This window comes from Giraffa tippelskirchi, chromosome 9 (assembly GCF_054371585.1).
Source record: "Giraffa tippelskirchi isolate mGirTip1 chromosome 9, T2T-mGirTip1v1.2.pri, whole genome shotgun sequence".
In the NCBI taxonomy this organism is placed as follows: Eukaryota; Metazoa; Chordata; class Mammalia; order Artiodactyla; family Giraffidae; genus Giraffa; species Giraffa tippelskirchi.
The window spans coordinates 124164601-124236689 of record NC_137283.1 but is presented as its reverse complement, the minus strand read 5'-3'; the positions used below and the strand labels follow the sequence as shown (position 1 = coordinate 124236689).

Below are 72089 nucleotides of genomic sequence, written 5' to 3'. Positions count from 1 at the left end.
CCAGTTTCTCTTATTTCTGTCAGTAGAGCTGTGATCTTTTTCTTTAACATCATCATTATCACCACCTAAACCATCATAATCATCATTTACTTCAAAGTTACTTAGCAAGTATTTACTCATGTAATACTCAGAGCAAACCTATGAGGAAAACATCTTATACCAGTATTACCCCTACTGCAAACATAAGTAAACTGAAGTATGGAGCATTTTAGTAATGTGCCCACAGTTTAGATCTAGAAATGTTGGAAACTGGATTGGAAACCAGATGATCTAGCCTTAAAGGTCACACTCATAATTTCTAAGTGAATTGTCCTCCAATCAGCCTCACAGAAATCTCCTAATACACACAAGTAAAAGATTCTCCCAGATATATAAAAGGGAAAGGACTGGGGATCAAAATATGCACCTGCTTAATCTCACAGTGTTTGTATCAATTGATACTTCCACAGGCAATTAATATATTCTTGTACTCCGAGAGTTAATGATGGACAGGGAGGCCTGGCGTGCTGCGATTCATGGGGTCGCAAAGAGTCAGACACAACTGAGTGACTGAACTGAACTGTACTGCTCTATATCCCCACCAAAGAATGTTCAAACTACCGCATCATCTCACACTCTAGTAAAGTAATGCTCAAAATTCTCAAAGACAGGCTTCAACAATACGTGAACCATGAACTTCCAGATGTTCAAGCTGGATTAAGAAAAGGCAGAGGAACCAGAGATCAAATTGCCAACATGTGTTGGATCATCGAAAAAGCAAAAGAGTTTCAGAAAAACATCTATTTCTGCTTTATGGACTACGCCAAAGCCTTTGTGTGAATCACAACAAACTGTGAAAAATTCTGAAAGAGATGGTAATACTAGACCACCTTACCTGCCTCCTGAGAAATCTGTATGCAGGTCAAGAAGCAGCAGTTAGAACTAGACATGGAACAACAGACTGGTTCCAAATGGGGAAAGGAGCATGTCAAGGCTGTATATTGTCACCCTGCTTACTTAACTTATATGCAGAATACATCATGAGAAATGCTGGACTGGATGAAGTACAAGCTGGAATCAAGATTGCCAGGAAAAAATATCAATAACCTCAGATACACAGATGCCACTACACTTATGGCAGACAGCAAAGAAGAACAAAAGAGCCTCTTTATGAAAGTGAAAGAGGAGAGTGAAAAAGTTGGCTTAAAGCTCAACATTCAGAAAACTAAGATCATGGTATCCTGCTCCACCACTTCACGGCAAATAGATGGAGAAACAGTGGAAAGAGTGGAAGAATTTTTGGGGGGCTCCAAAATCACTGCAGATGGAGACTGAAGCCATGAAATTAAAAGACACTTGCTCCTTGGAAGAAAAGCTATGACCAACCTAGACAGCATGTTAAAAAGCAGAGACATCACTTTGCCGACAAAAGTCTGTCTAGTCAAGGCTATGGTTTTTCCAGTAGTCACGTATGGATGTGAAAGTTGGACTATAAAGAAAGCTGAGTGCCAAAGAATTGATGCTTTTGAACTGTAGTGCTGGAGAACACTCTTGAGAGTCCCGTGAACTGCAAGGAGGTCAAACCAGTCAATCCTAAAGGAAGCCTTCCTGGATATTCATTGGAAGGACTAATGCTGAAGCTGAATCTCCAATATTTTGGCCATCTGATGCAAAGAACTGACTCATCAGGAAAGACCCTGATGCTGGGAAAGATTGAAGGCAGGAGGAGAAGGGGATGACAGAGGATGAGATTGTTGGATGGCATCACCAACTCAATGGACATGAATTTGAGCAAGCTCTGGGAGTTGGTGATGGACATGCTGCAGTCCATGGGGTCACAAAAAGCTGGACATAACTGAGCAACTGAACTGAACTGAACTGAATATCCTCACCAAGACTTGATATTACCAAACTTCTCTGTTTTGCCTATCTCACAGGATGTTACTTCATTGTAATTTGAATTTGTGTTTTCCTGAAAACTGATAAGGTTTGCATATTCTCATACCTATCTATTATGTAAAACATGTTCTTGGTTTTGGTCATTTTTCTATTTTGTTTTATTGTTGTTATGTACATACTCTTCTTATATTTTTTTGGCTATATGTACTGTTAACTGGATGTCATAATTCATGACTTATCTTTTCCCTTGTTTATAGATCATCTTTTGAAATAAAAAAAAAAATTAGTTGTAATCTGATATACATAGAAGCTTCGTTGGAAAGGCTTCCCAAAACCCAAGTTACAATGGTTCTCCACAGTTCTGTAGCACTTTCATGACTGTTTGTTGGATTTCTTGTTTGTTTTTGGTTTTTAGCTTTTGCACTTAAATTTTTACTCCTGTTGGAAATTATTTGATGTATGGCGTGCATTAGTTCCCAGCTGGCTATTCAGTTGCCACTCAAACATGATTTTTCCCTGAATCTTTCCTTTCTTGAGTGATTTCAAATTGAACCTTTGTCACACAATGCTTTTTCATATGTACTTACATTTTTTTCTGGCATTTCCCTTAAGTTTCATTGGTCATAAATCTACCTGTGTATTGGGGTCACACTATTTTAATTACAAAGGCTTTGTTAGTATGGTTTAATACTTGACAGGGCTATTTTTCCCCCTACTGCTCTTCTGTGTAAGATTTTTTTCCCTATCTATCTTTTCTCTTCTTATCTTTCCTTTTTTTTTTAGTTAAACTTTTTGGGGAGAAACTGTAGACTCATATACAACTTTGTGAAATAATGACAAGAACTACCATATATTATTCACTCATTTCCTTCAGTGGTAATGCCTTTCAAAATCATAGTGCAATATCACAAGCAGGATATTGACATTGATATAGGAAGATATAGGAGTCCCTTCACTGCAAGGAATCCTTGTGTGCCTTTTTGTAGCTATGATTTCCTCCCTCTCTTACTCATTTCTTAACCCTTTGCAACCACTGTAACATTTCCATCTGTACAATTTTATAATTTTAAAAAATTTATATAGGCAGAATGACACAACATGTAGTTTTGGGGGGCTATCTTTCTTAACTCAGTCTAATTACCTAAATTGTTGCATGCATCAGTACTTTGCTTCTTTTAGTTGCTGAATAATATTTCAGAGTATACATAGTTTGGTTTGTTTAACCATTCAACTGTTGAAGGACATATAATTTATTGCCAATTTTTGGCTATGATAAATAAAATCAGTAAGAGCAAGCTTTCGGGTAAGCATGTTTTCATTTAACCAGGATAAACGCTGAAGATTTCAGTTGCTAGAGTGCATGGTATCTGCATATTTAGATTTCTAATAAACTGCTGAACTGTTTGTTAGACTGCACCATTCTACAGTCCCATTAACTGTATATGAGTGACCAATTTCTCTGCATCCTTGCCAGCTTGGTGTTGTCACTTTGCTTTTTTTCTCAATTTTATATATTCTCATAGGTATATAGTGGTATATTATGGTTTTAATTTGCATTTCTAGTGTCTACGAATGTTGAATATCTTTTCACAGATTGTTTGCCATCTGTATATCCCTTTCATGAAATGCCCATTCATGTCTTTCGTTCATTATGATGGGTCATTTTATGTGTCAACTTGACTGGGCTAAGGAATACCCTCTGGAAAAACAGAACAAAAACGTGGAGAAAGGAGAGATTTGCTTTCTCTGCTAGAGCTGGAACATTGATATTCTGCCACTCTTTGATATCAGAGCTCCTGATTTTCAGGCCTTCAAACTCAAACTGAATTACACCACTGGCTTTCCTGGCTCTCAAACTTGCCGAAGGCAGATAATTCTTAGCTTCCACGATTGAGTGAGCCAATTCCTATGATCAATCAATCAATCAATCCTATAAGTTATATTTCTTTGGCGAATCTCAATGAATATATTCAAATTCCATTTGGACTGTTTGTTCTATTACTATTGAATTTTGAGAGTTCTTTATATATTCTAGAGACTCAGATCAGTTCACTTCAGTTGCTCACTTGTGTCCAACTCTTTGCAACCCCATGGACTGCAGCACACCAGGCCTCTCTGTCTGTCACCAAGAGCTAACTCCCAGAGCTAACTCAAACTCATGGCCATTGGTCAGTGATGCCATCCAACCATTTCATCCTCTGTCATCCCCTTCTCCTCCTGCCTTCAATCTTTCCCAGCATCAGGGTCTTTTCAAGTGAGTCAGCTCTTCGCATCAGGTGGTCAAAGTATTGGAGTTTCAGCTTCAGCATCAGTCCTTCCAATGAATATTTAGCACTGATTTCCTTTAGGATGGACTGGTTGGATCTCCTTGCAGTCCCAGGGACTCTCAAGAGTCTTCTCCAACACCACAGTTCAAAAGCATCAATTCTTCAGCACTCAGCTTTCTTTATAGTCCAACTCTCACATCCATACATGGCTACTGAAAAAACCATAGCCTTAACTAGATGGACCTTTGTTGGCAAAGTAATTAATTAATTACTTTGTTGGCAAAGTAATTCCAATTAATTTAAACAGATTTATGTTGTTGTGTGTTCTTTCAACATTTGAATTACCATATATTCTGAATAGGAGGACTGGTCTGAAAATCACAGTTCACACTTATCAGAAAATCTTGTGTTTTATTTCATTTTTTTTTGTTGTTGTTAGAGGTTATTGATTAGTATCTCAGCTCTATTTTGATGTGTTTAAAAGCACAAATTAGATATCATTGACTCAGCTGGTAAAGAATCTACCTGCAATGTAAGAGACCTAGGTTTGATCCCTGGGTTGGGAAGATTCCCGGGAGAAGGGAAAGGCTACCCACTTCAGTATTCTGGCCTGGAGAACTCCATGGACTCCATGGGGTGACAAAAGAGTCGGGCACAAGTGAGTGACTTTCACTTTCATTACTGACTTATATAACCAATGCTTGTAGAGATTACCTAACATATATTCCATTTTTTAAACTTGACTTTCCCACTGTTCTTCATAACTATAATATTTCTAGGACCATTTTTCAACTCCTCTGTAATTTCCCCTGCTGAATTTCTCTGTTGTTACACACTTCAAGTTTCTTTTTGCTTGTACATACCTTTATTTCACCTTTATTCTTGAATAATACTTCTCTTTGGTGCTCTGCATTTTTACTACTAAGTGTCTGTGTGTGAGTTTTTCTTTGTTTCCTTTTTTTCAGTCCTCTTTGGAATTGCTTGTGACTCCTGAATAGATGGCTTCATCTCTTTTATTCATTTGAAGAACTTCTGAAAATTATCTATTTGAATATTATCTTCCCTGCATTTTCTCTAGTCTCTCCTTTAGAAATTCAACTAGATACACGTTATGCCATCTTACTCTATCTTCTGTGTCTCATCTCTCTTTCATATTTTCCTTCTCTTCATTTCTATAATTTGGTTAATTTATTCTAGATTGTGTCCCAGTTCTGGAATTCTGTCTTCAGCTGTGGCTAATCAAGTTGGCGGAATATTAAAGAGGAGAGTGGCCTTTGCAGACAGACTGCTGAGGTTTTAACCTTAGTTCTGCTACCCAGTCGTTATACAATTTAAACAGATGTCTTAATTTGTTGTTTTATGTTTGTTTTTTTTTTTAATCTGTGTTAAGTTGCTCAGTTGTGTCTGACTCTTTGCGACTTCATGGACTATAGCTCCTCATACCTCTCTGTCCATGGGATTCTCCAAGTAAGAATACTGAAGCAGGTTACCATTTCCTCCTCTAGGGCGTCTTTCTGACCCAGGGATCGAACCAGTGTTTCTTCCGTCTCCTGTATTGAGAGGCAGGTTCTTTACCACTAGTGCCACCTGGGAAGCCCTTTTTATCTGTAAAATGAAGTAAATAATAATACTTCATAGATTGTTATAATATTAAACTTTTCAATTAATGTAAATGCTCAAAAGAGTACCTGGCATATAGTAAACCTCATTAAGTGTTAGCTATTGTTATTCTCTATTAATCTGCTATCTAATCTATCCATTTACTTTTAAATTTCAAGTATTTTTATATTTTTATTTCAAAATTTCCATGAACTTTAAAAAGTTATCTATTACTCTTGATAGTTATTTTTTTTTTTCTCCTCATGACTTTGATTCCCATTTTTATTTCTCTAGCCATACTAGACACATTTATTTTGTTCTGGGTCTAGAAATTCTAGTTGGATGAAGCCCATAAAACTATGAGTTGTGCTCAAAAACCTATCATGAAAAATTGGCTTTGTGTTATTACAAATTACTAAAATGATTAGGTTGAGCCATTGTAACTAGCCTGCAGTGTTTGGGACCCTAGGATTTAGTAATCAGTATTTTAAAGTGTGAACTGTGGAAACATTTTTGATGGATACTACTATGTTGAAGTTTCTGTGGATCTGATTTTGATGTTTGCTTTTTCTAAATATTTTTGTTTATTATGTTGCTTCCTTATACATTTTTTTCTTTCCTGAGACTTTATTTTCATTTAGGTATTTTTCTCTGCTGTATAAGGGTGTATTCCCTTAAAGAGGATTTGAATTTATTTATATCAAGGTCTAAATGTGCTACCTTGTGAAAATTTTTTTAAACCTGAATTCTATTGTCTATTAAAGTACAGTTTTTAAGAATCAGAGAGGCTTATTAACATAGGATGGGAAAAGATAGCATGAGGAAGTAAGAAGTAAAAGCAGACCATTCTAAAATAAGTATTGGCTTGGGTATTTTTCAGATCCATAAATAAGATGAAGAGCAACTCGAAACTGTGAAATTTAGGAGATAAATTATATTTTTCTATGATAGGCTGAAAATGGCCCCACAAAGATGCACTTCAGTCTCTGGAACCCGTGAATGTTACGTTATTGGAGAAAAGGGTCTTTGCAGATGTGATCAAGTTAAGGATCTTGAGCTAAGGAGACAGGTCCTGAATGCGGTTTCATGCATCCTCATAATTCAGAGGCAGAGGAGGATTTTAAATGAAGGAGAAGCCCATGTGACTACAGAGGAGTAGATGGGATTGATGCAGCCACGAGCTGAGGAATGCCAGCACCACTAGAAGCTGAAAGGGGGAAAAGCATGTATTCTTCCCTAGAGTACCGTCCTGCTGACACCTTGATTTTGACCCAGTGTTATTGATTTCATACTTCTGGCTTCCAAACCTGCAAGAGAATAAATGTACATGGCTTTAAACTACTTAGTTTGTGGTCATTTTAACAGCCACTACAAGAAGCCAAAATATGCTGCATAAAAAGCCAAAGCTAAGGCAAATTCCTCTGCCATTTTTATTTGTGGAATGATAGCAAAAACTAAATATTGGTTGATTAAATTCATGTCGATTACTACATTTGTAAAACACAGTCCATGGAGTTAGAAGAGGATCACAAAGCTTCTAAACCTTCATTTAAAAATTGCCCACATGCTCTATTCCAGCAACTTATATCACAGTTAGTCCTTCACTGTCCAGAAGAAATAGAAATTCCCAAAAGTGTATCTTCACAATTCTATATTTGATGGTAGCATTCTTAGGTTTATCTTTAAACAGACCTCCACACTATATTGCAGTAAATCACTACGTTTTGAAAGCTAATTGAAATCGGTGTTATTTATATTCTTAAACTTTGCTTTTATCCCATAAATGTTTAGTCCCAAGCACCATCCAATTATTTGACTAGAGAAAAGTTCCAACAACTAGGCCAGTAGTGGGCTCTGCTGCCTTTGAATTGAAAAAGACCTTCCCATAACCACTGACAAAGAAAAGTTTATTTCTACTTCATACATTAGTTTTCTAAAGGCCTTTGATCTCTTTAAAGGTATTCATGGTCTAAATAACCACCACATTCTTATAGAAATAAATGAAATCTGGATTTAAAATAATTGACACCTATGGGAAAACTTATTAAATGTAGTAATCTTTATCTACCAGGTAAAAGTTTTTCTTTTAGATCAAACATTGAAGGTGAATAAATTCTTTTCTCCTTTCTTTAAAATTAATCATTTAAATAAAAGTAAGGCTATCTGTTTATTTCACTATTAAATAGAAAAATCACAATAAAAAACAAAGATAGCTTAATTGGAGGCATGCTGTTCAAATTGAGCCACATTGAAAATATATTCCCCTCAATTCAAAACAGAAAAAAAAACCCAAAACAGATGGTGCATACAAAACAGTGACATATGACGACAAATTTAACTAACAAGCTTTTGCATCTTTTAACACAGCACCTTTTTTCACTTGGGTCTAGATGGATGGGTGAATTCTTTGAAAACCAATAATTCTTATTTTGAGTTTAGGGATTCGTATGGGATTTTATTTGACAGGGAATTTCTCACTATTTGAAAAAATTCATTTTCTCACAATTTCATTTACTTCCATCAGTTGAAGCTCAAATCTTATTATACCTAAAGTTTGAGAAGGAAACTGATCTTGATTACAAGGAATTTCACTCCTGGGATCTCATTTCAGATACTAAAAGCCATATGGCTAAAGAATTACTATGTTCTATGGTTTAGAAGTGCAATAGATTGTGCTTTGGAGTGACACCTAAGGGAAGCATAGGTTTTTTTGAGGAGTTTGAATTAAAAGAGCAAATATATAATAATGAAATTGAGAAATTAGTCCAATGAAAGAAACAGGGAAAATCATTTCTGACTCTAGAATATCAGTACAATTTTACATTTAACATGGGGCTTTTAAGTATGGGGCATATTAGCTTCACTCTAAACTGAAATAACTTTGTATCTCTCTGATTATCTTAAATAAAATTGTTTCACTTTTTTATTAATACTGCATGTGTTTGTTCTATGATTGTGAATGGGTTATACAAAGATGGATAAGATACTATTTCACAGACTGGGTATTCTTACCAGTTGTGACCTTGAATTTCATATTGTATATGTAAAAATACTTTGCATGACAGACCACATTGATTGCACGTGTATTCTTTTCCTAAGGTAAGTGTGGCATCACTGTATGTCAATTCAAACCACTGGCACACACATTTTTTTTCCAGAAATCTGATCCCTGAGAGCTGATGTTTTAATGATTATACCTTTTCTGAGTGACACCAAAAGAAGGTGAAATTGAATCGACATATGACGAAGAGAACTGTTTAGCTAACAGTACTTAAAATGGAAGAAGAATACTATGCAGGCTTATTAGGGTAACACTGCTTTGACTATGTCATAGTCATGTCTATCATCATGTTGTTTATAGACAACTATTCAAGAAAAAGAAAATATTTTCTCAGAATATTTTTAAGAGTGAGAATGTGGGTTTTAATATTCACAGTGATCACAGGAAAGAGAAAAGGATTCTTAAATAATTGTTTAAAAGTTAGTCACGTAAATGCTAAGTTGCTTCAGTCGTGTCCAACTCTTTTGTGATCCCATGGACTGTAGCCCACCAACCAGGTTCCTCTGTCCATGGGATTTCCCAGGCAAGAATACTGGAGTGGGTTGCCATTTCCTTCTACAGGGGATCTTCCAAGAATCATACCCACATCTCCTGTATCTCCTGCATTGGCAGGTGGGTTCTTTACCACTGGCACCGCCTGGCAATATAATTGTGTGTATGTGTGTGTGCGTATGTGAAGGGAAGATTTTAATACCCAAAGGTGCCCTTCAAGTCTATGTAGCATCATTATGAGTAATTGATTGATTAATTCTTATCTCAAAAGGAGTACTTGGAATAAAGAAGAAGGAAGCTAAATTAGACATTTAAATAAACTTCTGAAGGTCAGATGGGAGAAGTCATAGACTATGTTTCCAAAAGTTAATTCAGAAAGGAAAAATCAGTGGACAGTATTAGGGGGAACCTGACTTTTGACATCCGTATGTGTCTTAGGACTTTACTATTGTCTGCAAAATGAAATGGTGTGGTTTTATTGAAAATGGCTGCTGCCTGTCTTTGTCTGAAATATTGGATATTAAACATTTAAAATAAAGATTATTCACTGTAACATAAACCATATTTTGATCAGCTGAATTTCTAGCAATTGTTGCATGGTATCATGGGATTTTTCCTTTGTTTTCTATATTTTCTCCTTGAATTATACACATTTTCTGACCCTTTGCCAACGTTAGTGAACATTATTTAGGAAATCAAACACAGATCATATGAAAGAAACATCTGTTGTAGCTATTGTTTTTCAGAAGTTCAGGTTGCCCGAGAGGTCCACCAGGCAATATTTTCCAATCCTCATTTCTGTACAACTGGGGGATCTTGGTGGCAGCAAAGGAGAAAAGGTTGTTAATTTAATGTTTGAGATGTGTGGGTCCTGAAGTTATTTGTACTGAAAAATGTTTTGGAAGAAAAAAAATCCATAGTGACTGTTTTAGTTTGTTCTGCTCTGTAGCCAACTAGGGCTACAAAACTCATCATCGAGAGCGGATAAGAAAAAGCCAAAGAGTGGAAGGGATGGGAAGCAGCTGTTATTTTAATTGTTTCTTGATTTCCTCATTCCAGCCCCATCTATTGCTTTAATCCCCAAAATTTTCCTAAGCCAAGCCTCAAAGCAGAGCTCATTTTCAGGGAAGGTGAAGCTTCTTTCCAGGCCAACATTCTACTCTGATTTCTTCTACCCCCTGCCTCCCAGTCAGCTGTCGGGTCTGAAATTCTCTTTTAAAATAGATCAAAAAAGGGAAAGGTAATTTATATTTTAATGACAAGGCTTGGTTGTGTGTTGGACACAGAGGGTTTATAGCCCTGGGAGGTAATTACTCAGGTTGAAAGATGCTTCACCTATGCAGATCGCAGTTTCCGACAGGGTGATGTTGTCAATGAAACCGATGATGACAAAACCATCTGAGATATCATACAAAGAAATTTCACTGAAGGACCATTTCCCTTATTATTCACTTACTAGATTTAAAATTAATTACAAATATTATTGCTTTCATTAAAACAATCTAACTGAAACCCTTAACATGCTGTATAAAATATACAAAATGGGATGCAATGAAGGATGCATGAAATAGGCTTGGACCAAGGGTGCTCAGTAAACCACAGCACTGCAACTCACTAGTTCTGCAACCCTAGACCTGAACTCTAACTTTCATACTAACTTGTGCCACATGTGATCTTATAGAATACAGGATAAACCAGATTTTCCTCCCACAGTTGGCATGGTCTTTTACATAGACTCCATTTTATGAGAAAGATGGGGGAGTCAGAGATAAACAAATTATTTTCTTATCTTTACTGTAAAGGAACTCACACAATGCCACTTTAAGCTTGAAGAAATGGACAGATTAATTCTTTCATATAGAAATATCATCATCACTCTACCTGTGACAACCACTTTCATAGGAGTTTTCTTATAGTATCCCAAGGGAAAGAAAAATACTGTCCTGTCCTAGGGATCAACAAAGGCGTCTGAGAACTAGTTTTATGTGAAATAACAGTAGGATGCTGACATTATAAGAATAATTTAATATATAACTTAAAAATTTTTATTTTGAAATAATTTTAGGCTTAGAGCAGAATTGCGAAATTAATTCAGAAAGTTGTGATATATATTTCACCCAGCTTCCCAACATCTTGTGTACTATTAGTATAATTTTCAAAAGTAAGAAATTAACTTTGATACAATACTCAACTAAGTTATGGATTTTATTTGCATTTTATCAGTTTACCACTAATGTACTTCTATTTCAGGATCCAATTTGAGATACTACATTGCATTTAATTTCAGGTCTTCTTTGTCTTTTCCAATCTGTGAAAGCTCTGTGGTCTTTCCTGTCTTTCATGATTGTGATGCTTTTGAATAGTACTGGTTAATTATTTTGCAGAATGCCTTATAGTCTTTATTTGTGCAATCTTTTCTCATAATTAGATTAAGGGTATGCAGTTTTGGCAAGGATGCCACAGAAATGGTGTGTTCTCGTAAGTGTATCACACATACACTTACAGAGTGTACATAAAGTTTACGCAAAGTTAATATTTCTCATTTCACCATTATCACCTGGTTAAGGTGGTGTATGCTGTGCTTCTTCACCATAATACTACTTTCTCCTTTTGAATTAATAACTATCCTGGGGATTTAAGACTGAAAAATACCCTGTTGTCCAATTTTTGCCCACTACTTTTAGTATTCATCTTTCAATCTTGCAACAATTTTTACTGTGATTTTATAATGGTGATTTTGCATTTCCTTTATTCTTTCCATATTTATTAACCCAAAATATTCTGTAAGGAAGAGCTGCTACTTCCCCTGTTATTTATTCATGTGTTCCAATATTCATTTATATAGGTTTGGAATACTTAGTATTTATTTTACTCTGCATTCCAAGTGGCACTAGTGGTAAAAATCCCAACTGTCAATGCAGGAGATAAAAGAGATTCAGGTTCCGTCCCTGGGCCAGGAAGCTCCCCTGGAGGTCATGGCAACCCACTCCAGTATTCTTGCCAGGAGAATCCTATAGACAGAGGGCCCCGGGAGGCTACAGTCCATAGGGTCACAAGGTGTTGGACATAACTAAAGTGACTTAGCAGACGGGTTATACTCTAATCCTATCTTTGTTAATTATATTTCTCAGCAATGTCCAGCTTTGGTCAACAACCTCTTTCAGGTTGAAAGAAATTGACTACTTATTTACTTTATGCCAACACAAGATGCTCCAGTCTCATTGTGCATTTTCTTGCTCCAGCCCTGGAATCAAACATTTTGCCAAAGATCTCGAATTCCTTTAATTAGATGATGGCATTTAAAAATCAAGATATAGATAGAAGGAGGACTCACCGCTACTAAAATGTCATTGCATCTGGACCCCGTCAGTGGATAAAACTTGGAACTGTGTGTATATATAGTAACCCAGCTATACACACAGGTGCATTTGTGCCCGTGCTCAGTCGCTCAATTGTGCCCAACTCCTCATGACCCCATGGACTGTAGCCGGCCAATCTCCCCTGTCCAGAAGATTTCCCAGGCAAGAATACTGGAGTGGGTTGCCACTTCCTCCCCTCTAGGGTGATCTTCCCAACCCAGAGACCAGAGTTGTGTCTCTGCCATCTCTTGCTTTGAGAGGCAGATTTTTTTTTACTACTGAGCCACCTGAAACACACACACACACACCTTTAATTATTTCTGTATCTGTTAGCATCTATGGTATAAAACTGGAGTTCATAATAGACCTCTGATTCTAATCCAAACCACAAGTTTACTCTGTCTTTCCTATATTCCTTAATTGTAACTTTTTTGTCTGATAGGCAGGAATCCCTTAGAAGAAATGGAGTAGCCATCATGGTCAACAAAAGAGTCCAAAATGCAGTACCTGGATGCAATCTAAAAAACAACAGAATGATCTCTGTTCGTTTCCAAGGCAAACCATTCAATATCATGGTAATCCAAGTCTATGCCCCGACCAGTAATGCTGAAGAAGCTGAAGTTGAACGGTTCTATGAAGACCTGCAAGACCTTTTAGAAGTAACACCCCAAAAAGATGGCCTTTTCATTATAGGGGACTGGAATGCAAAAGTAGGAAGTCAGGAAACACCTGGCGTAACAGGCAAATTTGGCCTTGGAATACAGAATGAAGCAGGGCAGAGGCTAATAGAGTTTTGCCAAGAGAATGCACTGGTCATAGCAAGCACCCTCTTCCAACAACACAAGAGAAGACTCTACACATGGACATCACCAGATGGTCAACATCAAAATCAGATTGATTATATTCTTTTCAGCCAAAGATGGAGAAGCTCTATACAGTCAGCAAAAACAAGACCGGGAGCAGACTGTGGCTCAGATCATGAACTCCTTATTGCCAAATTCAGACTTAAATTGAAGAAAGTAGGGAAAACCACTAGACCATTCAGGTATGACCTAAATCAAATGCCTTATGGTTATACAATGGAAGTGACACATAGATTTAAGGGACTAGATCTGATAGACAGAGTGCCTGATGAACTATGGACAGAGGTTCATGACATTGTACAGGAGACAGGGATCAAGATCATCCCCATGGAAAAGAAATGCCAAAAAGCAAAATGGCTGTCTGAGGAGGCCTTACAAATAGCTGGGAAAAGAAAAGAAGCAAAAAGCAAAGGAGAAAAGGAAAGATATTCCCATCTGAATGCAGAGTTCCAAAGAATAGCAAGGAGAGATAAGAAAGCCTTCCTCAGCAATCAATGCAAAGAAATAGAAGAAAACATCAGAATTGGAAAGACTAGAGATCTCTTCAAGAACGTTAGAGGTACCAAGGGAACATTCATGCAAAGATGGGCTCGATAAAGGACAGAAATGGTATGGACCTAACAGAAGCAGAAGATATTAAGCAGAGGTGGCAAGAATACACAGAAGAATTGTACAAAAAAGGTCTTCACGACCCAGATCATCACTATGGTGTGATCACTCACCTAGAGCCAGACATCCTGGAATGTGAAGTCAAGTGGGCCTTAGAAAGCATCACTACGAACAAAGCTAGTGGAGGTGATGGAATTCTAGTTGAGCTGTTTCATATCCTGAAAGATGATGCTATGAAAGTGCTGCACTTGATATGCCCAAATCTGGAAAACTCAGCAGTGGCCATAGGACCGGAAAATGTCAGTTTTCATTCCAATCCCAAAGAAAGGCAATGCCAAAGAATGCTCAAACTACTGCACAATTGCACTCATCTCACAAGCTTGTAAAGTAATGCTCAAAATTCTCCAAGCCAGGCTTCAGCAATACGTGAACTGTGAATTTCCAGATGTTCAAGCTGGTTTTAGAAAATGCAGAGGAACCAGAGATCAAATTGCCAACATCTGATGGATCATCGAAAAACAAGAGAGTTCCAGAAAAACATCTATTTCTGCTTTATTGACTATGCCAAAGCCTTTGACTGTATGGATCACAACAAACTGTGGAAAATTCTGAAAGAGATGGGAATACCAGACCACCTGACCTGTCTCTTGAGAAACCTGTATGCAGGTCAGGAAGCAACAGTTAGAACTGGTCATGGAACAACAGCCTGGTTCCAAACAGGAAAAGGAGCATGTCAAGGCTGTATATTGTCACCCTGCTTATTTAACTTATATGCAGAGTACATCATGAGAAATGCTGGGCTGGAGGAAGCACAAGCTGGAATCAAGATTGCTGGGAGAAATATCAATAACCTCAGATATGCAGATGATACCACCCTTATGGCAGAAAGTGTAGAAGAACTAAAGAGCCTCTTGATGAAAGTGAAAGAGGAGAGTGAAAAAGTTGGCTTAAAGCTCAACATTCAGAAAACTAAGATCATGGCATCTGGTCCTATCACTCACTTCATGGGAAATAGATGGAGAAACAATGGAAACAGTGTCAGACTTTATTTTTTTGGGCCCCAAAATCACTGCTGATGGTGAATGCTGCTACGAAATTAAAAGACGCTTACTCCTTGGAAGGAAGGTTATGCCCAACCTAGATAGCATATTTAAAAGCAGAGACATTATTTTGCCAACAAAGATCCGTCTAGTCAAGGCTATGGTTTTTCCAGTAGTCATGTATGGATGTGAGAGTTGGACGGTGAAGAAAGCTGAGCGCCACAGAATTGATGCTTTTGAACTGTGGTGTTGGAGAAGACTCTTGAGAGTCCCTTGGACTGCAAGGAGATCCAACCAGTCCATCCTAAAGGAGATCAGTCCTGGGTGTTCACTGGAAGGACTGATGCTGAAGCTGAAACTCCAATACTTTGGCCACCTCATGGGAAGAGTTGACTCATTGGGAAAAAGCCTAATGCTGGGATGGATTGGGGGCAGGAGGAGAAGGGAATGACAGAAGATGAGATGGTTGGATGGCATCACTGACTCGATGGACATGGGTTCGGGTAAACTCCGGGGGTTGGTGATGGACAGGGAGGCCTGGCGTGCTGCGATTCATGGGGTCGCAAAGAGTCAGACACGACTGAGTGACTGAACTGAGCTGATATATATATATATATATATATATAAATATAAAACTTTACTCTCATTATCTACAATATGCTCACTTATTTTTTCAAACCTAGTATGTACAAAAATTAGTTTCAGAATTGCTGACCCAAAATACCCCTAGCAGAAACAAATTTGATAATTATAGTAAAAATATATTCTTATAGTTCCTTTTTTATTGACTTACAGTCTCCAGTCAAAGTATTGATTCCCAAAGTAACTTAGGTTAGGTTAGTTCTTGTCTTCCCTTCTCACCTCAGTGTGGATATTTTATTCATTTGTAGTACAGTTGAGCTCATCTGTTGTCATTTGTATTCCATTTGTCTTCCCTTCTCATTCTGCTAGAATATCTTTTATCTAAACACTCAACAAAGTATATAAAAACTTTGCCTAGCCTGCAATTGCAAAGATTTTTCTCCGGTATTTTCTGCTAGAAGTTTTATGATTTTGTAGTTTTACATTTTGATCTATGACACATTTTGAGTTAATAACATGTGGGTTCATTATTTACATCGGACACACAGATGTACAGTTTTTCTAGCTCCATTGTTGAAAAACTATGTTTCCTTCACTGAATTGATTTATACTTTTCTCGAAAATCAGTTAACTATGATGTCATGGATATATGTCTGGACACTGTTCCATTGACTTATGTACCTTATCACCACTATCTTGATTACTGGAACTTTCTATTAAATCTTGAATTAGGTAGTGTTAGTCTTCCTTTTTCTGTTCTTCATTTTCAAAATTAATTGGATTTTTAGGGTTTTTTCATTGTTCTGTACACATTTTAGATTCAGTGTATCAATCTGCAAAACAAGCCTCTTGGGTGTTTAATTTGGATTGAATCGAATGTGTAGTTTAATTTGGAGATAATTTTATACTTGAATAGTACTCAGGAACACTGCATATTCTCTGTAAATTCGTGAACACTGTTTATCTCTCCATTTCTTGAATATTCTCTCATTTCTTTCATCAATGTTTATAATTTTCAGCATACTTATCCTAAACATATTTTGTTAGATTTATACTTAAGTATATCACTTTCCTGTGCTGTTGTAAGTTTTACTGTATGTTAATATTTTAATTTCCTATTATTCATCAATAATATATAAAAATATAATTGTTTTCTTTTTATGCTGGCTTGGTATCTTGTAAACCTTTTAAACTGACTCATGAGATTTCGAAGATTTTTAAAGACATTTTAGGATTTTATGCATTAGACATGTCACTTGTGTGTACAGATATATTTCTTTCTCTCTTTCTAGTCTGTGTGTCTTTTCTTCTTTCTATCTTTTATTCCACTATCTGGGACTTTCAATAAAATGTTGAATAGAAATTCTGAGAAAGGATATCCTTGTATTATTTCCAGTCTAATGAGGAATGTATTGTCTTTCAGCTTTAAATACTATAATGACAACTTTCAATTTTACGTAAAATCCATCTATCACATCAAGGAAGCATTCAGAGTTTTTTTAGCTTCCTGAGATTCTGTTTTTAATCATGAATCAATGTTGGATTTTGTCAAAAGCTTTTTTCTACAGTTATTGGGATGATTATGTGACTTTTCATTAGTCTGTTAATCTAATGAATTATTTTGATTGATTTTCTAATGCTGCACCAGACTTGAATTCTTCAAATGAACTCTACTTGTTTGTAATCTCTTAATCTTTTTATATATTGCTGGATTTGATTTGGTAATATTTTATTGAGGATTTTTGCATCCATGTTCATAAAGGATATTGGTGTGTAGTTTTCTTGTAATATCTTTCTCTGGTTTTGTTATTAGAGTAATGCTGAACTTTTAGAAAGTAGTCCCTTCTCTTCATTTTCTATAAGTGTTCATGTAGATGTGGTTGTATTTATTTCCCAAGTGCTTGATAGAAGCCACGTCTGATGGCATTTGGGCTGGAGGTTTTCTTAGGTGAAATATTTTTAATTATTAACTTAAATTCTTTTATAGATGTCAGGATATTCTGTTTCTTCTTTGTTGAGTGAATTGTGGTAGTTTGTATCTTTCAAGGTGTAGGTTGATTCACTTAAGTTGCTGAATCTATGGACATAGATATCAATTCTATTTACATTATTATAAAACCTGTTTGGTTTTCATTGCTTTTCTCTATTTTTATTTTAAAAATTGTATTCTTGCTTGCTCTTAAGATTATCATTTGATTTCTTCTTTTAGCTTTGGGTTTCATTTTTTCTTCTCTTTTTAGTTTCTGAAGCTAAGGTTAATTACAGTCAACTTTACTTATTTTCCAAAATAAGCATTTAATGGTACACATTTTCCTCTAAGCATGGTCTTAACTGTATCCAAGAAATTCTGATAGCTTGTATTTTCATTTTAATTCAGTTGAAAATACTTTTTAATTTCCCTTGAATATTTCTTTTTGACCTAGAATTATTTTAGTATATATTATTTAGTTTCTAAATATTCAAAGATTTTCTAGGATATTTTTGTTTTGATTCCTAATCTAATCCAATGCCTTTATGAACTTTTACTTTACATTATTTATAGTTTTTATAATTTGTTAAGATTTTGCTTACGGCTAGACTACAGTGTATGTTGATGTTTCACACGTACTTGAGAAAAATGTGGTTTCTGCTGTATTCTGCCAATAAGGTCAAGTTTATTGAAAGCGTTAGGTCTTAAAAAAAAGTGTTAGGTCTTTCATATCTTTTTTGATTTACTCTTAATTCTATCAATTCCTGAGACAGAGAGAGATGTTGAAATCTCCAACTATAATTGTAGATTTGTCTATTTCTCATTCCAGTTCTGCTGATTTTTGATGAATTTATTTTGAATATTGAATATTTGAAGGGTATATATCTATTCTTAGATATGTAATGTTTGATATGATACTAATTAGATACTGACTGACACAGGTGAATTTCTCTCAAGATGATTAGGTACAATAAATTTTGGTAAAATATCAATTATGGTAGACTCTGATTTTATGTATGTGGCAGATAGATGGGGAAACAGTGGCTGATTTTACTTTTCTGGGCTCCAAAATCACTGCAGATGGTGATTGCAGCCATGAAATTAAAAGACACTTACTCCTTGGAAGGAAAGTTATGACCAACCTAGAAAGCATATTAAAAAGCAGAGACATTACTTTGGGAACAAAAGTCTGTCTAGTCAAGGCTATGGTTTTTCCAGTAGTCATGTATGGATGTGAGAGTTGGACTATGAAGAGGGCTGAGCACCGAAGAATTGATGCTTTTGAACTGTGGTGTTGGAGAAGACTCTTGAGAGTCCCTTGGACTGCAAGGAGAACCAACCAGTCCATCCTAAAAGAGATCAGTCCTGGGTGTTCATTGGAAGGACTGATGTTGAAGCTGAAACTCCAATACTCTGGCCACCTGATGTGAAGAGCTGACTCATTGGAAAAGACCCTGATTCTGGGAAAGATTGAAGGCAGGAGGAGAAGGGGACGACAGAGGATGAGATGGCTGTATGGCATCATCGACTCGATGGACATGGGTTTGGGTGGACTCCAGGAGTTGGTGATGGAGACAGGGAGGTCTGGCGTGCTGCATTTCATGGGGTCGCAAAGAGTTGGGCACGACTGAGTGACTGAACTGAAACCAACTACTATGATAATCAGAAATACTCAAGGATAGTATTATTAAGTCTAAATGGAACACTAAAGAAATGTTAAAATAACTAATGAGAAAGTAAGAAAATAGAACAGAAGAATGAGAAGCAGAGATAGTATTCATAAAACAGATAACAAATTGCCAGACTTAAGCTATAACATGTCAACAATTACCTTAAATGTAAATGATCTGAATATATAATTAAAAGCTGTGGTTGGCAGAATGGGGGAAAATTCAGCTATATGTTATCAACAAAGCACTCTCTTCAAATAGTAATATAGGTAAATTGAAAGTAAAAGGATGAAAAAAATCTGTAGAGTCTAGAGGAAGATAAGGAATTCTTAGACTTGGTACAATAAGCATGATTCATTATAGGAAAAATTGATAAACTGGATGTCATCAAATTTAAAAACATTTTATCCATGAAATACTCTGTTAAAAGGATGGAGAGAGAAGCTAAAGACCAGAAGAAAATATTTGCAAAGTGTTTGTTAGACAAAAAATTAGTCTCAACCCAGGGATCGAACCCAGGTCTCCCACATTGCAGGCGGATTCTTTACTGTCTGAATCACCAGGGAAGCCCATCTATAGATACCAGAATGCATAAAGAATTTTCATAACTCAGAAGAAAAGAACAATGCCATTAGAAAATGGGCAAAAAGCATGAATAGACATTTCACCAAAGAGGACATACAGATGGCAATAACACATGAGACGAGATTGAAGATCTTTAATCATTAGAGAAAGAAAATTAAATCCGTAAACATGTTACTATACACCTATAAGAATGGCTAAAATAAAAAATACTGATGAGGATACAGAAAAGCTCTATCACTAATACATTGTTGCTGGCAGTATAAAATGGAATGGCCAGTCTGTAAAACAGCTTGGCAGCTTCTTACAAAACTTAATATGAAATTGTTATATTGCTCAGAAATTTCATTCCTGGATATTTACTCTAAAAGAAACAAAAATGTATGTTTACACAAAGACCTATAAACAGGTGTTCATAGAAGCATTATTAGTGATAGCCAGAAAAGGAAATGATTCAGATGTCTTTCAAAAGTCCAATGGTTAGATGATTAAACTGAACCATGGGACACTACTCATAAATAAAATGCAACAAATATTGATCCATGAAACAACACAGACGAATTTTCAGAGAATTATGTTGAATAAATGAAAATAAATAGCCAGTCCTCAAAGATTACATGCTGTATAATTCTATTTTTATAATATTCTTAAAAGGTTGACATTGCAGAAATGTAGAACTGAATAATGGTTGCCTGGGCCAAGGATAGGAGAGGGAGGAATGTTAAGGATGAAGTTATAAAGGGATAAGTTGGTCCAATGGTTAAGACTCTGTTTCCAGTGCAGAGGGCATGGGTTCAATCCCTGGTCAGGAAGCTAAGATCCCACATGCTGAACAATATGACCAAAAAACAAAGAAAAGAAAAAGATCCTTTTGATAATGAAAATATTCTGTATCTTGATTGTACCAATATCAGTTATCTTGTGTTTGATACTTTACTACCCTTTTGCAAGATGTTACCATTGAGGAAAACTAAACAATGGTGCAGGGATGTCTGCATCATTTCTTACAGCTGCACATGACTCAACAATTATCTCAAAATCAAAATTTAATTTTAAAAGTTCAGAAACATTTAAAATAATAAGAACACAAAAAGTGCTATTCATTATCATGCACTCTATACCAGTATCTTCTAAAAAATAAAAAGAAACTCATATTTAGCGGGGAAAAAAAAATCCCAGGAGAACAACATCTTGTGTTCTGAGAAGATCCAGTGTTTTGCTTCCAGACCCAGGATGGTTCATCTTTGGCTCTTGAAGCTGCTGAAGTGCATATGCTAATGCATTTTACACTCCTTATATCACAACATTGGAGTTATTTACCCTCTTCCCACCAAAGCAGTTGCTTAAGTGTTCTCAATCTTTCTCCAGTGGACATACTCATACATGGCCAGCTAGCTATGGAGGTCATTCTGTGTCCTGTTGATACTATGCAAGAAGACTACTCTGGGGGGATCATTGCTGAGAGGATCAGTTTGACCAATACAAACTTGCTGTTTTGCACAACAGTGGAATTCCAGGGTGATGTTTGTTAAGGGATTATACCCCCTCTGCAGCAAGTTTACAAGTACACAATGCATTATCTTTTTGCCCTCTTGCACTCATTGCATCCTTGCCAAATCCCCTGTAATTATCTCTACCTGCCCCATTATCTTAGTCTCAGGCCAAGTAGACTATGCTACTTAAACATATTTTCCTCTGGATTGGAACCTCTGGGTCTTCCCACCACTTGATGATTTTTTTAGGGATGAGAGAACAGAAGGAATACTCTATTCTCCTCTATTTAAGAAAAGCATCTTCTTGTGTCCATAAAAACACAATGAACACCCACTGATAACTTAGATAGATCACCCTACTTTTCTTACTTGATGCCACATCTTGCCTCATGAGGTTGGATAATGAAAGAATTTACCTAAACCATCTTGGAGGAGATATGACAATAGAATTAGCTTTTTACAGAAATTCATTTTTGTAATTTCATATGAGGACTCTGATAGATCTTTCAGATTTATATTTTCTTATATCCAGAGAATCTAAAAATTTTAGCGCTTCCTCTTTATAAGTGAAGTGCCTCATCTAAGATTAGCTTCTTTTTTTTTTCTATCTTTTCTGAATATTTTCATTCTGTGCAGTGAATCACCAGATGTTGACAGTTGTTAGTGACACTTTGATTTTGTTGAAAATGACAGGCAAAAATTCTACCACTGAAACACCAATGCCTGAGAATTTTGTTGCAAATGGTTCTCTTCCATATATGGGCCTTCATCACCTCCTGGTGATTCCAGTAAATAGGTCATTGCTGCAATGATGGACCTGCTTATCAGGCATTAAGTTTGCTTCCACTAAATCTTAGGTGAATGACTTTACAAAAATAAGCATATATATCCTTTTCTGGCACTATCCAAAGGGGTTATGAAGGTGTGCTTTACAACCCTCCCAGTGAATGTGAACTGGCTGGTATCCATGACTGGGGAAGGAGAAAATAGTATTTATGAAGTCGCTTATCACAAAAATTCACCTGGAATCTGAACAACATGCTAATTCTGTGGTTATATAACCACTGCTGTCATGGGCACCATTATTTTAACTTGCAGTGAACCACTCCAATGCCCTGTCCCATTATATAAAAAATAACAGATATTAAAAGGGAAATTGGAATTTACCAAATCCCTTCTCTTTCATGATATTGGTGGACCTGTGGTTTCTTTCACTCTGCTAGTAAGATATTTTGATTAGATTGAACCACCAGGAACAGTGGGGGCAATTCTTACATTTCCAGGGACTCACACTATCAAAATAGTATGGGTCTGTGTATTTACATTGTGAACTGTCACTACAACCTCATTTCCTAGATGGAACTGCCCATAATTCACAATGGCTAGGTTACTGTTAATGTTCACAACTGGCCCTGCCTTGTATCTTGATTTTCATATGGACTCAATATGAGTTACACTTACCATGTTTTTGAGTAAGAAACTAACTTCAGAGGGATCAGAATCAACTAGAATGACAATCATCTGGCTTTCCTCCCTCAGAATGCCACAGAACCTCTTTCTTAAACCCTGACCCACTTTCATAAAATTCTGACTTGCTATTCTCTGGTGGCCCTGAGACCCTGACCCAGTCTTAGCGGCATTTATACCAGTAATTCTATCACATATCCTCTTTAATTCTTGTGTTTTGATGGGACAGTATAAGTTGATTTATGGAGATATTTGTAGCTTGCTTTCTGCTCCCCCTCTCTTTCTTTCTTTTTTTTTTTAAGTTCCTTCAGTATTTTTCCACTCTCATTAGATTTTAAGTGCTTTTGTAATCCCCCACAGTTCTATGTATAGTCAACTCTTGATTATCTGAGCTAATGGAGGGGAGCATTAGCGTGGAAGATATCAGAGGACAAATAAATTTCCCAGGGGCTTGCATCAATTTTATGAAAGCATCTGAGTCCCAGAGGCAGGCAAACTAAAATCTAAGAGAAGCTGAGAGCAGAGAAGCATTCTGAATGAAAGAGTGAGTTGTCACATTCTCACAGGGCCGTGAACTACTGCTGCAGCTGCTGGTGAAATTGTGTTTTACCCTGGCCAGACTGTCAAGAGAGGGGCTGCAAAGATCTTTGGGCATGAATCCTTCACTATAATCACTCTCCCTTTTGGCATCAGTGCTTGGTTTAACACAGTATCAGGACAGGACAATGGAAATGCAATAAGTGGATGAAAGAAGAGTAATAGGGTGTTATTGGCAGAGAATAACACAATACAGCCTTTATAAGGCAGGGAAGGGAAGGGTCTTACCTTAAGGGAAGTGTACATTAATTGGATAAAGGTTTTCCCTTCCCTTGAACTCCAGCTTTCAGGTCACACCTTAAACAGAGCAGATGCTTTATCAAAGTTGGAAGGAGGTGAACAAACAAGCAGGCAGAAAGAGAGAGAGAAAAAAAAAGATTCATAAGTGACAGAAATTTCCTGAGGAGTCTGGAAGCTCTAATTCGCAAAATGACTCTCTGTGTAATTAAATATTCTGATGGCGTACCATGGCTATTTTAGGAGTAATTATCGGAAGGCTCTCTGGGTATCTGGTTAGAAATGCTTTTCATTTTTTATCGTTGAAGAACAAACCTATGCAAAAGTAGGTCTATTTGGTCACATGGCAGGGGACCAAGGGAATTCACATTCTTTGAGCAGTTACTATATCCCAGGTCGGCATTTTCCTTATCTCATCTTGTTTTATTACCTACAGCAATCCTATGAAATTATTATTATGCCCATTTGACACGTGAGGCAACAGAGTGTCATAGTTGTTAAGAATTTATCCCAAAGTTACCCAGCTAATACATATCAAACTGGACTTCAAATCAGTTTCTTTCTTTTGAAATCCCCTACTCTTTGTTCTACACTGTGCTGTTTCTTAGTAATAATAGTAACTACAATTTATTGAATGCCTGCTGTGTGAAAGTCACTATATTTACATAATTTTTAATCTTACCATTAACCTAGATAGGTGGGTATTAATATCTTCCTTTCAGAGATGAAGACAGAGAATTCAATTTAGCCAAGCTTACTGGTAGGGTTAAGATTTGGACTGCATCTGCTTTTGAGCGTTTTTTCTTTTTTTTCTAATATCTTATTTTGTTCGTTTAGGCTATATACACTTCACTGCAATAAGTCCTAAAGTTTTGCCAGAGATGGTTCACTGCAATATCATCATTTCATTATTCTTAAATAACAGTATATTTCAACTCCAGAATGACAATCTGTGTGTCCATGAACACCTCCTGCTGCTGCTGCTGCTGCTAAGTCGCTTCAGTCATGTCCAACTCCGTGCAACCCCATAGATGGCAGCTCACCAGGCTCTGCCATCCCTGGGATTCTCCAGGCAAGAACACTGGAGTGGGTTGCCACTTCCTTCTCCAATGCATGAAAGTGAAAAGTGAAAGTGAAGTCGCTCAGTCGTGTCCGACTCTTCATGACTCCAGCCTACCAGGCTACCAGGCTCCTCCGTCCATGGGATTGTCCAGGCAAGAGTACTGGAGTGGGTTGCCATTGTCTTCACTGGTGAGCACCTCCATGTACACCCATACACGGGTATGTACTCCAATCCTATCACAAGACAAAATTCAATTTCAGAGGATGCCCATAGACCACATTTATAAGGAAAGCATAAAGTATCACCAGCATTAACAAATCATTACTTTCTACCAGATAGTACTATTTAGAAAGCTGTTCTAAAAATTTGCTTGTAGTTCTTCCCTCAATGTGACAACCAGGCTCAGCCTCAAGGTGAAACATAGTAATCTTTGCTATTAATGTCTGCAAACATAACGAGGCACTTTGATCCATCGATCTTTGAATTTGCAGGAGAGAAGCTGATGATGTGAGGGGACTGAAAGTCTATTTTGTATTTGTTTTGGGACACTGTTGTGTTTCCTTCTCATGGGTGTCTTCAACTGCTGAGAAAGGGTATATGGATTGCCTCTTGGGAAAGCTAGCCACATGGCAAGACAGCCTCTCCACAGGAAGGAACGAGGCCACTTCTTCCAGGAAGAAAGTGACCCCAAGACTTGGGGTCACATGGATAGGAGACACATGAGACAGGGCATGTCTCCTTGCTCATGATAAACTGCTGGTTTGGACATCTCAGCCAGCATCCTGCAACTTCTCTTCCTCACTGTTTATGAGACAAGAATGCCCCAACCATGACTTATCAGTATCTCCAGTGATTGGAGAGTAAGTTGGATGGACATTTTCTAACAGCAGGGGGAGAGAGGACTTCCAACGGAACCCCTACCCTTCCTGGACTCTCTTGTTGTAATCAATCATCCATTGATTGTTCCTCCAGGGTCTAAGTTGTGACCCACAGAGCTGGCCAAGGTGGGATCTTTCTATTACTCCTTAGGAAATGAGATACAGCCCATAGGATGCATATCCTGTAGAGCCCAGGGTTTCGTAGAAGAGACACCTGAGAAAATCTCCAGCAGAAGCCCAGATCCTGCATGATGGTCCCTCCATAGTGGTCTGTTCATAGGTCCTTCCTTCCAGAAAAGAAGAGATAAAAAAGGAAGACTAGACTACAGAGTGACTACTGATTAAATCAGTGTAATTATTCCATGATTTGACAACTGCTTCGCCCTCGCCTGTAGTGCAGTATTAGCGCTGCAGTGTGTTGAGAACGTATGGATTTCATATTTTAGTCCTGATAGTACCTGCCAGTGGCCTTCTAGGTTTCCAGGTTTGAATCCTCTTGACTGTCTCTGAATATAGAGGCTGGTTCTCTGACCTTCTTTCAAGGTCATTGGGTTTTCTTTGTACTTTTATATCCTTTCAAAATTTTCTGCTTTCTTTTGGATTTTACTCCTTTTCAATTTATTTATGTGTGACAGCCTCAATCATCCAGTTATCAATTCAGTAAAATCTGTCTTGCAGAATGTCCATTTTATCATTCAAGCCTGAAATCTGTTCTGCAATCCTTTTATTTCCCTCCTGAATTGCTTTCAAAGCCCTCTGGGGAGCTGGCCTGCAAAAATAGAGAATTCTCACATTGTTTCCATGAAAGGTGCTATATAACCACACAGCAGGATTATTGTTCCCTTTTCTCTTTCATTTTGGTCGCCCTGACTGATCTGCTCTGCATTGCAAGCTCAGTGGCCTTTTTTCATCTTAATTTTATTCACTGCTGTGGTTACTTTCTTTTGGGGACATCAGATAGGTGTTAAGTAAAAGACAGGCTTCGGTGTCACAGGGAAAGTCCAGGCACCTCCCTTCCCTGGTCAGTGATTTCTAACACTTTGTCTGACCATTCAGCTGAGCAAAGCTGCCGCTGCCATGATCGCTTCTCTGATGGGGCTCAATTTCCCTGGGAATTTTTGCTTTGTGCAGAGAACTAGCCTAACCCAATCAAGGCAAGCTGCAAAATTAAATTAATTTAACTCATTCATCTAGGTGTTTAATGTAATATTTTGACAGATCTGCATAAACTGAACTTCCTCAATTTGGCAGAAGGGAATAAAATTGATGGATTCAAATTCATTTCTGTTGGTGAAAAGCAGAGATTTGTAATCCATCAGCTGTTCTCCCTAATGCACAATCTCCACTGTTCATGCTGCCTTCAAGTTGGCTGTAAGTGCAAACACCTCTGTTTAAATAATAGTCACTGCCTAACAAAAATTAGCAAAAAGCCAGTTTTAAGTGAAGATTTGACATGAAATCAATGTGTTTTAAAACAAACTGATGCTAGGAATAAAGAGGAGATTAAAAATTGTGCAATTTTTAACCAAAGAGGGGGAATTCGATATGGTTTATAGAAAAGCATTAACTACTAAGACAAAGCAATAAAAAAGCCCAATGAAGAAAGTCCTTGTGGAGATGGGGTGGCATGTACAGATGCATTCAGATGTTGACTCTGGGTATAAAATTCTGTGTCTGGGAAAATGTGCACATTTATCTCTCTCTCTCTCTTTTCTTTTTTCCCCTAGATTGTTTCCTAGGGTAATTAACTGAAATTGACTGTGACCAGAATGTTGAAACACAAAATAATGAAAAAATAAATAAAGAAACGAGCAGTGAAAGGCCTCCCAAATGCTCCTGAGGTGGGGGGAGGGACCAGTAAATGCGGTGTTTATTTATCAAGATATACGATGATGGTTAGAATATATATATGCTGCTAGATCCATAAAAAATAAAAATCCACCATGGTGTAAAAGGATATAAAAAGTGGCAAACCATTTAATTCTAAGGTTTCACAGTGTGTATGTTGATCACACCGAGTAGGGAAATAAAGCTTCTTATTTGGAAGATTCTGGTTGAGGACTATTTCTTCAACTGGAAAAGTATGTCTTCAGATGAATCTATATATATATATATTTGAGTAGCATTTTGGTTAGCCACATATGAAAACACACTGTAAAGATTTCTATGTCTGTTAGAAGCCTAAACATACTATGCATTTTGACCTACAAAATAATTAACAGAGATTTAGTCAGTGATCCATGCAAAAAATGCTATTCCATACAAGTTTTTTTTTTTTAATTTAAAATTTTAGGAAATAGGTAATGAAAGAAATAGCTCAGAATTATAGAATTGTATGCTTCTAAGTCCCTATATTTCAATGAAGCTAAAATTCTTTGGTATTCATGCTTTCTTGATCTTCCCAGATGGTATCAAGGGAAGATTTTTATTTTGATCATGTCACTCACAACCACACTTGGCAGGGATGTAAAATGCCATTGATTGTAAGATGTATCTTGATTTCATAGAGGTTAAAATGTGTTTGTGTGTGGGTAAGTACATTTTAGAATTGATAAAATAGAGCTCCTGGAGATTAAAGTCAGTTAAGTCATTTTATAAAGAATGAACTTAAGGTCCAGAGTGCCTGAAGGTTACACAATTGCTTCATAATGAAGCATAGCCATATCCCCTGCCATCTGCTCAGCTTTTCTTATGGTGCCCTGCACCTTGCCCTGTGGCATTTTCCCCACTTAAACTATACTTACTCAAAAGTTAGTAAACTTTTCAAGTACAAATAAGCAGCCCAATAAGTTATTAATAAATGCATTCACCTGTGAGTATGTATGTATAGACATATAGACACATATGCTACTCAGTCATTCATCCATTCATTCATTCCTTTGTTTAAAGAATTTTCCAATGTCACCATTAGAATTGTTGTCTTGAAGGAGCTTATCATTCATTGATGTTAACAATTTTCTAGTTCTAAATTTTCCCATTCCACCACCACATTCATTCACCTATTACATTTGTTACTCAGGATTTCCCAGCATCTGCCCTGTGTCAATAACTCTATTGTATACCAGGGACACAGCATGATTTGTGTTTCAAGTATAATTAGTTGAATGATTATGTATTTACCATCATGGTGAGTGCTATGAAGGAAAGTGAGTTCTATGAGCATGTATAATAGGGAGGGTGGTCTAATTTAGACCTCTCTGGGGAGGAGTTATTTAATCTGACATCTGAAGGGCGAAGCTGGATGGAGAGAGGGGAGGCACGCTTTCCAGGCAAAATGAATTGCAAGTGTAATTGCCTGGAGATGGGAAAACTTGTGTTTGTTAGTTGCTGGTGTGAATATGGCTCAGAGGGATCTCTGCCCACGACAGGGTTTTTGACCACAAGGCTCCTACAATGAAAAGAGATGAGAAAGAAGACAAGGTATTGATTTTAAAAACATCTGGCCAAAACAACTAATTGGAATGCTAAGAAAAAAATATTACTTCTGTGAACAGAGAAACAGGGATATGAATTGACTTGAGGTATTTTGTGTTGTGCTCTTTTTTTCTTGTGAATCTCCTACCTTTACCTCAGTGGTTTTGAACATGTAACCCTTCACTTAAAAGAGTTAGAGCAATGAGATCAAGAAAAATAGAGAAATAGTAAAACATTCAAGAACATTGAGATCAAGTTGGGGAAACTAGCTTTAAAATCTTCAAGGACAATTGAAAAAGAAGTAGAGAAAGTAGTAAAATCTGCCTTAAACTAATAAAGCTATGGAAACTAGCTGTTTCAGTTTTGCCATGGGGCATTTCTTCAATTGCATTTGGCCAACCTGAACTTAGATTGCTTGAGGTAAAACAATCCTGGCTAATAAAATGTGGATAGAAGGGGCCCTCCTATACTGTTGGTGGGAATATAAATTGGTATAGTCACTATGGAGAACAGTATGGTGTTTCCTTAGAAAACTAAAGACAGAGCTACCATATGCCCTGCAATCTCTCTCCTGAGCATGTACCTGGAGAAAACCGTGATCTGAAAGGAAGCATGCACTCCAAGGTTCATTGCAACACAGTTTACAACAGTCAAGACATGGAAGCAACCTAAATATCCACCGACAGAAGACTGGATAAAGATGTGGTATTACTCAGTCATTTTAAAAAATGAAATAATACCACTTGCAGCAACATGGGTGGACCTAGAAATTGTCATACTGAGTGAAGTAAGACAGAGGAGGCAAAATATCATATGACATCCCTTATATGTGGAATTTAAAAAGAAATGATACAAATGAACTTATGTACAGAATAGAAAGAGACTCACAGATTAGGGAGTTTGGGAGGGGCATGTACAGACTGCTATGTTTAAAATGGATAACCAACAAGAACCTACCATATAGCACAGGGAACTCTGATCAATGATACATTGTGGACTGGATGGAAGGGGAGTTGGGAGGAGAACAGATGCATGTGTATGTATGGCTGGGTCCCTTCACTGTTCACCTGAAACTGTCACAACATTGTCTGTTATTCAGCTCTTCTTCAATACAAAATAAAAAGTTTAAAAAAATAAAATAAAGCAATCATGTTTAAACACTTATGGAGTACTAACAATAAGTTGGATTTGGACTATCCAAAATTGGAGCCACTAACCACATGGAACTATTGAGCACTTATCTGAGTTTAGATGTGTATAAAAAGGTAAAATTTACACCAGATTTCAAAGGCAGTTTAAAAAAAAGGAATATAAAATAAAATATCTTAATCCTTGTTAAAATTGATTTAGTATTGAAATAATATTTTGGATATATGGGGCTAAATAATAAATATTATTAAAATCAATTTCCCCTACTTCTTTTTACCTTTTTTCATGTGCTTACAAGAAAATTTTAAATGACTTATGTGTCTCGCATACCATTTTTACTGGGCAGTGCTGATCTACTTACTGGTTGATGAGGTGTCCATAATACAAAGCCCCTGCTCTTCAGATGCAGACTTTCTTCTAGTGAAGACAAACAGTAGCCTAAAACCAAAGAAATAATAGGTGCTATCAAAAAAATGATAAAGCACCATCAGAGTGTGGAGGAGTTTGGGTGACATTTTGAATAGTTGATTCAGGGTACATCTCTCTGATTCGAACAGAGACATAAATGCCGAGAGGGAGAGAGTCCACCAGATTTGAGAAAAGAACACTTCAAGTTGAGAGGAAGACCAAAAAATGAAGAAACATTAAAATGGGAGGATGTTCAGTGTAGCTTGAATGCAGTGAGGAAGAAAGGAGGTTAAGAGTTAAGTTTGGAAAAGTAGCAGTAGCCAGATTACAAAAACCTTTGCAGGACTTCCCTGTTAGTCCAGTGGTTAAGACTCTGTGCTCCCAATGCAGGGGACACAGGTTTGATCCCTGGTCAGGGAACTAAGATCCTGCATGCTGTATGACTTGGCCAAAAAGTAAAAATTAAAAAAAAAACAAAAAGGAGAAGAAGAAGAACAACAACAAAATTCTTTGTAGTCCAGAGATAGAATTTGTGGACCTTATTCTGAATGAAATGATGTAGTATGTGTTCAGTTGCTCAGTCATGTCTGACTCTTTGTGATCCTGTGGAATGTAGCCCATCAGGCTCCTCTGTCCATGAAATTTTCCAGGCAAGAGCTCCTGCTGCAGGTGTTCTGCCTGACCTAAGCATTGAACTTGCATCTCTTACGTCTCTTGCATTGGCAGGCAGATTCTTTACCACTGAATCACCTGGGAAGCCTGAAAAGGTATAGTAGATTGAATGCAAAGCTGTAGTAATCATTCCCTTCCATATATCCACACGTCTATGTAGTGTCACTTTGTAACTCTTCATCATAATGAATCTAAATGGAATTTTTACTTTAATGAATAGAATAAAGCAAAGTTACATTGTATGATTTCTGATTTCATTACTTAGGTGTTTGAAATGATGGACTGTATGAAGCACAGACTGGAATCAAGATCGCCAGGAGAAATATCAATAACCTCAGATATGCAGATGACAGCACCCTTATGACAGAAAGTGAAGAAGAACTAAAGAGCCTCTTGATGAAATTAAAAGAGGAGAGTGAAAAGTTGGCTTAAAACTCAACATTCAGAAAACTAAGATCATGGCATCTAGGCCCAACACCATGACAAATAGACAGGGAAACAATGGAAATAGGGGCAGACTTTATTTTTGGGGGCTCCAAAATCACTGCAGATGGTGACTACAGCCATGAAATTAAAAGACACTTGCTCCTTGGAAGAAAAGTTATGACCAACCTAGACAACATACTAAAAAGCAGAGACATGACTTTGCCAACAAAGATCTGTCTAGTCAAAGCTATGATTTTCCCAGTAGTCATGTATGGATGTTACAGCTGGACTACAAAGAAAGCTGAGCACCAAAGAATTGATGTTTTTGAACTGTGGTGTTGGAGAAGACTCTTGAGAGTCCCTTAGACAGAAAGCAGATACAACAAGTCCATCCTAAAGGAAACCAGTCCTGGAAATTCGTTGGGAGGACTAATGCTAAAGCTGAAACTCCAATACTTTGGCCACCTGATGGGAAGAACTGACTCATTTGAAAAGACCCTGATGCTTGGCAAGATTGAAGGTGGGAGGAGAAGGAGACCTCAGAGGATGAGACGGTTGGATGGTATCACTGATTTAATGGACATGAGTTTGAGTAAACTCCAGGAGTTGGTGATGGACAGGGAAGCCTAGTGCACTGCAGTCAATGGGGTCGCAAAGAGTCGGACACATTGTGTGACTGAACTGAACTGAACTGAATAGGCCTAACACGGTTTTGCTGTCTTGGAACCTTGCCAGCTACCATCAAAAGCCCAGACTAACTTGCCTAAAGGATGAGAAATCATGTGGAGCAGAAGTCCGTCTACTTATTCTTCCCAGCCAAAGCTCCAGAGATGTTGGTGAGCCTGGTTGAGACAAGCTGAACTGTGCACAGGTCAGGAGAACTCACTTCAGTTGACTGCAGATTTTTAAAGTTGCAATAATGGCTGTTATTTTAAGCCACTAAGTTTTAAAGTGCTCTATAATGCAAGTAAAGAATACTAATGGAGATGCAGAGTTTTTAGTTCTATGAAATGAACTATATGTTTAGAGGTGATAAAAAGTGATTCAGTTTGAACATACATTTGAAATTAGAGCCAAAAGCATTTTCTAATGGAATGAATGTGAGGTGCAAAAGAAATAGAGAAGACAAGAATGACTCTAATGTCTCAGCCATAGCAACTGAAAGAATGGTGTTGTCATTGCTCAGACGGGAAAACTAGGAGGAATAGCTCTTTAGGGAGGGAGAGTTATGAGCCCAGTTTAACACATATTAAATTAGAGATGTTTGTTAGTCACCCAAGCTGAGATGTTAAATAGGCAATTGATTAGAGTTTAGGAGGGAAAGCTGGGCAGGATTCTTAAATGTTGGAATAGCTGTACCATTATAAGTGGCATTTAACGTCATAGGAGTCTATGAGATTACTTACAGGGACTGAAGGGGAGCAAACCAAAGATTGAGCCTTGGTTACCTACTGCTTGGAGTTTGGGAAGATGAAGGACATCTTGCATAGGAAATTGACAATGTGGGTTCAGTTAGAGATGCAGAGACAGCAAGGAGAAGCAAAGTGAACCCAGTATCAGGAGAGACTAATAAACTGTATCAATAGCTGCTTAGGGGTCAAGAAAGCTGACAAATGAGAAGTGAGCATTGCATTGAGCAATCTGAGAGATATTTGTTGAGTTTGATAAGCCCACCTCCAGTGGCATGATGATAAAAAAAAAACCTGGTTGAAGTGGACTCAGGAGGAAAAAGAAGCAAGCATGGAGCATGACAGGACAGAGTGTGTAAAAGTAGACCCAGAATGGCTATCGTGGAATTAACTAACTTCAAAGGTTATTGATTTAAGTTATGCCTTATGGCTAATAAGTCACACCAAAGGCCATATATTTTGCACTATATTTAACTGGGTTAATGAAGTTGTTTTAAATATATTCCTTTAAAAATATTTATTTATTTTCTCTTATTTTTGGCCATGCTGGGTCTTCATTGCTGTACGGGCCTTTATCTAGCTTTAGCAAATGGGGGCTACTCTCTAGCTGCAGTGCATGGGCTTCTCATTGAGGTGGCTTCTCTGGTTGCAGAGCACAGACTCTAGGGTGTGCAGCCTTCAGTAGTTGTGGTTCCCAGGTTCTAGAGCACAGGCTCAATAGTTGCGGTGCATGGGCTTAGTTGTCCTGTGGCGCGTGGGATCTTCCCGGTCAGGGATCAAACCCACGTCTCCTGCATTGGCTGGTGGATTCTTTACCACCTGAGTCACCAGGGAAGCCCTTAAATATATTCTAGAAAGAGAAAGTACAGTTATGTGACATATTTAAAAAACAAAATAAGTAAATACATTAAAAAAGAAGCTTGGTAAGAAAGAATGAGAAAGAAAGAAAGAAAGAAAATTTGCTGTAAATTGGAACAGAGACTCAAACTAGAAGGGAAGTGGGGTTAAGAGAATTTTATTTTGTTTATTTAAATAATGATATGAATTTTTACAGTTTGTTAAAATGCTGATAAAAATGATCTAGAGGTAAAAATTGATGGTAAACAAATGGGAAGAGAATATAGGAAACACTGTTCTTGACTAGTGAGATTAAATGGAACCCAGAGCGCGGCCAGTTCTCTGGGATGCAGGAGGCAGAGCAGGGAGCTCACTTCTAAGAAGGTGGGAGACACTGCTGGAGGAATATGGAATTTCTCTTCTGATTTCTTCTCTTGCTCCAGTGAAACCAGAAGTTTGAAGACTAGGGGCAGGATTAGATATTGGAAGAAAAGAAGGTAAATGGTCTAGAAGAATAAAAGTGAGCAGATTAAGAAAATTTAGTAGAACTACCAAAGAGCTTGAGATTCTTCCTAAAGATTCATAAGCAAACATTGAAGCTGAAACCATTCTGCCAGGTTGTATGGAGAGCTGGCTTTACCCAGGATTGTGACTTGACAAAGGAATGCCGCAACAGAATTGAGAGCATTTGGCGGGTCATAGAATGTAACGTGACTAGACCCAGAAGCGGAAAGGACATGAGAAAGATGATCAAAGGAGTAAAGACGAGAGAGTTACAGGATTTGAGATCCTGATTTGATGATTCTTTTTTTCCAAAACTAGAATACCAGAGGAGTAACCTGGACACACACAAGGTAGTATTTGGAGAGCCTTGTGTTTGAAACCAAGATGTCTCTAGAAAGTGATATTATTGATAAACAAGGTCTATGGCATTGGTTTTCAATAAGTATAATATTATACCCTAAAGATTTTTTGGAAAAGTTGTGGGCAATTTTTATTGTCACAATGATTGTAGGTGTGGCAGGAATTTAAAGGTAGCACCAAAAAGCTACCTAGAGAATTCCGTGAACAGAGGAGCCTGGTGGGCTATAGCCCATGGGGTCACAAAGAGTCAGACAAAACTGAGAGACTAATACTTTCACCAGAAAGCTAGATGCTTCAGTGCTAAGAAAAATACATTACATCTACATTCATTGGCTAGTGACTGTTCACAGTAATTCTAACTCTTTTAATATATTCATTTAACTCATTTAAAGGTATTAAATATCAGTTTGAAATTAGATATTATAGATTGGTCTGCAAATGAACCAACGTACACTTTGTTCACACATCATTATTTTCCAGTGAAGCAATCAGCCTGTTAAAATAAGAACAAAATTTTTTTTGAATGTTGACAGAGTAAGCAGGCATATATCATATTTCCAAGATTTAAAGAAAAAGATTGAAAAAATTAACATTGTCTCTGAAATGATTTTAAGATCCTTTTAATAAAAGTATAATTTTCTGCTTCATTCATACATGTGAATACATGATTACAAATGGTACACTCACAGTAGTGAGGAAAAATTAATTTTACTAGCTATGCAAAATGTTTTTGGTATGCTGACCAAAGAAATCCAAGTGAAATAATTTTTCTCTTCCATGGAGTAAAGTGGAATAATTTGACGAATAATTGATGAGATGGCAAAATATGTCAAAAATTAGCTGTGAGTAGAACTGTAGTCAAAATGACTTTTATTACAAGTGGGTGAAGCAAGTCCTTTGGATAATGAGGCTTTACTGCCTGCATTTAGAAGGTTCATGGGGAATGAAAAACTCATAGAGGAAACATTATTTTAAAAATTACTGATAGTAAATAAGAAGGGCTTGTCCATATTTGAAATTTCTAAAAATAATTTTATAAAAAAGGATAATTCCGGTTTTGGGGTCACTGCCTGTGCTACAGATGGCGCTGCCAGCTATGAATTGTTGGCAATATTGGTTCATGGGTAACTTAAAAAATTGCACCAGGTGTTTTAGCAATTCACTGCATTATTCATGAACAACATGTAGTCCCTGAGAATTTTTATGAAAGACTCTACAAATCAATAAATGTTTTTAACAGAATTAATAACACAATTAATAATAAATCTTTGAGTCATTGATTACTTTACACAGAACGTACTCTAAGACGTTTGAACATCTTATCAAAGACACAAAAGTAAGATAGTTCTCAAAGAGTAGACTTGAAAACAGATCCTGTTTACTGTTAAAGTCTGTTTCAGTTTTAAAATTCAACCACCACAAAAATAAAGTTTGTGATTGATATGTTGAATGGATATGTGAATGGATGGGACATATTTTTAATGTATACTTGGCCACCATAAGTTGTACCAGAACTAGATCAATTTCTTTAAAGTGAAGTAAATAATCAGGGGATTCATCAAGTAGCATTGAAACATACATATTACCATGTGTAAAACAGATAGCTAGTGGGAATTTGGGGGAACCCAAATCCTGTGCTCTGTGACTACCTTTGAGGGGTGGGATGGGGTGGGAGGTGGGAGGGAGGTTCAAGAGTGAAGAAACCTGTGTGTACCTAGGGCCTATTCATGTTGATATATGGCAGAAACCAACACAATATTTTAAAAAAATTATCCTCCAATTAAAAATAAAACAGAATTTAAAAAAAACAAAAAACAAAAAACTGACTCTGCTCCTGAGAATTTTCAAAGTGTCTGTGTTTGCAAAAATTTAGAGATATTAATTGAGAATAGATTGCTCTCATTTTTGCTAATAAATAAGATATGATGGTTAGATTTTAAAATCTGAATGAATTACATAATGCCAAATTGGGTGTTTAATCCATTTGAAATGATTGTGGAACATGTTAGCCAAGATACAGAAAAACAGTTAATTGGGCTAAAACAATTTTTAGACCAAAGCACAATTTAATTAGTCTAATTATGAAAGGATTTGGATCCATTTAAGACTTTCACATCCACATCTTTAAAAATAAGTTAAATTACTGTTAGTTTTTTCTTCTACTTAACTACATACAAATTTGAAGAGATTCCAGCTTAGTAGCACAGTTTCAGCAAAAGCAGAACTATTTGGAAAAATGTAAGAGGTGTAGTAAAATTCTTTTTAAAACATACAACCAACTACTATGAAATTAATTGGACCACACTACTGAAAGTTATTTTAAGACCACTTATATTTTAAAATGTTTTTAGCAACACTTTAAAGAAATCTATGACACTAAAAGTATATATTGAATTTATTTAGATCACTTGTAAGATTTTTTTCAGTCTTATTCTGAAATTGTCCCTAGAGATATTCTGCATAACTTCTATACAGCTTCTTTCATTACTTGTTTAGATTTCTTGTCCATCTTCAATTATCCTTTTGCCTTGGGAAGGATACTGTCTCAGAGAATTCTTGAGTGGCACAGACTAAATGCATTTTTGATCATGTGGTTTGCTGTAGGATGAGAAGTATGTTTCCAGTGGCACTTCCTTGCCTCCCTATCTTATTCCATAACATGGTGAATTGTATTGAAAGTATATTTGCAAATAGTTTATTCACAAGAGTATCACATTCTCACTTTTGGTCAACATCAATAGACTGTAATTTACGTTGGCACATTATCTATACTTAAATTAAGTTTTTTTTTTTCCATTTCCCATTTCTCACATTTCCCTGTGATCTTATATAGATGAGACTGATCTTTTACTAGCTTGGAGCCCATCTATACCTTTGCTTTTCCATTTTTGTTCAACTTCTTGTATGGGATGACTTCTCATATTGCTCTCCTTGATCCTAAATTCAGTTCACTTCAGTTGCTCAGTCATGTCCAACTCTCTATGACCCAGTGGACTGCAGCACGCCAGGCCTCCCTGTCCATCACCAGCTCCTGGAGTTTACTCAAACTCATGTCCATCAAGTCGGTGATGCCATCCAACCATCTCATCCTCTGTCGTCCCTTCTCCTCCCGCCTTCAATCTTTCCCAGCATCAGGGCCTTTTCAAATGAGTCAGTTCTTCCCATCAGGTGGCCAAAGTATTGGAGTTTCAGCTTCAACATCAGTCCTTCCAATGGATTTTCAGGACTGATTTCCTTTAGGATGGACTGATTGTATCTCATCGCAGTCCAAGGGACTCTAAACAGTTTTCTCCAACACCACAGTTCAAAAGCATCAGTTCTTCGGGCTCACCTTTCTTTGTAGTCCAACTCTCACATCCATACATGACTACTGGAAAAACCATAGCTTTGACTAGACAGACCTTTTTTGGCAAAGTAATGTCTCTGCTTTTTAATAAGCTGTCTAGGTTGGTCATAACTTTACTCATTAAGTTGATCCTAACTTATTCATTATAATTAAGCAGAGTGTATACATAGGAATATCAGGTAGTTATGAAACCATACTCACATATATTTCATTCTTCTAAATATATTTACATTTATTTTAAAATTAGAGTTGAAGATAGAGTGTATTACTTGGAAGGTAAGGTGATCTATAAAAATATTTGTTTTTAAAGAGAGGGCGGTGGGTTTGAAATTGTGGGTATGGCCATAATAGTGCAACAGTTGCTAGGAGTTGGATTAATGTTAACTTTGCTAATTCTGATACACAGATCTATATTCCATAATAGATCTATAATCCATTGCAGACTTTGTGTGTCAGGTTCAGTATTAATCACATTTTATGTACCACATTATATATATCTATATATATATTTAACAATTTGCTCTCCTAAATGGAAAGATAAAAGAACTGCTGCTGCTGCTGCTAAATCGCTTCAGTCGTGTCCGACTCTGTGCGACCCCATAGACGGCAGCCCACCAGGCTCCACCGTCCCTGGAATTCTCCAGGCAAGAATACTGGAGTGGACTGCCATTTCCTTCTCCAGTGCATGAAAGGGAAAAGTGAAAGTGAAGTCGCTCAGTCGTGTCCGACTCTTAGCGACCCCATGGACTGTAGCCTACCAGGCTCCTCCATCCATGGGATTTTCCAGGCAAGAGTACTGGAGTGGGGTGCCATTGCCTTCTCCAAGAACTAAAGGTAAGTAAATTCTTGGATTTTACCCATGCTCTTCCATTCCCACTAATTTGGTTAGAGATAGCCAATACAGAAAATCCTATAAACATGTCTGAGGATTGAAACTCAATCCTTAACCATTACACATTTTCAGGATTCACCTTAAATTAAGTTTTAAGCTATCATTAGCAATGTAAAGCTATTCTCAGATTTCTTGTATAGTCTCTTGTTTTGATGACCTTTTCCTACTTTGATCCTTTGCTTAATTTCATTCAGAGTTAGAAAATATGGTAATTTTGAACAACTCCTTGGTAATTCTGCAAATGAAAAGGAAGTTAAAGAAAGGCAGAATTTTAAAAAAATGAATCAATTTGATTCCAAAGCTGGTATTAACATATTTTAATGCAGAGAAAAGAGCAAGATAAATCTTAAGGTTATAAGAGGTCCGTCAAATTGACCTACATGAGCTCCCAGAAGTTACACGTTTCCTAAGGCCAAGGAACTGTTTCATGACCTTGAAGGGTATATTAGTATTTCTATTTAAGTCATTACATTTTCAAACATTGGAACTGCTCAGATTTGGTTCACTGCACAAACCAATCACTTAGAATGTTAAAGAGCATGACTTTGGTCTCCTGGAGACAGCTCTTCTGTAATTGAGCTCTCGTTTGCATGGCCTGTCTACCTTCCCTGTTAATTTTTTTTTCTTAGTTTTTTTTTTTTTTTCTTGTCAGCCTACATTATGAATGCAACTGATAGAACAAACACCAACACCTAACTCTGGAAATTGTCTCCTTGGAACTCATTTGAAACACATGCTGAGGTTCTCAACCGGTAAGGTTTATAAAATGTCAGAGCATTTTAGAGTTGAAAGTGATTGTTGGATGCATATTACAATCACACAGGGAGCTTAAGAAAATACTAATGCTTCAGCCCCAACTTCAGAAATTCTGATTCAACTTGTCTGGGGAAGGTTGGGGGCATCTATATTTTTAAAAAAAGCTTTCCAAATAATTTTAATGTGTAGCCAATTTGAGAACCACTGGGCTAGTCCCTTTTAATCAGATAAAAAAAGAAATCCACAAAGGATTTGGGATGTCAAAGGTCACGCAACTAGACATCAGTATAGCTGAGACTAAAATCAGATTTCCTGACACTTAGTACAGTGTCTTTATACTGTTTGAAAATTTTTCTTTGAGAGGTGTTCTTACACAAAAACTTCAGCTCTAAATCTGACACATACTTCATGTGTGGATATATATACAGCTTATATGCCCTACTCTAAGGAACCAATTTCAGCTGATATAATACAATGAATTAATACTCTATTTTCCATGAAAAGGGGAGGGGATTATGTTTGAGACTGATTTATAATGCGTAAGTTCGGTGGTACTCAAATAATCTCCACCCTTGAAGAGAGTTTACAGAAAAGCAATATAATCTGCACTACAGCTCAATCTGTTTGAAGCTTGGGACGTGGCAAAAATATCTTGCTAAGAACTCACACCAAATTTTCAACTGTATTATTCACAACACATCGTTATTGTTGATTGTTCAGTGGAAAATGGCCTCACAATTGCAATGAATCATCTTCTTTCAAAGTGACAGAATTTACAACAAAAAGACATAAAAAGGAAATGGTTTAAGGGTTGACATTTAGCCTTTGTTTGCAGTATTATTTTAATATTGATGTTGATCTTTCAGGCTCCAGAGCTCAAATGGACAGTCTTAACAATGGCAGTTGAAAATTATGCTTATTTTTAAATTTTGTTTTCTTTTTTGTGTCCATATCATTGCAAGTACAGGGTACAGTGCTCTGTATGTTTTGTATTTTCTTTAATGATGTTCTGGCTAAAGAAAGGGTACATTTACTCTCTGAAATGCACATGTCTAATGTAGAATTATACATGGAATTATTGCACCTTGGCATGTCTTCCTGTTTTCTTTCAAAAAAATATTTCATTTGAACCTACCCTTCCCTAATCATATGGAAAAAAATGGGTTAGTTGTACTATCTTGAAATTGGCAAATGTTTAGTTTTGCTGAACCACAAAAGTATGCTTGGCTTGAATGTTTGGTGCATTATTATGGATTTTTAGAATCTGGCAAACTTGTGAATATAGAAAAGAGCAAATTGGAAAAAAACAAACTTAAATGATGTTATCTCCAGGTGATAAAACTTCATTAATAGTTGAAAGGAGAAGGACATAAGGATGAAAAGGGTGGAAAATCCCAGAAAATTGAAAACAATGATTAAATGTTATATAAATGACTATGCAGACATTTCTAAATCTTGCGATTATTTTTTAAATATGACTAATGAAAAAAAAAAGCTCAGTTTATTAAAAGCTCAGTTGAATGCTGTAGATTTGAAAATCATGCCTATACTTATAGTAAGATATTGAAAATTAATGAGAAATTAAATATCATGAACCTTTAATTTGATTTATTTTTAAAAGATGCTAGAGGACAGAAAGGAAATAGATGCTTTTCTTGAAAGGTAGCATTTGAAATATCTAATACAGTATGTTAGAAGGAGCACTTATGAATAAAATAATTATAGCTTGGGATTGAAATATATACATGTATATATGCATATATATATAAATATATAAATCAGCAAGAGTCATTTGTTATGGATTATTTGATTTAAAATAATGACATTAGAAAAAATGTATCATTTCATTCAACATGAAGGAAAAGATTTAGCTTTTTGGAAATGGATTGAGTATCTTGTCATAGGGGATTCTATGAAGAGTTTATTTGATTGGAACTAAGAAGAGGTTTGAAGTTCACCTCATCCAACCAACCAACGAACGCTTGACACTGGTGCTATTTAAACAGAAATACTTTCATGCACATTGAATAAATTATCTTGATGTATTTTATGTTTTTTGATTAGAATAAATATAGACAAAATTATTTGAAAGCATAACTTACTCTTCTGGGCTTTCTATTATTAAAGTTCTCAGATTCTCTTATCTTTCAGATTTGAAGTATTTAGAAGAAAATCTAATATGAACACCTCTCTTCTAGACTGTAAATTCCTTAAGGGCCAAGATCAGGTTTTATTTTTTTTTATATTCTCCATTGTTCTGAGCACTTAGCATAAGATAGGTTCTCAGTACACGTTTGTTTAATGAATGAGAGGATGAATAATAAATGCATTATTAATACTGCTTTTCCTTCAAAATAGTATGTACAGATTGTATTTGTACATTTTCATTTGTATTTTTCTCCTTCATTTTTCTCCTTCCTCCACTCCCATTCAGATTCAAAGGCTGCCCAACACAAAGTAACTGGTATGTATAAACTCATGACTGTTTCCTGCCGCTTCAGACTGGGGAAGAAGGAGGAGAGAGAAAGGAAAAAGCATGCTCCCCTATACAACTTAGAAGGGAGTTGAGACCTCCCCTCATTACCTCTGCCAGCAGCCATTCAGATATTCTAAACCCATTCTTTCTTCCATGGGTGGTTTTTAAATCGGTGTTTCTGCAGGGGCATGTGGGCTAGTCCTTCCTAATCTGCCATCTTGCTAATGTCAGGCTCTCAGATTAACTTCTTACAAACTCACATTTCTTACATTGTACATACCAGAATAACAGAAGAGTACTAGCTGCTCTTGGAAAATCTGACAAAGTTGCAAGATCTGTTCTTGTTCCATTTTTAGATGCTTTGTTTTCTTCCTTTACCTCTACTCATGCCAGGAATCTATTATATATCTTTAAAAACCTGACTTTGTATATAACACTTAATAATACTAACAATAATATAATTACCATAATCATGGGAATAACATATTCCTGTGCAACATATAATTTACAAAACACTTTCCCATAAATCATTGTTGGTTGTAGGCAAGGTAGGTATCATTTCCAATATGTACTTGAATACAAGCTTCATGAGGGCTAGAGACCTTTATTTCTGTTGTTCAGTGAATCTCTAGTGCTTCTGTTCAGTTCAGTCGCTCAGTCGTGTCCGACTCTTTGCAACCCCATGAATTGCAGCACGCCAGGCCTCTCTGTCCATCACCAACTCCCGGAGTCTACCCAAACCCATGTCCATCGAGTCGGTGATGGCATCCAACCATCTCATCCTCTGTCGTCCCCTTCTCCTCCCTCCCCCAATCCTACCCAGCATTAGGGTCTTTTCCAATGAGTCGTGCTTAGAAGAATGCATAGCATATAGCAGGTCTCAATAAATCTTTGTTGAATGAATGAAGAAAATGGTGAATTTAAAAGTTTAGTGAATCATATATTGATATATATATGTGGATCTGAAAACCTTGGTATAAATGAACTTATTTACAAAGCAGAAATAGAGACCCCCTCATAGCGCAGTTTGTAAAGAATCTGCCTGCAATGCAGGAGACCCTGGTTCGATTCCTGGGTCAGGAAGATCCCCTGGAGAAGGGAAAGGCTACCCATTCCAGTATTCTGGCCTGGAGAATTCCATGGACCATATAGTCCATGGGGTGGCAAACAGTCATGCACAACTGAGCAACTTTCAATTCACTTCAGTAGAGACACAGACATAGACAACAAGTATATGGATACCAAGGGGGCAAAGGAGGAGTGAGCTGAATTGGGAGAATGGGATTGACATATAACACAACTATGTGTAAAAGAGATAACTAATGAGAACTTGCTTTATGGCACAGGGAACTCTATTCAATGCTCCATGGTGACCTAAATTGGAAGGAAATATAAAAATAGAGGAGCTGTATGTATATGTATAGCTGACTCACTTTGCTGTACAGCAAAAGCTAATGCAGCATTGTAAATTATACTTCAATAATTTTTTAAAAACAGTTTAGTGATTATTCAGGGATATACCATGCATATACCATATATATCATATACCATACATACTCTGTGCATTCTCAGTCGTGTCTGACTGTTTGCAACCCCATGGACTGTAGCCTGCCAGCCTCCTCTGTTCATGGGATTCTCCAAGCAAGAATACTGGAGTGGGTTGCTATTTCTTCCTGCAGGGGATTTTCTCAACCCAGACTCAGGGATGGAACCTTGTCTCCTGCATCTCCTGAGTCTCCTGAATTGGCAGGCAGATTTTTTTTTTTTAACCACTATGCCACCAGGGACATATAGTTAATAAATAAAAAGATAGAGTTGTAGTATGTTTCTTTGTATCCTCAACTAGTGATGGCTGAGGAGTATAAATTCTAGTAAAAATATATTACTTACTACATGCAAATAATACATATTAAAATTTCTTTGTATGAGTTAATGTGTCTTCTCTCTCCTGCTTAAGGACTTATTATTCTTCAGGTGGCTTATACTTTTTAAAAAAGTATTAAATATCAAGTTAACAAGTGATTCTGGGACCAAGACCAAAGCTTTCTGTGAGAAGTGACAAGTTCTATCTTCTGTTCTCATTTCTCTTCCAAGGAACTAAAAGGCAAAACTGGAAAATGATTAAGATATTTCTGATTGTTATATAAATTATGTCAGGCAACATATAGTTGTGATCAAATTTCAGAGTAAAATCATAATTTGGGGGAAGATTCTTTGAAATAAATAATGTTAGTTTTAAGTAAATAAAATTAGAATTTCAAAAGAAAAATGGCATAATGAACCTATTCAACTAGGATGGGTAAAAAATATGTCAAAACTATTTCCTCTACTTCTGATTGTTTACCATAAAACAGTGCTATTACACAAAACACACACAGACAAACTCATTGAAAGTGGAACACATTCATGGGACTGTGAAATGATATGCCTTCTAGCTCTGATTTCAGCCTGCTTGATGGAACTGATTTTTTAAGAGTACCATGTGATGACTGGATTATTCTATACATTTGATAACAGTCTGTACAGACACTTACCAATCAGTCTGTAAAATCAATTTGAACAAATAAACACTTTCACTATGACTAGGAGCTCTGCAAATTTTCCTACTTGATCTCAGTTGTTTCTACCAGAATTTAGTTTAGCTGAAAAATTAGCTTTGTATTAAACCAAGGGGCTCTGTAACTGTTTTATTATCAAGATTTTATGTAGCATTTTATGGCCTGTAAGGCATTTTCCAGCCCTGGACCAAGTTTTCCTACCCAATCTCTTTGGGCGGGAACCATAATGTTGTCATTCTCATTTTTACAAACTGCAGAGAGGAGGCTATTGCAAGGGTGAGTGACTAGCAAAAGGTCGGATGATAAGTTAATAGTCAAAAAGGTATCAGAGGTCATGATCTTTATATTTCCAGTTTATTTCCTGCTATACTGATTCTTTCCTGGCCTTTTGCTATTTTGTCTGTGAAGGATTTCTGAAGCTCAAAAAGGATGAATTTTTTTAAGTGATAAAATATAACATATGTAAGAAAGTAGCATAATAGCATATTTTATTATGAACTTTCAAAGTAAATATTAATACATGTTTAGTACATAAAACATTTTTATATCCAAATATATTGAAACTGCTTATGCATTCTTAAATTTGAATGGTGAAAATGAACTTGTTTAAAAAAATCAAGGAGGATTGTGATATGAAAGCTGCTAGATTGGCTACCTGGTTAGATACATAATATACATTTTGGGGGAAAAGATGCAAATCAGAGTAAAATTTCATGATCTCACCTTACATAAACAAAAAAGAAAAAAAATGTCAAAAACAGACAAAGCTAATAAAAGAACTGATGGAAGCTTAAGCAATGGATTTAGTGTTTGTCATACAGTGGTGTTGAGCTAGAAACTATAAAGTTCTCTGGAATTAAGAACAGAATATAAGGGGATATTTGAAATCCTCCTTTTCAAAAGCTGATGTCTTAAAACACAGTCTGGTTAAAATCATAGTCTCTTAAATACTTTCATGGTTCAGATGCTTCTTAAAGGCATTTTCTCACAAAAGAAAGTGGTTTATTATCAGTTTGCTATTAAGTTGGAAGGCTTGTATTTGCATGAAATTCTTTCTCAAGAAAATGTTAATAGGAAATAGAATGTAAATAAGAGGCGGAAGCCGCTCCAGGTATTTTTCTGTGGTTCTCCTTGATAGGAAAATCTCATGTACATATTCAGTGGATGAGCCTCACTTGCTCTGGGGCTCACTATTCAACTAATTAATGTCATTCAAGCATTATATGCCTTTGCATTGGCATTTGATCGAATTTCAAATCCTCTATTTGAATGAATAGCACCTTGAGAAGAATTCATTTTTATATTTTATTTAGCCTAGGCTGTGTTTACATTTAATCTCCATTTACTTTAAATCAGTTTTTTACTATTTTGGAACAAGGCAAAGCCTCTCTGGCTGTGGCAAAATCTATACCTTAGTTTGCTACTTATTTTATGTATGTTTTGTGTGTGCACATGTGTGTGTAATAATTAATTAATGCAAATGAAAAAGTTGATGGCAAAAAAGTGCTCTATTACCCAAAGACACTGAAACCTGTAAAGTAAATAAAATATAGTAACTTTGTTCACATTCAGTTCATGCCGCTATAATAATAGAGTCATAGGGCATGGAGAAGGCAGTGGCACCACACTCCAGTACTCTTGCCTGGAAAATCCCATGGACGGAGCAGCCTGGTAGGCTGCAGTCCATGGGGTCGCAAAAAGTTGGACACGACTGAGCGACTTCACTTTCACTTTTCACTTTCATGCATTGGAGAAGAAAATGGCAACCCACTCCAGTGTTCTTGCCTGGAGAATCCCAGAGACGGGGGAGCCTGGTGGGCTGCTGTCTATGGGGTTGCACAGAGTCGGACACGACTGAAGCGACTTAGCAGCAGCAGCAATAGCAGCAGCAGGGCATGGATGGGCTTCCCAGGTGGAGCTAGAAGATCCCTTGGAGGAGAGCACGGCAACCCACTCCAGTATTCTTGCCTGGAGAATCCCATGGACAGGGGAGTCTGGTGGGCTACAGCCCATAGAGTCGCAAAGATTTGGACATGACTGAAGTGACTTAGAACCCACACAGGCAAGACATGGATAGTATCCTCCTTGCTCTTTTTCGCTTTCTTTATATTGCTGTGGACAAAACAAAGTCTCTTGAAGCATCAGTTAACAAAGAATGTTGTGGCCACCAGCCACTACAGGTGCCCTGACTATACACCCTGCGGGGAACAGAATGGGAAAAAACAGGATGCTGGCCTTAGATAGTTATGACGCATATCAAAGGAATGATTTCATTAAGCCCAGACTCTTGCATCTTCCCGTACATAGAAAAGTGCTAAATTCATTAGTTTAATTCATCGCTGGTTTTTCTTTAATTAACAGTAATCTTTTGATGTTTCAACAACCTGTTTTTTTTTTTTTTTCGCAAAAACTCTCATATATCCTGGCTCCTCCCTTACCTCTTCAGAGCAGTCCCTTAGAGTGATCTGAGAGGGTATTGCCTAGGCTTAAGCCCTCAGGGTGTCTTCAGGATAAAACATAATTCTCAACTTTTAGGTTATGTGTTTTTTTTCAGTGGGCACTATCATATTTTCCAAAGTTCCAAAAATAAGGGGTGGGGGTGTAGTAAGAGCTAAAATTCATCAAGCATTTCTATATAACTTCACATGCACATTTAACATTTTGCAGACTCTATTCATTACTATTGTCAATTTGCAGATAAGGAAACAGAGGTTCAGAGAAAACAGAATACCTTGTCCAAGGTTAGGTAGCTAGGAAGTGATCTAGGAATGATTTAAATCTTTGGCAGTATTGAGAGCTTGAGGTCTTAATCCCCATGCTGTATTGAATAAATGTTATTTTCTAAGGGAGAAAAAAGTTAAACATGATATTTTTAAAATGCATATCGATAAAGTGTTTGGTGAAAAAAAATTACTCATAGAAAATGCTTTTTAATAGATTCTTCTGTTTCTTTGTGACTCTTCCTTATACAACATTAAAGTTGCCTTGGCTTTGTGGTCATCTTTCTCCAGGGCTTTTGCAAGCATTTCCTCACAGTTCTTCCTAATTTCACTGTTGCTTTCTCACTGTCTGTCTTATCTTCACTGAGTCTGTTGATGGGATTTCCTTGGTGGCTCAGAAGGTAAAGAATCTGCCTGCAATGCAGGAGACCTGGGTTCAATCCCTGGGTTGAGAAGATCCCCTGGAGGAGGGGAAGGCTACCCACTTCAGTATTCTTGCCTGGAGAACCCCCATGGACAGAGAAGCCTTGTGGGCTACAGTCCACAGTGTCCCAGAGTTGGACACAGCTGAGCAACTAAGAACAAAGTGTTTTGATGACACTCTTCTCAAAACCTTCCAGTGGCATTACATCTTTCATAAATTGAAAGGAGATGTCACTAAGTTCAGTTCAGTTTAGTCGCTCAGTCCTGTGCGACTCGTTGCGACCCCATGGACTGCAGCACACCAGGCCTCCCTGTCCATCTCCAACTCCTGGAGTTTACTCAACTTCATGTCCATTGAGTCGGTGATGCCATCCAAACATCTCATCTCATCATTCAATATACAAGCAAATTTGGAAAACTCAGCAGTGGCCGCAGGACTGGAAAAGGTCTGTTTTCATTCCATCCTAAAGAAAAACAATGCCAAAGAATGCTCAAACTACTGCACAACTGCACTCATCTCATATGCTAATAAAGTAATGCTCAAAATTCTCCAAGCCAGGCTTCAACAGTATGTGAACTGTGAAATTTCAGATGTTCAAGCTGGATTTAGAAAAGGCAGAGGAAACAGAGATCAAATTGCCAAAATCCACTGAATCATCAAAAAAGCAAAGGAGTTCCAAAAAAAAAATCTATTTCTGCTTTATTGACTATGCCAAAGCCTTTGACAGTGTGGATCACAATAAACTGTGGAAAATTCTTAAAGAGATGGGAATACCAGACCACCTTACCTGCCTCTTGAGAAATCTGTATGCAGGTCAGAAAGCAACAGTTGGAACTGGACATGGAACAACAGCCTGGTTCCAAATAGGAAAAGGAGTACGTCAAGGCTGTATATTGTCACCCTGCTTATTTAACTTATATGAAGAGTACACCATGAGAAATGCTGGACTGGATGAAGCACAAGCTGGAATCAAGATTGCCAGGCAGATGACACCGTCCTTATGGCAGAAAGTGAAGAAGAATGAAAGAGCTTCTTGATGAAAGTGAAAGAGGAGAATGAAAAAGTTGGCTTAAAGCTCAACATTCAGAATACTAAGATCATGGCATCTGGTCCCATCACTTCATGGCAAATAGATAGGGAAACAGAGGCAGACTTTAATTTTAGGGGCTCCAAAATCACTGCAGATGTTGACTGCAGCCATGAAATTAAAAGATGCTTACTCCTTGGCATGAAAGTTATGACCAACCTAGACAGCATATTAAAAAGCAAAGACATTACTTTGCCAACAAAGATCCGTCTAGTCAAAGCTACAGTTTTTCCAGTAGTCATGTGTGGATGTGAGAGTTGGACTCTAAAGAAAGCCGAGGGCCAAAGAATTGACGCTTTTGAACTGTGGTGTTGGAGAAGACTCTTGAGAGTCCCTTGGACTGCAAGGAGATACAACCAGTCCATCCTAAAGGAGATCAGTCCTGGGTGTTCATTGGAAGGACTGATGTTGAAGCTGAAACTCCAATACTTTGGCCACCTGATGTGAAGAACTGACTCATTTGAAAAGGTGCTGATGCTGGGAAAGATTGAAGGCAGGAGAAGGGGATAACAGAGGGTGAGATGTCTCTAAAGATCTTACATAATTGGCTTTCCATTCTTGTTCCCTTCATTGGACATAACCCTTCCCCTGGTATCTGTGTTTTCCCTCAATTTTGGTTTATTCTCCAGTAAGTTAGGTGCCTTTGTGGTTCTCTGTACCTAAAACCGACTTTCCCTAGAAATATGCATTCTTCATCTCTGGCTTCCTTCATGACTTTGCTTATATGTAATTATAGAAAGACTTTCACCAACACCATCTATAAAACAGACATCCCATCACTTCTATCTTACCTGTTTATTTTCCTTCATAGCACTTATCACCACATGAAATATTATATATTTTTGTATTAATCTGTTTATTATTCATCTCCTTCCTCCCATGGGTTGGAATCCTTTCAAAATTTATGTAGACCTCTCTCTATCAGAAATTTGTTATATTCAGAGCAGTAATTCCAGTGCCTATAATATGCCTGGGACAAAATGGAAATTCAGTAAATATTTGTTGACTGAATGAATTGGACTACAATGGTGCTTTTAAAGAGTTATTTTCTATCTTCCTTAGAATAAGTGTTCATCCTTAAACATTATAGCATTAGATACAATTTTAATTTGACTCAGCATCTAATTCTACCTTCAAACTAACTGGGAGTCAATGGAGGTATAATATATTTAACAGTGTTTTATGTTTACATTTTACATCATATTTATAGAAAGTTCTCAAAGAAAGTTCATCAGATCATTAGGAGGAATGTTGGTCAAGTTCTTTAGGGAAATGTGTTGTGCAAAGACTACTGGGTGTTTCTGCAAAGGAGAGAGAACTACATGCTCAGCTAAGGTATCAGCATCTTATTAATGAAGGCAAATGAGGCGTGCATTCAGTTGAGAAAAGTAGAAATTCGACCTGTGTAAGTTATTTGGTTCTTTTGAGTCTCAGTTTTCTGGTATTAATAATATATGTTACAAGTGTAAAAGTGGATAGAGTTTTGTCAGAAATTAATTTTACTTTTTAGATCATATTTTATTTCAGTTTCTCAACATTCTCTGGGAGAGACTGGTAGTTGATCCCTGAACAAATGAATATGCTTGAGACCCAGGCTTTGTGGAGACAGAAGATGTTGCTGTATTTCTTTACTAATCCATTCCTCTCCCTCATTCTCTTTTCAAAATTTATTTATTAAAGTATAGTTGCTTCCCAAGTTGTGCTAGTTTCTGCTGCACAGCAGGTGAATCAGCCCTTTGTATACACATGACCCCTCCCTTCTGGATTTCCCTCACATCTAGGTCACCACAGAACATCCAGTAGAGTTCCTAGCGCTATATAGTAGACTTGCGCTAGTTGTCTATTCCATGTATAGCAGTGTATACATGTCAGTTTCACTCTTTCAGTTTGTCCCACTTCCCCCCTTTCCTGCCTTGGTGTCCATATATTTGTTCTCTTCATCTGTGTCTCTATTTCTGCTTTGCAAATAGATTCATCTGTATCGTTTTTCTAGATTCTGCATGTATGCATTAATATACACTATTTGTTTTTCTCTTTCTGACCTACTTCACTCAGTATGACAGTCTCTAGGTCCATCCGTATTTCTGCAAATGATAAAATTCTGTTCCTTTGTATGGGTGAGCAATATTCCATTGTATATATGTACCATATTTTCTTTATCCATTCCTCTGTTGATGGACATTTAAGATTGCTTCCATGCCATGGCTATTATAATCAGGGCTGCAATGAACACTGAGGGGTATGTGTCTTTTTAAATTATGGTTTCTCAGGTTATATGTCCCAGAGTGGGACTGCTAGGTCATATGGTAGTTATATTTTTATTTCAAAAACCAAACCTGGAAGAGACCCAGGTGCAGGTATTCTGCAAAAATGTAGAATGAAAGCTTTTCTGCTTTTAATAAAAAGCCATAATGTTTGCTGTTCTATGGTATAGAGTGTATGATACAGGAAATGTGAGATAGGAGCTCTCAGTCCTGAAGGATTATGGAAAGGATAGAGGGAAGAACGTGAGAGGATTAAACAAGTCAGTGTGGTTTTAATCTCCTTTCTTTGAAGAGGACCTGTGTTAGATAAGTTCTGGGATGTATCTAGCATGGAAAAATCCCTCTCCCCTTTCTCTTTTTGGAATTCTAGAAGGAAACTATAACATCTCAGGCAACCCAATCTAGTTAAGAGTGTGATCTGTCATCAGGCAGGGAGAGGATCTGGTTGGCAGGGAGAGGATGCTGATTGGAAGCCAGTGAGCTTGCCAGATGTCTTCATTCATCATGCATCAGAAACTGGGTAGACCTCACAACACTGCGGAAGGTGGGGGCCTCTGGGCCCACAATCGGGAGAGCTGAAGGGAGTTCAAGCTACCTCCAGAGTGTTGCCAGGCTCCAAATGAAGGACCATGAATGCATCAGCCACAGACAGAAGCCTTAATAGTCAACAGGTGACAGGAAGTATTGCCATGGAATCCAGTAAATAACACTAGTGCAGATACAGGGACTAACTCAAGGTCAGTGCATTCTGCCTTCCTCCAAAATCACAAGGTCATGTCATCCACACACTCCTCTGTTACCTCATCTTAGAGAAAGGCCAGGAGCAGAGAACACTTTACCCCAGCTAGAGACCAGGCCCTACAGCAGCTGTTTATATAATCAGATTGGATTACATTTAAATTGGGCATTTAGTTTTTCATGCTAACCAGGGGATGGAAGGCCTCCAATTAATTATGAAAAATGAATTATATTTTCTCTTTACTTCTAACATTTTTTTAAAAAATCGTTATTTTATATTGTCAGTATAATTGATTTACAATGTTGTATTAGTTTCAGGTTTACAGAAAAGTGGTTGACTTATATATATATATTTATATTCTTTTTCAGATTCTTTTCCCATATAGGTTATTACAGAATATCTAGTAGAGATTCTTGTGCTATACAGTACATCTTATTAATTATCTATTATACATATATACATATATACACACATATATACATATATTAGTGTGTATATGTTAACCCCAAACTCCCAATTTATCCCTCCCCCAAACTTTCCCCTTTGGTAACCATAAGTTTGTTTTTGAAGTCTATGAGTTTCTTTGTATTTTGTAAATATATTCATTTGAATTATCCTTTTAAATTCCACATTTAAATGATATCATATGGTATTTATTTTATGATTTTTTAAAATCATTACAGAGGATTGTTTAGAGAATTTGAAATAATGTTTACAGCCCTTATTACAGCACTTACTTAATATTAAATAATTGCTAACAATTTGAGCTTCCCTGGTGGCACTAGTGGTAAAGAACCTACCTGCCAATGCAGGAGATGTAAGAGATACAGATACTATCCCTGGGTTGAGAAGATTCCCTGGAAGGGGGCATGGCAACCCACTCCAGTATTTTTGCCTGGAGAATCCCATGGACAGAGGAACCTGGCAGGGTATGGTTCGCAGGGTATGGTTCGCAGGGTAGCAAAGAGTCAGACATGACTGAAGCAACTTAGCATGCATTCAACAGAGCAGTAGCTGTTACTATTTTTAAAAGTAGATCAACATTCTTTTAGGTGTGTGTTAGTCTGTGTCTGATTCTTTGCATTCCTCCAAACTGGGGCTCACCAGGCTCCTCTGTCCAGGGAATTCTCCAGGCAAGAATATGGGAGTGGGTTGTCCTTCCCTTCTCCAGGGGATCTTCCCAACTCTGGAGTCGAACCTGGATCAGCTGCATTGCAGGCAGATTGTTTACCATCTTAGCCACCAGGAAAGCCCTCTTCTTTTACAGGAAGTAGGTTTACCGTTAATTCCTTGAGCATTATTTAGTTACTCTCACTAAAAAATAACTAAAACTGGTCAAGGAATTAATAGTAAGCCTGTCTGTTTTGATTGGATAGTGGCCTTGGCATTCAGGAAATCTAAACTCCTTATGTTCAGGTCCCCACCCATTTCTCCTTCTCTTGGCCCAGAGAATTTTAAAACAATAAACACTCTGTTAAGAAAGAAAGTTTTAAAAAACTTTAACTTCTAACATAACCTGAGGATACCATATTTCCTGGGCAAGGGCATGGCAACCCAATCCAATATTCTTGCCTGGAGAATCCCATGAATAGAGGAGCCTGACAGGCTATAGTTTAGGGTTGAACATGACTGAAGCAACTGAGCATACGTATATTCCATATTTGTTATTCATTTGTTCTAGATACTTAGTCACCTCCTATAATCTTATATTAATCACTATTTAATATAGATCTCTCTCTCTCTTTTTTATTTTTTTTGGCTGCACCTTGGGGCACGGGGGAACTTAGTTCCCTGACTAGGGATGGAACCTGTGTCCCCTGCATTGGAAACACCACAGTCTTAGCCACCAGACCACCAGGGAAATCCCATGGATGTGGGCTTTTAAGAAAACATTTTTTATACCAATGTTTCCAAATGTACAGCTAAGGGTCAAGCTATCCAATGACAGTATTCCTAAAACTAGTGAGCTGCATTTCTGGATTGATTTCCATAATAACATTTAAAATACATATACCAGTTATTGATCAGAAAATACACATATCCATGATGATAGAGGCAAAACTTTTTGAGTACTTCTCAAGTGCCATGAATGATTCAAATGTTTCACATTTATCATCTCTTTAATTCCCACAGTTCTGTTGACTAAATACAGTTGTGTTCCTCGTTTTACAGATGGAAACCTGAAGCACAGAGAGATCATGTAACTCCTGTAAGACCACACACCTAATCATTGGCACTGGGTTTTGAGATTGAGCAGCACAATATTGAGCAATTACTATAGTCCAAAATTAAATGGAATTTGGTGCATTTTCGCCAAAATCCACCTTCTACTTTTGACAAGAGAAAGCAATATTTTAAAATACCCCACTGATAAGGTTTCAACAGATAATCATTTTAATTCACCACTTTGTAGATACTATAGCACACACAAGTGTCTTTTGGTATGGGCATTTGAAATAGGATTTTGATAAAATATTAACAAAGTTTTATCAGCAGGTTCATTGCTTTAAAAAAAAATCCACTCATCAGGAGATGTGGTAGATATTGTTCCATTAATGTGAGTGAGTGGACCAAATTCCTTATAAAAAGAATTTGAAGGTGCTTTTTTCCCTATGGTGTCAACATCTATAATTCTATTTCTTTATTAAAGGTGATTTGACACAATGAGCAAAATTCAAAGCTGTTAGAGCATTAGAGCATAACTGATACATTTCCAAAATGAGAGCACCTTTCTGAATGACTGAGGGAATTTGTATAAAAACGTATGGCTTCATGAGAAAAGGTAATAAAGTCCTCCTGGAATAAGAGGGTAAATTTCATGGGAAAAATTGTATCTTTTTCTTAAGCAATTCTGAAAGTAAATTAATTGAAAAAATATTAAGATCAATTGCCCAATTTATTTTTACAAGACTTCCAACTTTTCTTTTATCATCAGAGTACTTGAGTGGGCATGTAAAAAATTGAAAATTGGGCACAGCAACCTACTCCAGTATTCTTGTCTGGAGAATCCCATGAACAGTGGAGCCTGGAGGGCTACAGTCCATCGTGCCAGTCACAAAGAGTTGGACAGGCTGAAGGAACTTAGGTTTTTCCAAATCTTACTTTATTTTCCCTGAAATATATGATTTAATCATCCAAAAGCCCCAGGAAGGACCCATTTTATAGACAATGAAACTGAGGCACAGAGACTAAGGAATTTGCATAAATATGATCTAAGAGTCTATTGTCTGGCTGTACAGTTGTCCCACTCAACTGCTATACTACTTTGCCTTAATGGTAGTCATGAATATACTTTTTCTAATGTATTTTCAAATTTCCACAAATCTGCCACACACTGAATATTATTTTGTCAAGAATAAAGCCCAGTTTTGCATGATTTTTATAGGAAACATGAAACAGAGCTATCTTGGCTATTTTGTCTATGATTCCTCAAGAATATCCTGTGTTTGAATTTCCCCTACAGAGACGTAATTTATTTTAATTAGTTCATCTAAATGTCAATTATTTATGTTGACTACAGCAGTTCCTAATTTTGGGATTTCACAGGCCTTCACTCTTGCTTGGTACTCAGGGAATCTTCTCTGTTTTGCATAATCTTAATTATATTACTTTGTTGAAGGGATGCAAGAAAAATGACACTCTTCTAGAGTGACTTCTCAATTAAATCAAAGAGATCTGATAAGATTAAAGAAAATGCTGGCCAAGCACTAAGGGGTAGGAAGGAGAGAGACTATCCATGTTAAATAAGTTACCCAGAATAAAGCACAGAATTAGATCAGGGTGCCATTCACTTAGCATAATTAGTAGTTTTTGTTACTAACATGCTAAATGATTTATTAGCTGTCAATGAGAAGTTGATGGGCTATAATAATTATTCCAAAATACCGTATCTTGATTTATGCAGCAACTGTATTTCCCAAACTCTTTAACCCTATTTAGCCCTCACCATATATTGATCGAATAAGTAAGACTGTGCATCGTGATTCCAAGTTTAAAGGTAGACACTGAATCACGGAGATGCTAAGTAACCGAAGGGAAATCTCTCAGTGATAAGAGTGAGTCTAGACTTTTTAAGCCTCTAAATTCCCAGTCATTGTTCTATGTCTAAAACCATGGCCCCTGCATAAAAATCTTTTCACATTGAGGAGAAAATAGAGAAGAAAAAAAAAGTAAGGAAAGAGAGAGAGAAAAACTAAAAATTATATTCTTTGTTTTTTATTTTCTCACACTGGGGAATAGAATGTCTTTTACAAAAAATAGTGTTGGTTAGAGATAAAGGAGAGCATAAAATGTTTTAATTTCAAACACCAGACTTCTTTTCTTTTCCTGAGCTATGTGGGAATAAACCCTTACCTTTTTATTAAGCAATTTTTCTTTAAGTAATATTGTCATGTGAAGAAGAGCTTATAAATCACGAAAATGTATGAGCTCCTGCTTGTGAAGATTTTGTACTGTTACACCATTAAAACAATGTGAACTGTAAAAAGGATTCCTCTAGTTTCTCCAGGTCAAGCACAGTTTGTTAGGAGCACAGAGGCCATGGAATACAGAGGAGTTGATCAGATTTATGACTCAATGTCTGCGATGCTGCATGGTCCGTAAAAGAATTATACAAGTGCTCCATCTGCTCCTAGGAAGTCATCTGTGAATACTTCCTAATTTTTTCATGGCAGTGTGTGTGTTGTATGAATCATAATGAAGTGAGTCCCTGTTCACTAACTCTAGCTGTTTTGTATTTGGGGTGAGCATGTTGTATCACTCACCTGTGTACTCTGGGCTAAAAAGTCCACATATTCTAACTGCTTTCTTTGATTCCACAAGATAGAGAAGACCTGATTGGTAGGAATTCAAATTAGACTTGAGTTTTTAAAATATTAGTGAAATTTGATTAAATGTAACATAAACATAGACCCCTGATATAGTTCTGATTTTAAGCTCCACTACAAGTTTATGATAGTAACTGTTATTAAATGAAAGAATGTCTCCCCAAAGAAAAGCTATTAAGAAATCTATAAACTTTTAAAACATGCTTTGCAAAACTAAACTCAAATGCAACTTAAGTAGTTAGGAAAACACTTAAATGGCAAATTTCTCCATTTCCTTGCTTTCTAACGAAAAATAAAGTGAAATATGTTTATAATTTTCTTAGCTTTATCTGTGTTGTTGTTTAGTGGCTAAGTCGTGTCTGACTCTTCTGCGACCCCATGAATTATAGTCTGCCAGGCTCCTGTGTCCATGGGACTTCCCAGGCAATAGTACTGAAATGGGTTGCCATTTATTTGTGTGTGGTGTGTGTGTGTGCTAGTTACTCAGTCATGTCCGACTCTTCGCGACCCCATGGACTCTAGCCCTCCAGGCTCCTCTGTCCATGGGATTCTCCAGGCAAGAATACTGGAGTGGGTTGCCAGTTCCTTCTCCATTTATTTGTGTACTGAGTCAGAATTTTGGATGGAGGTTGAGAAAAGTCTGATCACATAGAAAATCATAATGGTTTTCTCAGGACAAAGAATATTTTTGAGTTTAGGTTTGATACAAGGAAAATACTGTTTTCTTGATTTCTTGACCCAAATTCTATTTTAAATTTTTCTCACAAATTAGGTAACTTTTCAAAGGATGTCTGTATTCCAATTACTGATGAAGGAGAGCACTATTTTAGGTTCACAGAAAATTTAGTCTGACATTATCTTTATGTTAATATTTCCAGGGGCTGCCAGATCTTCTAATTTTATTTGAATAGCCATCACAGTGCTGCAGATAACAGTGAGAGGTTACTGGATATGTTGTCAGTCCAATCTTATTTCATTTCTTTCTCCATAGATATAGTTATGAAGACATTAAAGGACTTGGATATTGGAAAGAATGCATGTTTGGATAAGTCAACAATATTGACTTACAAAGATTTTAAGCATTATTGAAATTTAAGCAAATGGAAGCTGTTGTCTATGGATGGCAACTTTAGTGTATACATAATAAAATTCATAAATTTAAAAATAGATGCCTTTAAGGTTCTGAAGTCATCTGAGAGCTTATGGCACAGGCTGTTGAATCTTGTAGTTCAGGAAAACTATCCCCAGCCTAAGATTTCCATAAGGAATCCAGATCAGTGAGCTGTTAGTGAGCTCTCTGCCTTGGGTGGTCCTCAGCCAGTGATGCACTGGAGAGCTCAGACATAGAGCAACACAAAGACCAATGAAGAAAGGAAGAGGGATATGATGCCACATTGGCACTCTGGGCCAAAAGGGATGTCTATTCATTAAGGAAATGCGTCTTCTGCTTTTCCAAAGGTTGTAGAGTCTCAGGGTTGGAAGACACTTTAAATATTCTGTTATATAGAGAGTGGTCTCTAGACTAGGCTTTATATATAGTCTTGAAAGGGTGCAAAGATATATCTCTGCAAAGCCAGCTGCAATGAATAGGTAACTACTTACACTGGATTTAAAGCACCCACTATTCCTTATAGTTAATGAAAATTGAGATAATTTAAAAATTGTAAGAATTCTTTATTTGCATTTGTATTCACTAAAAAATGCGACATGGAGCTCTCAGTTCAGTTCAGTCACTCAGTCATGTCCAACTCTTTGCAACCCCATGGATTGCAGCATGCCAGGCCTCCCTGTCCATCACCAACTCCTGGAGTTTACTCAAACTCATGTCCATTGAGTGGGTGATGCCATCCAACCATCTCATCCTCTGTCGTCCCCTTCTCCCCCCACCTTCAATCTCTCCCAGCATCAGGGTCTTTTCAACTGAGTCAGTTCTTCACATCAGGTGGCCAAAGTATTGGAGTTTCAACTTCAACATCAGTCCCTCCAATGAATATTCAGGATTGATTTCCTTTAGGGTGAACTGTTTGGATCTTCTTGCAGCTCTAATTGTGCCTAAATAAATAGAATTTGTGTATATACATATAATATAGAGGATTACCCATTCGTCCACCATGACCTTATAACACTTCCACTTAAGAGATAATTTAATTAAAATTCCTAGATCTTCAAGCTTGTAAATTTCTCCTAACTAAAAGTCTGACGAAAAAAATCTCTGTTTTGTGTATTTGTTAGTTTTTACTTCTTTTAATTAATTACTCTTGATCACCACATGGCTTTGATGAAATGAATTTATTTTGATTTGTTCTGCTACTTCCTTCCTCATCTGCATAAAACTTGTCAGAAAACAGTACATACTAGTACACAGAGACTGACTGTATGAAACTTCTAAGCTGTTAGTTTATTAATGTACAGGTTTCCAAACTAGTATGAAAATTTAAAGCAATGGACACACACAGCATGAAATCATGGTAAATTGCAGTGTATACATTAGAAACAATAACAAGAATCATGAGACAAACTTTTATTCATATTAGCATAATTCAGTGGACTATGAAACAGCTTATATTCTTTAATGTCATTTATTTTGTCTTGAGAGAGCAGAAGCCAAATCTACTGAATTTGGTGGGCATGATATTAAGATATTACTTATGGCTTTTTAGAATTTGAGGCTACAAAAATCGCACTCTCTTATTCTTAATATATGCATTTAAAAATATTTTCCCTTAAAAATAAATCAACACATTAGCATTTAGCTCTTGGTTATAAAATTATCTTTGTCTACTTCAATGTAAAAAAAAAAAAACCTTACAAAGCATAAACATGAAAAAAAAAACAAACACAAGAATATTTTCTCAAATGCATACCACCCAGAAGTAACACTGTCAGCATTTTTGTTCCTATCTTTCATTAATATTTATATCTATCTTTTTTATGTAGAATTAATACAATACATAATGCCTCATGCTCTGTTTCCTAACAACAATATAACATGAAAGCCATGTCACTGAATATAGCTCAACATCATCACTTTAATGTCAGTCTAGTCATTGACTTTAAGTATATATCATAATTTATGTAACTAATATTCTATTGGACACTTTGGCCATTCTCTGAATTTGTTTTTGTTTTGATAATGTGGCTGTCGATAGCTGTACTTTGTTTTGGTAATGTGCATACCTAGAAACATAATCAAACAATTCCTCAAGGCAAAATTTCTATAAGTGGGATTGTGAAAGGAGATGTAAAAATACATGAGTTGAACCATTATTGGGATTTTGATGCAACTGGCAATCTATATTTGAGACATATTAAACCAATTTATATTCCCACAAGTAGTTTGTGTAATGAAGAAGGACCTTCAGAAGGTCCTATGTATGCATTATTGCATGCAGTGCCCCAACCCTGCAGCAGGCCACCACCGACCCAACACCTCTGCTGGAGATGCCTGGACACTCACGGGCAAGTCTGTGTCAGTCTCTTTCGGGGTCTCTGCTCCTTTTTCCTGGGTCGTGGAGTGCACAAGGTTTTGTTTGTGTCCTCCAAGAGTCTGTTTCCCAGTCCTGTGTAAGTTCTGGTGGCTCCATGGTGGGTTAATGGTGACCTCCCCAAGAGGGTTTATGCCATACCCAGATCTTCTGCACCCAGAGCCCCTGCCCCTGCAGCAGTCTGCTGCTGGCCCATACCTCCACAGGAGACACTCAAACACAGTTCTGTCTCAGTCTCTGTGGGGTCTCTGAGTCCTGGTGCGCACAAGGTTTCTTTGAGCCCTCTGAGCATCTCTGGCAGGTATGGGGTTTGATTTTAAATGTGATTTTGCCCCGCCTACCATCTTGCTGTGAGTTCTCTGCCCTTGGACATAGGGTATCTCCTCAAAGTCGCTCCACTGCCATGTAGCCACCACTCCAGCCATACAAGAAGAGTTAGTTTCCAAATATTAGACAATAGATAGCTCAGAACTTTGATCCTTATAAGTGAGAAACATCTCTGAGGAGCACTTTCAAACTGTGGAACAGAGAAGCCAAGCTCAAACACACAGCAGTGATGGTGCTGAGGAGGGCAATTCATGGGGCAAGTGTGCTATGTGAAGGCAGGTGTTCAGAGGGGGAACATCTTCCTGAGCCTATGGGTAAACATTAGGCCAAACATGTACAAAGTGATAGTCTACCATCTGAATCATCAGCTAGTCATGATCTTTTTGCAACAGATATATCAAAGATCCCTGATCATGGATCACCGTAACAAATAAAACAGTAGTAAAAAGTTTGAAATATTGTGAGAAGTCCTAAAATGTGACACAGAGAGGTCAAGTGAACAAATGCTGTTGGAAAAACGGTGAACAAATGTTGGAAAAACAAATGCTGATAGAATTGCTCAGTGCCACAAATTTTCAATTTGTAAAAAAATGCAGTATTTGTGAAGTGTGATAAAGTGAAGTATAATAAAACAACTTATGTTGCCTCCTTGTTCAAGTGATTTATTGGGTGAACACTTTAGAGAAAGAAGAAAGAGGACAGGGAATGGAAGAAGTGAAGTGAGGATGGTCTTCAGGTGAAATCCAGCCTGAGTATAATTATTTGGAAATCTCTGGAGCATGAATGAAAAAGCAGAATATATCAATCCCCTCGCATATAGCCTGAAGCAGGAGACTGGAACTTTTGCAAGACTTTTGTACCTTCTTACAGCAATCAGGTGTTGGCTATGACTTCCCTTGAGAGAAGATAGGTACAAATTCCAGGCACTTCTGGTGAGGTGATAATCCTCAGAGAAGTTTGCAGATGTGAGCAGCAGCACTCTTAGCGACTGGATAATAGTCACATCAACCTGGTAAAAGGAATTCAAGTGTGTATGGGCAAATCATCAAGAGTAATTTCTATAGTCTAAACCTTGAATTGCTCATATGCACTCACTTCTTACATTAAATCTACTCTATTCTGTTGCAGCTTCTCCAAGTTTCTTGTTGGTTACAATTTCTAGAAGTCCTTAAAAGAGTAGTGTTAATAGGATAAGCAATGACATCCTTTGCTGCATTTGGTCCCAAGGCCATAACTGATAGACATCATGTCCTTTTATTCACATCCATTTACATTCCCCTTACTCTCAGCTAACACCAGCTGGTCTGGGTGGCTTGCCTTGTGAGATAATCCATTTGGGCATCTCAGTAGAAGTTCCAAATACTGTACAAATAAAATTTTTGAAAAGTTAAAAACATATCTATAATTCAAATGTGAAGTAAGCACGTATTAAAAATTTATGTTTTGAACTAATGTTAAAAAATGCTAAAGCTGATGTTACTTCAATATTTACTCGTCATCTTCCTTTCAGTTTCCAAACCTTCCATTCCTATCTGTGCAATATGCTGTCAAATCCATCCACTTAAGTATTAGTTTCAGTTGATTATTTTTCAGTTTTTTATTTTCTCCTTCCATGTATTTTAATTCTGGGCAAGATTCTCTGTATATTTCTCTATTACCTTGTTTATAATTATTCTAAACCTCCTCTATGATGAATAAAACATTTAGATAATCTATGGATATGTTTTAAAGTCTGTCTTTTCTCCTGGGTTATAATAATTTTCTCCTATTTTCTTGCATACATGAACACTTTGTAATGAATGCTGGACAATGAGCATGAAACATTGTAGAGGCTATGGATGATTCCATCTCCCTTCAGAGATAGTTCAATCTTCTGGAAAGCCAACAAAATATGAGCCTATCAACTTAACCTGCCCATTTCAGAAGTTTCAACTGCAAGCTTGAAATATTTATTATGGCTGTTACTTTTTGATGGGTCTCATATTCAAATATTGGTTTCTCCAGTTCCATAAAACTATATAAAAAAAAAATCCTTGCACTTTTAATCACTTAGCAGCTACATTTTTGTTGAGAAAGAAAAAAAATGGAGTTATCTTTGCATTTTGTAGAATCATAGAAAAGAAACATAATTTGAAAGGTGAGATCAAGATGGCAAAGTGTGAAGACCCTGAGATCACCTCCAGCCACAAACACATTAAAACTACAACTACATATATTTCTTTCTTGCTTCTGTTTGTCATGGATATTTGTCATTTAGCTAGTATTTTTTCTTATTAGAAATCTTAGTGGGAGGCAGAGACCACTAGCTTCTACTCAAAGTTACCAGATTAATACAGTAAGATCAGGAATAAAATCATAATTTGAAAAGAGACATGTACCTTATTGTAGCACTATTTACAATAACCAAGATATGGAAGCAACCTAAAAGCCAATAGACAGATGAATGGGTAAATAAGATGTAATATTACTCAGCTATAAAGCAGAAAGGATAATGCCACTTGGAACAAAATAGATGGACCTAGAAATTATCATGCTAAGTGAAGTAAGTCAGACAGAGAAAGACAAATATCTTATGATAGCATTTATATGTGGAATAGAAAAAATAATACAAGTGAATTTATTTACAAAACAGAAGACTCACAAACTTTGAAAACAAAGTTATGATTACCAAAGAGGAAAGGTTGCAGGAAGGGATACATTACAACGTTGGGATTAACATATACGCTTATTGTACATAAAACAGATAATCAATGTAGACCTAACACAATACCCTGTATTATGTAGCACAGGGACCTATACTCAGTACTCTGTATGGGAAAAGAATCTGAAAAAATAATATACATATGAACATGTATAACCAAATCACTTTACTGTACACCTGAAACTATCAGAATAATGTAATTCAAATATACTACAATATAAGATAAAAAAAATTAAAAATAAGAATCAGTTCAGTTTATTGGCTCATTTTTGTCTGACTCTTTGCAACTCCATGGACTGAAGGATTCCAGGCTTCCCTGTCCATCTTCAATGCCCAGAGCTTGCTCAAACTCATGTCCATTGAGTCGGTGATGCCATCCAACCATCTCATCCTCTGTCGTCCCCTTTTCCTCCTGCCTTCAATCTTTCCCAGCATCAGGGTCTTTTCCAATGAGTCAGTTCTTTGCATCAGGTGGCCAAAGTATTGGAGTTTCAGCTTCAACATCAGTCCTTCCAATGAATATTCAGGACTGATTTCCTTTAGGATGGACTGGTTAGATCTCCTTGCATTCCAAGGGACTCTCAAGAGTCTTCTCCAACACCACAGTTCAAAAGCATCAGTTCTTCAGCACTCAGCTTTCTTTATAGTCCATCTCACATATCCATACATGACTACTGGAAAAACCAAAGCTTTGACTAGACAGACCTTTGGTGGCAAAGTAATGTTTCTGCTTTTTAATATGCATTCTAGTTTGGTTATAGCTTTTCTTCCAAGGAACAAGGGTCTTTTAATTTCATGGGTGCAGTCATGATCTGCAATGAATTTGGAGCCCAAGAAAATATAGTCTGTCACGGTTTCCATTGTTTCCCCATCTATTTGCCATGAAGTGATGGGACCAGATACCATCATCTCAGGTTTTGAATGTTGAGTTTTAAGCCAACCAACTTTTTCACTCTCCTCTTTCACTTTCATCAAGAGGCTCTTTAGTTCTTCTTCACTTTCTGCCTAAGGGTCGTGTCATCTGCATATCTGAGGTTATTGATATTTCTTCTAACAATCTTGATTCCAGTTTGTGCTTCATTCAGCCCAGCATTTCTCATGATGTCCTCTGCATATAAGTTAAATAAGCTGGGTGACGGTATACAGCTTTGATGTACTCCTTTCTTGCTTTGGAACCAGTCTGTTGTTCCACGTCTGGTTCTAACTGTTGCTTCTTGACCTGCATACAGATTTCTCAAGAGGTAGATCAGATGGTCTGGTATTCCCATCTCTTGATTAATTTTCCACAGTTTGTTGTGATCTACACAGTCAAAGGCTTTGGCACAATCAATAAAGCAGTAGTAGATGTTTTTCTTGAATTCATGAGATAAATAAGAATGAATGACAACTAAATGGACTGGATAGGAAGAAACAAAACCCTTCTTATATATAGATGGTATGATTGTTTAAATAGAAAATCTAAGAAAATCTATAGATAATTCTTTGAATCAATGATGTTTAGATGCTTTACTGGAAACAAATTGGTATATGAAAATTGATCGTTTTTCTATATTCAGAAAGAGTAAATTAAAAATGGAATTGTAATTAATATTCCATTTACAATAGCAATAAAAACAATTAAGTACAAAAGAATAAATCTAACAAATGCTGTTTAAAACTTTAAAATATAACACTATCATAGAACTAAACAAAAGATCTAGAAAAAGAGGAGTGTGTTCTTGTTTGTTCATATGTAGGCAGAGTAAATATTTTAAAGATAATAATTCTCAAATTAATCTATAGATTCAATACAATTTCATTTAAAATGCTAAATGTGATTTTTTAAAAAAATCTAAACATGAAAAACAGACTCTACTGTTTGCATAAAAGAATAAAGGGCCAAGAGATGACTGTAAAAAATTAAATCATTTGGTGATGCATTCAAAGACTTGTGCTTATCCTTGTACTTATTATGCATGTGATAATGTAGCATTAAGAATAAAAACTACTGTAGACTTTTGATAACTTTTTTCAGATTAAAGAAATCCCATCCTATTCCTAGTTTGCTATTTTTTAATCATAAAAGGATGTTCAATTTTATCATAATGTTGGACTTCTATAGAGGTGATTCTAAGCTTTTTATTTTTCTCCTTAGTTAGCATGGTGAATAAATTTCGTGCCATTAACCTTTCTTGCATCCCCTTGGTAAAGTCTGCCTTCTTATAATTTTTAAAATAATTGATAATGCAGTTTACTAGTTTTACTATAGGATTTTTTCAGCTAGTTTGTGAAGTGAGGTTTGCCTACACTTTTCCTTCTAGTACAGAATTCATGTAGACTTTGGGGAGGACTTTCTTGTTTTTCAGCTCTCTGGAATGGTGCTTATGAAGCATAGATGGATGCTTTATTCCCTCAAAGTGGATCTGATTTATGAGGCTTCCCTGATAGCTCAGTTGGTAAAGAATACACCTGCAATGCAGGACACCCTGGTTTGATTCTTGGGTCAGGAAGATCTGCTGGAGAAGGGAAAGGCTACCCACTCCAGTATTCTGGCCTTGAGAATTCCACTGACTGTATAGTCCATGGGGTCACAAAGAGTCACACACAACTTAGTGACTTTCATTTTCAATATAAAATAAAAAGTTAAAAATAAGAATAAATGATAACTAGGTGGACTGGGTAGGAAGAAACGAAACCCTCCTTATATATAGATGTTATGATTGTTTAAACAGAAAATCTAAGAAAATCTATAGATAATCCTTTGAATTAATGATGTTCAAACATTTGACTGGAAATGTATTAGTGTACAAATTAGTATACAAAAATCAATAGTTTTTCTATACTCAGAAACAATAAATTAAAAATGGAATTGTAATGAATATTCCATTTACAATAGCAATAATCGGTAACTTGAAAGGGGACATCAAGTTTTCGTATACTCAGAAATTTACTGATTTTAAGTTACTGATTCTATTTCTTTAAGAATCTTAGATCTCTTTAATGATTAATGGATTTAGGTGATCCCACATCTCCAAGCCTTTAATTCCAACATGACTCTTGACAGTTACTTTACTAATACCATTTTCATCTTCTCCAGCTCCTGAAACAACCTCACTCTACCCTTTGGAGGAGGGTTGTACCCAACCTCACTGTACTCTCTTCATGAAGGAGGAAATGTCAACCTACTCCAGTATTCTTGCCTGGAGAATCCCATGGACAGAGGAGCCTGACGGGCTACAGCCCAGGGGTCACAAAGAGTCAGACATAACTGAGCAACTAACATGTACCTTCTGGAAGTCAGTCAGTAATTAGCGAAATCTCCTAAATCTTCAATTAATGTTCTGAACATTCCTTCCCATTCTTGCTCTACCTAATACCTGGCTGGTCTTTCTTCAACCCTCTCGAGTTCTTCTAATACCTTCTCCACAACCTCAAACCCACTGATAACCCACTGATCTTTCTGGAAGTCACCATTACTAATTTGTACTTCAACTTTTTTTTTCCTGACTGGCCCCTGGAATACTCCCTCTTGTATAGCACTCTTAAATGACTTTTCCTTTATTCCTCATACTGTTGTGCCTAGAAGTGGTATAGAAACATTTTTCTGTCTCTACTGATGCTTTTAGAGCATTCTGTCTACCGTTAGTGTCACTAAAAGTTAAGAAATCTCATACCCTCAATATATACTGCATACTTTCTAAGATGTATCAAAATGAGTTGTGGTGTAGTCTTCTCCAGTTCCAGGTAATTAAGGTATTAATGGTCTGTAGAGAATTAAAAAAAATATAATAAAACAAATAAACAAAAATCCAGTATATCTTTTATTACCACCATGCTCCTACAATTCTAAATAATATTTAAAGCCTTAGGTATATCATTGCACACTATTCTTTCTTGCTGTAGGCATCTACCAACTATTAGGCTGCTTCTTTCATTAACTTGAAGATTTCAGCTTCTAGCCCACTGTCAGTCTCTCTGACATGAACTCTTGTGTTCATTTTTTTTTTTGAGATTTCATCATTTAAGTGTGGAATCTTTCAATACATTCTCAGTTTGATCTCTACTACAGTGATCTTAGAGACTTCCCTGGTGGCTCAGATGGTAAAGCATCTGCCTACAGTGCGGGAGACCCGGGTTCAATCCCTGGGTTGGGAAGATCTCCTGGAGAAGGAAATGGTAACCCACTCCAGTATTCTTGCCTGGAAAATCCCATGGATGGAGGAGCCTGGTAGACTACAGTCCATGGGGTCACAAAAAAGTCGGACACGACTGAGCGACTTCACTTTCTTTCAGTGATCTTGTCTCCCACCCCACTTTAGCAATCCAATGCCAGCAGATGGCTACACTAGTCCTTTTCATTACTAGCAGTGGCAACATTTCCATAATCTTAATTTCAAACATCCCACTCTCTCCTAACTATATCCTGTTTCCAACTCCTTATAACAATTTCATCCCATCATACTACTTTTGAATTGTCCTTCATATGCCTTCCTTCCCCAACTTTAAATTTGTAGCCCACTTTCCTTCTATAGAAGGTGAACAGAGGAGATAATTCCTAAAGGAGTAACCCTTAACTGACAAGGCATGGGATATCCTGGTGTCCCTGTCCTTCAGCGGAACAATTCTGACGTCCATTTTCCCGTGATCCTTGGAGGGTCCCAGAGAGACTGAAGATGGTTTTGTAGACTCTGACAAAGGACCAGCTATCTATAATAAAGTTATAAAAGGATTTAGGTTTGAGAGGTAAGGATAAATATGGGAGGAGGATTGTTTGGTAAGAGTTGTGTTGTGAGTTTTACTCACCTCGCATCTAGAGAGAAGACTTAACTGATTTCTTGGAGAACTTAATATGCATCTCCTAAAACATAGCCAACCCAGTGGATCAATGTTGGTCTCCTACTTGGGAGACATTACTTGGTTAGTCACCCAGCAGGTGGGAATGATGATAAAATTTGCTATTGTGTAGAGGTCGACTTGCCTGCCCCAAGTCTGTTTACAGTAATAGTATGCGTGTGCCTTCTGTGTATGCCAACCCATGCACACACATACGCAGAGTGAGAAAGGGAGAGACAAAGAAAGAGAAAGGCAACATAGGATTTTCTGAGTCCTGCCCAGGAATATTACTCATGGGAAGAAAGAAACCTTAGGAAAAAAAAAATATGTAAAGTTTCTTATAAGCCAAAATGAGGAGCTTGCCTTTACTGTACAAAGGGGCATTAATTAAGAGATCTCCAAAAAACCTAACAAATGCACAGTTGACTGTATATACAAGCCAGGTCTGGGGAGCAGAATCTTTCTTCTTTTACCTTTTCTCCTTCCCCAGTTGTCCTCATGAAATGTAATCAGACCCCTGTTGGGTGAGATGAAGGGAGGGTTGAAGCATAAGGCAGGAAAAGATAGAGGGATCATAATAACTCTTTTACCTGGCTTTCTGCTTTATATAGGTCCAGGTAGAGTACTTCAGAGAAGATTTAACTTCAAGCCAAGTCCAGAATTTCTACTGATTTTAAAACAAGATATTTCAATAACTGCACTGAAATTGATTTGAAATTGATTTGTGATTCAACCATAGAAGTTTTTATTGCCTAAGATGGATCAAGAAAGTTAGGTACCCTGGGAGTTTTCATCCAGGAGCAGGTAAGAAAATTTCCCAACTAAATATGTTTTAGAGAGTTGTTGAGAGAGAGAGAGAGAGAAAAAAAAAAACCAAACACATTGTTTTACTCCTATACCCAGGAGTCTTGCTTGTTTAATGTATCTGTAACACATACATTGCACATGTTTGTAAGAGTGTGGTTCAGGTTTTAACTTCTAATCTTTCCTCCCCTGTGGATTGATACAAACTTCAACAATATTGACTAAGGGAAAAAATACGGTCTTTTTTTGTTGTTCTAGTAATATTTCTATTTCTGTTCTTCTGGTTTTTATTTGCTGATCTTTTGTCTTGACAAATACAGAAGCATCAAGGTCAGAGGGATGGACTTGTATGGGCATTTTATCATACTCCTTCATGAGGCTCTGTTGCCTAGTTGATGTATGTGCCCTGTGTTTATATGGGATGCTACTGGCATGATGTGAGCATCGGATTTGCTGAAGTACCCTGGGCCCTCTCAGAGGAGAAATGGTTATGAGTCAGACTTTAGGGATTTGCTTACAACAAACTCCTTATTTCTTTCTAGAAGTGTAGGCTCTTGGGGAGTAAAGCAATCACCCTGAGCAAGAAAGTTGGATGATAATGGTCGCCAATATAAGACAGGGGGAAAGGATGCTGAGAGAGAGATTTGGCAGGGTGATACCACATTGCATCACAATTACTGGATTTTTCAGCAGGTTTGCAGAATTAAGTAACATTCTGAATGATAGGATCTGTGTAGTGTTTTGGCTGCCAGGAGTAAGCTATGAGCTCAGTTTAGTCCTCATCCCTTGGAAGAGGTGAAAAGTCCTGCATTAGAGTAAATTTCAAGAATCTGCCAAAGCAGTAGGAAACAGTTGGAAAAGAAAGACAGCCATGACAAGGAACCTGCTACTAATTACACATTTACTGAGCCCCTCACATGGAAAAATTGATCCTGATACTCTTTTTGGCAAATAAAGACTGTGAGGATTTTTAGATTCGCATACTTAATCTAAATAGGGGTGGGCTGGATGCTGGAGTATAGTTAAAATCATTGGACTTGGTGTCCTCTAGTTAATACCCATTCTCAAACTTGATATGTCAGTAGTAGGTGGGGCCACACAAGCAAAACCTGGTTTTAAGTTTAATTATATCAATAGAGTCACAAGCATCATTTTTGCATATTCAGGACTGATAGTTAATGGGTTTTTCCTATATTAACCATTTAAGTAAGATAATTATTTGCCATTCTGTGACATTTAATTATAATGCTATGACTGATCTCCATCGTTTGAAGGGAAAAATTGCTTTCTATGTCATTTAGGATTTGTACGAACACATTTAAACTGCAGAAAAGATTGCTTGGAAAAACGCAGAGGTGGCTCCCAAGAGCTCTTGATTACCTTCTGTATCGAGATAATTTTTTAAAAAAAATCGGCTCTATTATTGTAGCATAATTTCAAGGTGACCACCTGTCAAGGAACTTCTGGGAAAAAAAAGGCTCTGTCTTATTTGTGCATTTATATTTATAAACATTTTTAATTTTCCAGAGGGTATTATAGGCTAAAATTTTAATGGGATTGTAATAGTTAGCAATGAGTAAATAACATGAATTCTCAGTTGATGTAAATTTCATGCCAGGTTTGAATGATGGAGGCAAAAGCTATCATTGAGACTGGAAACACATTTATTAGCAGATGTTCAGTTGTACAGGAGAGGTGTACATGCATAACAAAGCTTGCCCGCTTTGTACTGAGAACTCTCAATTTCTTCTCTTCCCAGGAAGTGCATTGTATTCGGGACTGGTTGAGTCATAATTAAGCTGCACTAAGAAAACATTCAAGTGACAATGATTTGCAAATGATCAAATTATTGTGTGCTTTGCTTAGGGCTTCACCAGCTGGAGTGCTTTCTCTGTTATAACCATATGTCTGTTAATAAATTTGATTCAAATGCAAAACAATTACAGATATTTTAGAGACTGGGCAGAACAATTACAAACAAATAAGGTTGTTCTGGGGACTCGGTCTTAAAGTGAATGAAGAAACCAAGATAATGATGCCAAATGCTACTTGGAGCATGATTACAAATGAGGAAAAGTGGTTAGCAGGTTTGAAATCTAATTGTCTCAGATATTGTGTCCACCATCACACAGGGTGGCTTGATGAAATGGAAGTTCAAACATGGCAGGAGCTGTGTAGGTTTCAAAGGAATTCCCCTGTTCTCTCCCTGAGTTTACTTCATAAATGTTTCAATGAAAACAGAGAGAAATGATCATTAGCAAAGTGGAATTATAGAATCAATCACTGGAAGCAAAAGCTGCACTTGATTTGAACAAGAGTAGCAGTCTTGGTAAAGGTAAATATAAACAAAGGGAATTTCTGGAGTTATTCTTTCAAAATGAGTGATGTTTTTGAAAGAGAAAAGGCTTCATCTTCCTGGGAATTTATTAATTTCCTTCTTTTTAAAAAATCTTCTCTTTGAGCTCTTCGAAGTACATTATTTGCAATATTCCACTCGTCTCCCAGTTTATATTATCTGGGAGAGTTAGCTATGGTTCTGGACCATCTTTTTAAATTCATGATCTTACTAAAAAGGATGTTACTGAAACTGCTGACCGCTCCCATCCTCACATCTGACAGCAACACTCTTCTGACAGCTGTATTAGCAAAACTGTAGATCTAGTAAAGAACACATTAATATGGAAAGGTCAGTACATGTCAGAAATGGTAAAGTGTCGGTAACTGATAGAAAATTACAAATTGGGAGCTTCTTTGGGGAAGGCAAAAATGCATGTTGACTGGTTCAATATATTTGAATTTCTGAAAATTTGTTTAATGGCAAATCCCCTCTTTGAGGGGAAACTTCTGCTTCTTCCTTCTTTCTCACAAACTGATTTATTTGTCCCTCAGATTTCTTTTTACAGTAATGTTCATACCTTCTCTTTGTAGAAAAACAACAAGGTTTCTGGAAGGATCTGTTATTGTTTACTCAATAACTTGAATTTTTT

At 36.9% G+C, this 72089-nt stretch overlaps 1 long non-coding RNA gene across 2 annotated transcripts; it reads left to right on the top strand.

Annotated features, from left to right (window-relative positions):
- The first annotated feature begins 34728 nt into the window (after window positions 1–34728).
- On the top strand, window positions 34729–46401 carry LOC145520959 (uncharacterized). Of its 2 annotated transcripts, none has more exons than XR_014064951.1 (4): window positions 34729–34875; window positions 39776–39875; window positions 42314–43585; window positions 43928–46401. It is a non-coding gene; the product is annotated as an uncharacterized LOC145520959 (long non-coding RNA). The 2 variants fall into 2 exon arrangements; XR_014064952.1 differs by having other exon boundaries at window positions 42314–43615.
- The last annotated feature ends 25688 nt before the right edge of the window (window positions 46402–72089 follow it).